Source organism: Apodemus sylvaticus, chromosome 7 (genome assembly GCF_947179515.1).
Source record: "Apodemus sylvaticus chromosome 7, mApoSyl1.1, whole genome shotgun sequence".
In the NCBI taxonomy this organism is placed as follows: Eukaryota; Metazoa; Chordata; class Mammalia; order Rodentia; family Muridae; genus Apodemus; species Apodemus sylvaticus.
In genome coordinates, this window is record NC_067478.1 from 124,675,242 (window position 1) to 124,747,330 (window position 72,089).

A 72,089-nucleotide genomic window follows, 5' to 3' on the forward strand; every position below is an offset into this window, starting at 1 on the left:
TGATGTGTTCTCATATTCAATTCACAAGATTTTTAATGAGTATTTTTCTGTTCTTCATAAGTGAATGTAGTCTGAAGTTCTCTTTCTTTGTTGATACTTTGTGTGGTCTAAGTATCAGGGTAACTGTGGCCTCATAGAATGAATTTAGTAGTGCTTCTTCTGTTTTTGTTTTGTGTAATAGTTTGAGGAGTGTTGGTATTAGCTCTTCGTGGAATATATGAGAAAATTCTGCACTGAAACCATCTGGCCCTGGGCACTTTTTTTTTTGGGGGGGGGGGGTTAGAAGACTTTTAAGGATCGCTTCTATTTGCTGAGAGATTATGAAACTGTTTAGATATTTTACCTGTTTTTGATTTATCTTTGGTATGTATCGTCTGCCTATATATTCATCCATTTCATTTGGATTTTCCAGTTTGTGGAGTTCAGGTTTTTGAAGTAAGAACTAATGTTTTTTCTTCTTATTTCCTAAGATTCTGTTGCTATGTCTCTCTTTTCAATTCTGATTTTGTAAATTTGGATATTGTTTCTGCACCTTTTCCTTATTTTTGCTAAGTGTTTGCCTATCTTATTGATTTTCTGAAAGAACCAGCTCTTATTGTTGATTCTTTGTATTATTTTCTTTGCTTAGATTTGATTGATTGCAGTCCTGAATGATCTTTAGACTTATTTAGAAGTCATTTGCAGACCATGTGTTAAAAATGAGTTGAGAAACTTGTAGCTTTAGACTACTTTTCAGAATTTGAACTACTTTTTCTGATAGTCTCTAGGACTATTCTTTGGTGATGTTTGCAGACAGCTGACCACCTGTTTTCACAAAAACATCAGTGGTGCATACAAAGAAAATCAAAGAAATCTTAAAAACACATAGGAGTGGTTCTTTTGAAGTGAAGAACCTTATGTGTCATTTCATACTGAACAGAAGAAACAACCTATGAATTTAGGAAAGGCCTGGGAGCTGAACACATTGATCTCTTGATCCCAGGATTTGTGTACGTGTTTCTTCATTTTGAGATGGGAAGTTTACCTTTATCACCTATGGAGGTTGAACTCCTCCAATTGTCTGAATCTCTAAACCATTCAGCCATGGATGCATATTATACTTCCTCTACATGACATATCAGATTATGTCCTGAAGTATCATTCATGAGTTAACTTGAATAACATAGGTCACAGTACTACCAGTTGCAATATTCCATGCATTCACCTCAAAATGTTATGTATTGTTTAAGGCTAAATTTTATATTCATATATTCATAAATTTTATATTCATATGTTTTTACTGAGGTTAGATTTTGTCTCATCTCTGTCATTTTTCTTACCAACTGCACCCATAATTTCTAAAAATGTACCAAGGCTCCAGCCTTTCACTTCTGTTCAGTTTCTATGTCTCTCTGCCATTTGCCCTGTAGATCTTACAACAACAGAGGGTCAGAAAAATCTTCTTCCAAAACATCACTGTCACAACAATCAATAGCAAATAGATAGGCAAAGAGATGGGTAGATAGATAGTATATATATATATACGTATATATATATATATATATATATACGTATATATATATATGTATATATATACGTATATATATATATGAATAGGTATATAGAAAGATAAGAAAAAAAGAAAAGAAAATGAAAATTACTATTATTAAGCAACTGGTTTATATTGAATCCCCTTAATTTGCAATCTTCCTTATACAGCCTTTCTGATGCAATAATGCCGAATGCAGTGTTTAGCTGTAACACTTCACTGAGCTATATTCCTGGCAATACACATCCACAAACTTAAACACAAGCTTACTTGCATTGAGGAATATGGTCATACATGATATGAAGCTCAATTAACTGGATCCATTTTACTCACGGTAACATTCTATTTGATCAATTGATGATTATAAATGTGTGTCATGATGATTTAGAAATCTCGGGTATAAGTTGTGTTGTGATAACGTCCTTCTTCCTCATTTTCTTTGCTGGATATCCTCACCTCAAGTAAATCCTGATTGCTTACTTCACAGATGTCATAGTGGATTGCTTTTATTTCCTTCCAGGTTTTGTAATGATATTTCTGGTAGAAAATTTAGCAAAATGCATGATAACAAAAATTAAATTGATCTTTGCTCTGCCCAGTAAACTAATGTATTCGTATGTACAAGAAAATTTGTAAATATCAACACTGAATTTCTTAGTTTTTAATATACTTCCCATTTCCTGGATGCAGTATTGCTGGAGATGCTAGACTGATAGGTTAATTATAGAAGACATAAAACTGTATGTTCAGAGAGAAAATCAAAGGAGCATTCATTTACTTGGCACATTACCAGAAAGCAGCTGACTATTTCTATTGGGAACTATTTGAGAATACGAATCATACAATGCCTGACATTGAAAATCCCAGGACAAGTGTGCTGTGAGGCTGCCAGGAAAGTACTGAGTCACATCCAAACAGAAGGTTATGGAAAAGTGGGCAAAAATCACCTCAATTTCCTTCAAAGGAAATGCATTCTCCCATTAGGATGGGATTCTCTGCTGTGTGCTGCACCCACACCCTCCTCCTGGTGTGCCAACCCCTTTACATGTTACTTTACCACACTGAAATCTTGACATAACTTGAAGGTTCTATTATTTCCTTTGTCATTTTGCACTGAGAGGTGTAAATGCACCTGCAAGGATCTTTTTGATCTACTGTATTCATGGCAGTGATAAAAGTTGTTCCACATTTATAGAAAGAAATTCGCCTTTCTGTGAATGCAGTTTGGGCTTCAGAAAGCAAGAAGAAATACCTGTTTGAAAAGTTCTATTTTAACACCATAAAAATTTCCCAAGATATTATTTCAACATAAGATGCTGATTTTCTGGAACGATATGTAGTCCTTCATGTTTTGGCATTATTAGTCTGGCTAGAAATTGTTTTCTATGCTATCTTGGCTTATAAATGGGTGTTTAAGACATCCAAGGCATATTTCATAAATGTAGGAATCTCTATGCTCTTTGACAAAAGACTTTCTCTCCCTACTGTGATTCCATATGTTCCTTGCAGACCTTCTACTTGGCTCTATCTATCGGCCTAGAAAATGGCCTCAATTCAGTTGTGAAGTCACTGCTGTAGGTCAGGAGCTTGCTGGGTGCTTTGGGGCCTCACCAAATGAGTGGATCCATGACATTTATAGCTACTGCTTTAATATGAGATTGCCTTCAAGTCTAGCCAATTCACAGATGTCACAAATTAATATATTCTAACATAAGGTTCTCAACAGGAAGTAGTTGAATATCCTCTTTAATTATATTGCTGATTTCTGATGGATAGCAAAATTTGGATTTTTCTTCCTTTATTTTTTCTTCCTTCCTTCCTTCCTTCCTTCCTTCCTTCCTTCCTTCCTTCCTTCCTTCCTTCCTTCTTTCCTTCCTTCCTTCCTTCCTTTCTTTTTGTTTTGGGTAGGGAGAACAAAGAAGAAATAAAATAAACAGAAATGTCTTGCTTCATTTCTGTTGCTGTGACCAAGTACCTGTGAGAAACAATTCAAAAGCAGGAAAGCTTCTTTTGGCCTTGTTGATAAAGTATGTAGATGCTTGGTCCCCTCTCCTTAGACTTCCAATAAAGCAAACACTGCGGATACTAACATACATTAGATCAGAGCTGCCTATTTTATGTGTTCAAGGAAGCATAGGGCAACAGAGAGAGAGAGAAAAAAAAGAAGCTATGAAAGAAGATCAATAGAGAAAGAGGGGCCAGAGACAAACATACCCACCAAGAACTCACACTAACTTACTCTTTTCAACCAGACCCCCATATTCAAATTGCCCATTGCCTCAACAGCACATCATTCTGAGTCAGTCTTTTCTCTCAATTCTGACCTCTGATGGCTTCTGCTGAGGTGAGCCTTCACTGTTAACTTGACAAGATTTAGAATCAGTTAGGAGACACACTTTTGCCCTTGTGTGTAAGTATGACTCCAGAGATGTTCAAAAATGAAAGATACATGCTGAACTTGAATGTGGGTAGCAGGTTCTAATATACTGCTAATATCCCAAATGAATGAAAAGAGAAAATAAAAGCCATCTAATTACCAGCATTAATTTTAGCTTCTTGACTGTGGATGCAATGTGACCAACTCTTTCAAACACCCTCTGAGATGTCTTCACATCAGGAGCCAAAAATATATGCTAATCCTGAAACTGTTTTATGTTTAAAAATCCAGCAATGATAAAAATAATGAATTCAGTTCAAGGATCAAATTTTCAACAGTACTTTAGACTATGTTCAAAACAGTACTTTTTCTTAACCAAATGAAGTAACTGTGTTGCTTAGCCTTCTAGGCCATCAACAGCTCAATCACTGAGTTTTGTATAGGCTTAAGCTTCTTTCTGAGCAGTTCAGATGTATTCATATCTTCCTCAAACAGTTGCATGGGAGATTTCTTTTATTCTAATGATCTAGATGAAAAAACAGGTGCAGTCAAGTTGAACTGATTTTCTAAACAATTATAAACTTTCCAAAAGGTGGTGTGTTGGAAAGTTGCTGAAGTAATAGCTTGTAGTATTTTCTTACAGCAGCTATGCACTGTTGTTTTCATAAAGAAAGATTAAAGAATTCATATGAGATTCATCATTCTGGCAAGCAGAGTGGATACGTGCTTTTGTGGAGGGCTCAAATGATAGTTCTAGCACCCGAGCTAGGTTGTTCACAAACCCCTGTAACTCCAACTCCTTTTCTTGTCTATAGAGGCAGGCACATATTGTTCACCTGCTCACAGACACAGGCATACTTGTAATTGAATATACAATTAAATCTTTAAACTCAATATTTAGTTGAAACAAAATTTGTATTTTCCCCTTTAAAATTAGAGAAAGTTTTCTTTGGTAAATATTCTCCCTTTTAGCCTCTGTGACAAAATATCAATGGAAAAGGATGATCATAAACAGCTGAAATTAATCCTCAACATCCAGGAATCTAGGAAGTCTAACACAGTGGCACTAACAAATACAACATCTGTTGAGGGTCCTCTTTCTAGCTTATAGACACTATTTTCTGCTTGTGCTTTTACCTCATGCAAAAGACAACAAGTATCCCTTCAATGTGTTTTTAAAGGTGGTAGTTTCATTTCTAATGCTTATATTCTCAGGGTGCAGGCATCTGCCAATTTCTGTATCCATTAATATCATCATCTCCTAGGAAAGGATTTCAAACCACAAACTTAAGCAAGACCTGAATACTAAACATTAAGAAAAAATGAGTTAATTTTAATGACTAGAGTGTGTAAGCAAATAAGGAGGTTTAGCCACCCTATATCTAAGAATTTATATCCTCATAAGGAACATGTGAACATCTCAGAGACTTAGCTAAAAAGGCCATAGCATTCCAGTACTCTGAGTTGCTTAGAGTCTGCTGAAGCTAGAGCTAGAGATGAACTTTGAAAATCAGCAAGGATTAGAAGAAAGTGAGAAAATCTTTCTTTAAAATGGAACATAGTTCACTGCAAGACTCATACCTGAAAGAAAGTTTGTTGTTTACATCTGCAAAATTTCTGTATCATCTTCCCAAACACTTAGAAACAAATCGTTTGGTTCCACAGATATCTGGTAAAGGTTTATGTAAAGGAGTATTCTGAGTGTCCCTCTTACCATAGTAATCTAGGAAATATAATACATCATACAATGCATTATATATTTAAAAATAAAACTTCCCTTCAATATTTAATGACTAAAGGCATGAAGTCTTTAATATCTAGTAGAAGAATTTAACTATTGAAAAAAACATTAGAATTAATTCATTACATGGTAAAATTAATTTTAATTATCTAGTTAATGAATGAGATGGACTAACTTGAGCCTGAACTTCATACTTATGAGTCTCTTGTTACCTATACTTTTGCATATCAGTAGTCAGTGGGTTTGCACCATCTCCTTGTAAATTTCTAAATAATTAAGAAAATATTAATTGCCTCAGTTTGCATTTGGGCATGCTACTTTATATTAGGACAAATGGTTAATGTAAGTGTCCAATGAGGACTAAAAAATCTCTCATAAATGGTACTTTTTGAACCATTATCAGGTCTTGAATCATTGAATTGTATAAGGAATAACATCAAAATGGTGGTATGTAATAGTCAGATATAGTTACTGGAAGGTAACTTTTCTTTTCACATTTCTTCTCAGGGATGCTTTGTTTTAATGGAAGTGATCTCTCATAGCCACACAAACAACTCTGTATGGAGAAGACAGACCTTTAGTAAGCATGTGAGTGATGTTCCTTGGAAATATATAACATACTTATGCTCTAGAGAGTCTAACATTCTAATCTATCCTTGTGGCCTCTCATTGTGTTCCTAAAGTCAGAGTCAAACATGATGTGAGATATCTGACTTTAAGAAACTAAAGTATTTTAGTATGTAGAAATAAATAAATTATGCAAATTTGTACTTTTTAAAATAAATATCCTGTTTTTCAAAGTCAAGCACACCTATTTCATCACATTTTCAGCAAACCACTGCCTTGAAGTCTTTCTTTACAGAGTATAATCCCACAGAATAAAAACTGATAAGATGGAACAACTTGTTACAAATACAGACTCTCTGTCAATGTTGGAAAGCTACAAAGTCAAAATTTGGACAGCTACAAGTTCCTAAGGATACTTCTAAACCTGAGCACTATCTTTAAAGGGTTAAAAAAATGAACCCAGGCAATTCAAGTAGCCTTCAAAACAGAACATTTACTCAGAGAAATAGTAGTAATATCTAATAATATATTTAAATTTTTTATTATATTTGTACATGTTGAAAAACATAATGAAGATTTAGATTATTGAGGACACTTATTTTATGATAGCAGTAGATCAGCTATCACTCTTGTGTCTGAAAATTTCTTCAGCTATTGGAGTAAACATTGCATATATACTTTTACTTCTTCACAAAAGATATTGGAGTATCTTGCAAACATTTTGTGTGTGCTTTATTTTCACATAGTGACAATGAGAACAGATCCTTACAAGCACAAAGGAGTATTCTTCAAAGTATTGAGCTATCAAGCACCAGTTAATTTACAAGCACAAAAGAGTAGTGACATTAAACTCTGTCCTGTCAAATCTCTCTCTAGTTTCAGAATTGAAATTGCTTTGTATCCATAACCAGGTATTGCCATGAGAGAGCTAGTCTACGTACAGTGCTGACATGCTTGAGACCATAGGTGAGACCACCACTTCTGATCAAATTCTTGGTCCAAGAGGGAACCTTCCAAAGACACAAAAACACAGAAACCAAGGAACATCCTGAGAAAGGATACTTCTGGTTTTCTTGTGCTCCCCAGAATTAACTCAGGGCCAAAGCTCTCCATACTCAAATTATACACAAAGAGAACTGGTCTCCAGGGAGTGCTGACATACAGGCTTAAAGGAGAGACAAGCCACAGTCAAAGACAGTAAGACCAGCTAACAAGAGAGATAACTAGTTGGAAAGAGGCAGGGCATGAACATAAGCAACAGAAATCAAGGCTACTTGACATCATCAGAATCCAGTTCTCCAAACACAACAATACCTGGATAGCCCAACACATCAGAAAAACAAGACTCCAATTCAAAAAAGGACATAAATAACTCTCCTAAAGAAATTCAGGAGAACACAGGTAAACAAATAGAAGACCTTAAAGATAAAACACAAAAAAAATCCCATAAAGAATTACAAAAAAAGAACAACCAAACTGGTGGAGGACTTGAACAAAACCATCAGGGATGAAAAAATGGAAATAGAAACAATAAAGAATTCACAAAGGGAGACAAACCTGGAGATAGAAAAACCCAGTAAAGATATCAAGAGTCATATATGCACACATCCCCAACAGAATACAAGAGAAAGAAGAGAGAATCTCAAGTGCAGAAGATACCATAGAAAACATTGATACAATAGTCAAAGAAAAAGCAAAATGAAAAAAGCTCCTAACTCAAAAGATCCAGGGAATTCAGGACACAATGATAAGTTGAAACATAAGGATAAGAGTATACAAGAGAGTGAAGATTCCCACCTTAAAGGGCCAGTAAATATTTTCAAAAATATTATTATAAAAACTTCCCTAACCTAAAGAAAGAGATGGCCATGAACATACAAGAAGCCTACAGAATAGATAGGAAAAGAAAAGAAATTCCTCCTGTCACATAATAGTCAAAATACCAAACACACAAAACAAAGAAAGAATATAAAAAGCAGTAAGGGAAGAAAGAATCAAGTAACATATAAATGTAGACCTAACTGAATTATACTAGACTTCTCACCAGAGACTATGAAAGCTAGACAATCCTGGGCAGATGTCACCAGTTACTATACCCAGCAAAATTCACAATTCTCATAGATGGAAAAACCAAGGTATTCCATGAAAAAACTAAATTTATACAATATCTTTCCACAAAATCAATCCTACAAAGGATAATAGATAGAAAACTCCAACAAAAGGAGGGAAACAACAACCTAAAAAAACCAAAAAGTTGTCTTTCAATAAAATAAAAAGACAATAGCTACACAAACATAATTCCACCTGTAGTAACAAAAGTAACAGGAAGCTTGACTTATTAAATGGTCAATAATAATAAATAAATTATCAAAATCAGGAATGAAATCAACCAAGTAGAAACAAAAACTACAAAGAATCAACAAAACCAGGAGCTGGTTCTTAAAAAAAAAAAAAATCAGAAAGATAGATAAACCCTTACCCAGGCTAAACAGTGGGCTCAGAACAGTTTTTAAATTAATAAAATCAGAAATGAAAAGGGAGAAAGAACAATGGAAACTGAGTAAATTCAAAAAATCTTCAGATCCAACTACAAAAGTCTATGCTCAACAGAACTAGAAAATATGCATGAAATGGACAAATTTCTAGGCAGATACCAGGTGGCAAAGTTAAATCAGGATCAGAAAAACCATACAAGCAGTCCCATATACCCTAAAGAAATAGCAGCAGTCATTAAGTCTCCCAAGAAAAAAAAGTGACCAGGACCAATTGGTTTTAGTGCAGAATTCAATCAAACCTTCAAAGAAGACCATATACCAATACTCTTCAAACTATTCCACAACATAGAAATAGGAGGAACACTACTCAATTTGCTCCATGAAGCCATGATTATGCATATGCCTAAACCATGCATAGCCACAACAAAGAAAGAGAACTTCAGACCAATTTCCCTTATGAATGTGGATGAAAAAATACTCAATAAAATTTCCACAAACTGAACCCAAGAGCACATCAAAACAATCATCAGTCGTGATCAAGTAGGCTTCATTCCAGGGATGCAGTGATGGTTCAATATATGGAAATCCGTCAATATAATCTAATATATAATTAAAATCAAGGAAAAAAACCACATGATCATCTCATTAGATGCTGAGAAAGCATACGACTAAATTCAATACCACTTCATGGTAAAAGTCTTGGAAAGATGAGTAATTCAAGGCCCATACCTAAATAAAGTAAAAGCAATATGCAGAAAACCAGTAGCTAATATCAAACTAAATGGAGAGAAACTTGAAGCAGTTCCACTAATATCAGGGACTAGACAAGGATGCCCACTCTCTGCCAGTCTATTCACTGTAGTACTAGAAGTTCTAGCCAAAGCAATTAAACAATAAAAGGAGGTTAAAGGGATACAAATTGGAAAGGAAGTAGTACAAATATCACTATTTGCAGATGTTATGATAGTATACTTAAGGGAACCAACAAATTCTACCAGAGATCTCCTCTGATAAATAACTTCAGCAAGGTGGTTAGATATAAAACTAACTCAAACAAATCAGTAACCTTCCTCTACTCAAAGGATAAATAGGGTGAGAAAAAATAAAGAAAACAATACCCTTCAAAATAGTCACAAATAATATAAAAGACCTTAGCGTGACTCTAAATAAGCAAGTGAATGATCTGTATAACAAGAACTTCACATCTCTGAAGAAAGAAATCAAAGATCATAGAAGTTGGAAAGATTTCTAATGCTCAGGGATTGGCAGGATTAATATAGTCAAAATGATCAGCCTGCCAAAAGAAATCTCTAGATTCAATGTAATCTCCATCAAAATTTCTGCCCAATTGTTCAAAAGATTAGAAAGAACAATTTGAATATTTATTTGTATTAAGAAAAAATGGATAGTGAAAACTATTCTTAACAATAAAAGAACTTTTGGGGGGAATCACCATCCCTGACCTCAAGCTAAAGTAAAACAGAACAATAGTTATAAAAACTACATGCTATAGGTAAAGAGGCAGGCAGGTAGATCAATGGGACAGAATTGAAGACCCAGAAATGAGCCCACACACCTATCGTCACTTGATTTTTGACAAGTTAAAACTATGCAGTAGAAAAAAGAGCATTTTTAATAAAAACTGCTGGTTCAACTGGAAGTCAGCATGTAAAAAAAATGCAAATATACCCATTTTAATCTCCTTGTACACAGCTCAAGCCCAAGTAGATCAAGGACCATCACACAAAAGCAGATGCACCGAAACTAAAGAGGAGAAAGTGGGAAAAGCCTTGAACACATAGACTCAGGAAGTTTTTTGAATAGAGGGGTACTGCCAGAGCCTGACAAATACAGATGGTGATGCTTGCAGCCAACCTTTGGACTGAGCATGGTATCTCCAACAGGGGAGATAGAGAAAGGAATGAAGGAGCTGAAGTGGTTTGCAAATCCATAGGGAGAACAACAGTATCAACCAAACAGGCCCTCCCAGAACTCCCAGGGCCTAAGCCACCAACCATGGAGTACCTGTGGAGGGATTCATGACCCCAGTAAATACCTAGCAGACGATGTCCTTGTTGGGCATCAATAGGAGAAGAGGTCCTAGTTCCCTTGAAGTCTTGATGCCGCAGTCTAGTGGAATGGGAATTCAGGGAGTCCGAAGTTGGTGGGTGGGTAGGGGAATACCTTCATAGAAATAGGGGGAAGTGGGGTGGGATAGGATATTTCAGGTTTGGTCAGAAACTGGGAAAAAGGATAACATTTGAAATGTAATAAAAGACAATATCCAATTTTAAAAAAGAATAAAGGAAATTGAACATAGTACTACCTGAGGACCCAGCTATACCACTCCTGGACATCTACCAAGAAAGTGCTTGTAGTGGCTATTCCTGGTTGTCAACTTGACTATATCTGGAATGAACTACAATCTAGAATTGGAAGGCTCCTAATCTGGAGGCTCAGAGATATAAGTTTCTGACCTGGATCTTGGCATGGAAATCTTGAAGCATAGTGGCTATGAATTTAGAAGATTAAGACAAGGAGATCTCTGAGTTCAAGATCATCTGGAATTAAAGGCATGGAGACACACACCTTTAATCTGGGCCACACCCTCTGCTGGAAACCCACATGCCTGTAATCTGGGCCACACCCTCTGTTGGAGACCTACAGCCTTTAACCTGGGCTACACCCTCTGCTGGGGATATATAAGGACATTGGAAGAAGGAACATTTACTCACTCTTCCTTGCCTGCTTGCCTCGTGGGACTGAGCAACTGCTAGATCCTTGGTCTTCCATCTACAGCTGCTGCTGACCATTTTTGGGGAGTTGGACTATAGACTGTAAGTCATCGACAAATTCCCTAACTATATAAAGACTATCCATATGTTCTGTGACTCTAGAGAACCCAAACTAATACAGTGCTCCAACATGTAATAAGGAAACATGCTCTACTCTGTTCATAGCAGCCTTATTTATAATAGCCAGAAGCTGGAAAGAACCCAGACATATTTCAACAGCATAATGGATACAGAAAATGTAGCACATTTATACAATGGTGTACTACTCAGCTATTAAAAACAATTGACTTCATGAAATTCACAGGCAAATGCATGGATCTAGAAAATATCATGCTGAGTGAGGTAATTCAGTCACAAAAGACCACACATGGAATGTACTCACTGATAAGTGGGTGTTAGGCAAAGGACATGGAATACCCATTATACAACTCATTGACCACAGGAAGATCAAGAGGAAGAAGTAGATGACAAAAGAGTAGATGCTTCTTCAGCCCTTCTCAGAAGGTGGAACAAAATAATCAAGGGAAGTAAAGGGTGGGAGGGAGAAAAGTAGAAGGGGAAGGGAAAAAGAGGGCAAGAATCAGGTATGGAAGAGGATGGAGGAGATATACAGGGGGTCAGGGAATTGAACAGAGGTTTGTAGCAATTGAGTATGGGGACCTGGGTGTAGCAATCACAAAGACCCAGATTGCAGGAAAGAAGGGGCCTCCCAGGACACCAAGAGAATGACATTAGCTGAAATAGACTACAAAGGTAAGGAAGAACCTGTTGTGACCATATCCAGATGTTAGGCATGGCCCCCAGTTGAGGAATGGTGCTGCCCACCTGGCTCCAAAATTTTATCCCAGAATTTCTCTTGTCTAAAGGAAATACAGGTACAAAGAGTGGAGCAGAGACTGAAAGAAAGCCACCCAAAGACTGCCACACCTGGGGATCCATTCCACATGCAGACACCAAACCCAGACACTATTTCTGATGCCAAGAGTGCTTGCTGACAAGAACCTGAAACAGCTGTCTCTTAAAAAGCTTGGCCATATTCTGACCAATACAGTTGGTTATGCCATCCTTCAAGCCAACAACCCAACTGAGCACAAGGACCTCAGTAAGGAGTTAGGGGAAGGGCTGAAGGACTCCTGTCTACAGTTATAGTGATATAAAATGCCTCTCAGAGATATCAGATTTTATATATTTTTATTACCATGCAGCATCACTACCAAGATATTCAGTATTATATATCCATTCAACAGAGATGGACAGATGTTATAGGTGAGCCATTGGCTTAGGATTTTTATGGTATATAAAAGAAAGCAATAGAGCATAGCTATGATACTTGCCCTTTTGATTCCTAAAACATGAAATATAACACACCTGGAAAGCAAAGGTTGCACATCACAAACACACAGAGTAAGAAAATTCCAGACAGGAAATACTCTCTATAAAAGAAGTGAATAACAAATCTTACTGCCCTGTACAGATGGCATAGAAAATTAGGGTAACATATCAACAAACAAAAGCAAAGCAATGCAATCTTCAGCAGAAAAGGTACTTGCCTCTACTCAGTTTCTATGATCAAATTGATCAGTTTCTAAGTGAGGAAATAGGTTTAGGGGAGGATTCTTCTTTTGGGAGGATATGATATATAACAGAGGATTTCATGACTCATAGCTGCTGATGCCATCAGAAATACTATAGGACAAAAACTGTGTGTTCCATAGAAGTCTGTACATATCCTGATTTACATTCAACATACACTTTTGATGATACATTCAAGCATCATGGAAAAACATGACATGGCTCTATTGGTTAGTGAGATTCTTTGGTGTTCCAAGATCTCAAGGGCTGGGAATGAAGCACTGTGTTGTAGTACTTGCCAAATATATTATATGGGTTCAATATGTAAACACAATGAGTATACACACACACACACACACACACACACACACACAGAGCACTATCCCTAGTGTGTATTATGTGGATATCTCATAGAAGCATTGCTCTATCTTTTATGTCAAACATATTACACCTACAACCGAGTTGCCCATAAACACTAGTCAGAGCAGAGAATGGGTCATGAGAAGGAAGCACGGTCATAGCATGGCTGTGTCTGTTCTGTGTCTTTGGCCACAAGATACAGTGTTTTAATAAATCATAGATGATACTGTCAAGGTGACTATCCCACTTTAGGATGTCACAATACTTCAAGGTTACCCAGAAGACATTATATTCCTTTAACTTCAGCTACAGAGGTTAATGGAGAAGATTAAACACAGAAAAAAATGATTATTATTGCCACTTTCTTGCCCAAGGATATCCAAACCCAAGGAGAACAAAATTATGCTTGCTGCTCTAATTTTTTTTGTATATGTCACTTAAATTCTTCTCAGGAAAAAGAAAACCTCAAGGAACTGATTTCTTTGCAGTTCATTCATGTTTAAACACTCTGCCAACCATTTACTTTATATTTCATTTAAGGTAGAGTTGAATAGCTAAAAGAAAATCGCTTCAGCTTGTGTTTGATGCTAATTAGGATCATTATATTTCCTTCTCCTCTTCCTTTTAGCTAAAGTGATCAGAGGCAGCACATGCATACCAAGTCAGTCATGCACAGTATTGCTGCTTGTTTTGGAACAACAAGGAGCTCTCACTTTAGAAAAGAACATCTTGTTAACGGCCATTGCCAACCCTGTTTTCAGAAGCCATTAGGTTCACATGGGTAATGGCAACTGGAGAACTGCAGAGCATATCTGGATTAAAATAGCAAATCTAGAGTGGGTCATTATTTCTTCTCGTCCATACTTCTAGCTTCATTTTTACCCATTTACCACAACGACAAATTGACAATGCATTAATTTAAACGTTCAATTTAAAATGAGCCTTGGAGTTAATGCATTTAAATTGGTAAAAGCAAAGATAACAGCAGGCTAAAAGCTTTATGTAAATTGAAAAGCTATCAAACCAATTTAAATAATTTTGGTTCTCACGTGCTTTGTCTTTGTCACACAGGCATAAGACTTGCCCTCCTTCCCTTGAAGATTGGAAAGCTTGAAGGCCCTTTGTTGATGCCAATAAAACTGAGAGTTTAGGAAATTCACATAATTCAACAGAGTTCTGTTCAAAAGCCCTTCAAATAAAATCAGATTGATATTGTTTTGAAATAAGAAATCCAAATTTTGGAGTAAAGTCATCCACTGGACAGGGTGAAGGTAAAATGGCATTTAGGTTCAGAAAGGTCACAATGGAAAGCAAGATGATGTGCTAACCAAATATAATGGAAACATAAAAAGCAACCCATAGTACATTGTTTCAGGAAATCACCTTTAAGAACATTTTTGATGTAGTTAACTTACTCTTTGAACGTGGTTTAAAACATATAAAATACATAGGTATATATGGGTGTAATTGTGCTACAAAACAAATCTCACGTTGCGAGGCACATAGTCTGAAAACTTCAGGGGTTGAAATATATGCATTTAATTAATCTGAAACTGGTTTCTTGATATATGAATGAGTGTTTGTAAGGAGCAAGAGTTCTAAACCTTATGTAACCAATCACCATCTAAACCTGAGCACCAGGCAAAATGGTACCATTACATTTAAACAAGTAATAGTAACTAGGGAAGCCAGTTATCCTAGTGATTTAAGGTAACTGGTTTCACTCAATAGTTTCTCAATCTTTTATATAAGAAAGTTGGTCTTGCAGCTTCTTTTAGAGACCCTTTTATTTGACCTCATATGGCAGTAGCAACTTTGTGAGGGTCTCTGCAAACACAAAGGCTAGATGAGGCTCAATTCCCATGAGGCAAAAAATAAACCTGGTTCAACAGGACTCAGGAGTGTTAGTCCAAACTTCACCATGACAGTAGGCAGGTTATTTTAGGTATCATTAAGTACAGTACAATTTGGAAAATAGTTTTATGGGGACAGCTCAATACTCTGCGCACAATGAAGTTTGCAGCTACTTGAACTTTATATTAAAATGTTTTGTAAAGTACATCGGACCTCTTTCATGAAAATAGTTTCCATGGATTGACTACTTGTAATGTCTTAAGGGACTGTGGGAGGATCTGATATGATCTTTGTCTTATAAACAGCACAAAAGTTAGAAGTTGATTAATAACAAAGATTATTATATATATATATAATCTTTGAAATGACAAGTCTGCATGTTTATTTAGTATTCCTGATTTTCTAAGAGCTTATCTGTGAGCACAAGGACCTCGAGCCCTTTATATTTTCCTCGAAAAACAAACAAACAAAAAAAACCCCAAAACAAACAGAAAACAGAACTGTAATAGAGAGCAGGGCTGAATTTATTGCCTCTATGGCCAGTCTAATGAATATAGGCAAGCATAAGAAAGTTATAAGTCTAGCTTACAGAGAACCTATGGAAGGGGAAAGCCATTTTTAAAAGTAACGGCTATTTAAAGGACACGTGAAAGATTTATTCTATCTCTTTATGCAAATAATTAATTTGATCAAGAATATGGCATTGAACTCTTCCGCTGGTGGAACTGGGGGTGGGGCTTGGCCTAGGCCTGGGTGGGGTGTGACATCGCGGGGCAGCCGGCCAGGAGGCTGGGTGGTAGGGCAGCAGAGGCTGGCTCAGACCTGGTCATTCCGCATCTGCACAGTCGGTGCATATGGAGCTGGCTCCTGACAGCATCTCCGGTGTATCACGTCTGTCACTCAGTCCCAGGGTCTGCCATGGCCCTGGTACGGGACGCTGAACCGGCGGCTGGGTTCTCCTGTTGGCTGCCCATGCACGTCCAGCTGATGGTGCTGCGGGCCAGCGGCTTGAGGGGCGAGAGCTCGGGCGTCGGCAGGACCAGCGAAGCAAACACGGTGATCCAGGTGGGCTGAGAGAAATACAGCATCTCTGCAGTGGAGAGGACGCAAATTTTCCCGGAATGGTGCAACGACCTGGTGTCCTGGATAGTCTGCAGCAGGCAAAGGAGGCAGATGCCGGCCCTGCACCCCTTCTAAGCAGGCCACACCCAACACATTCAGTGATAAAGCTACACTCCAAGCCAGGCAAAAAAGGAGAAGGAGCATGATGAGTTCCAGTTCACACGAAACAGCCTGAGCGCCAGTATGACTGATCTATCCATGAAGGACAAGCTCCCTTCAGCAAGTTCCAGGACAAAGTGAAGGGAAAGAGGTATGATCTCGAATCTGCCTCAGTGATTCTTCCAAGCAGCACCCGGAGGACCCTGAGCAAGATGGGCAAAGTCAAAGGCTTCTCCTCCCCCCTCCCCCCTGCCCCCACCTCGCAACAAGCTACGCAAGTCCTCACTCACAGAGTCCAATACCTCTCTGGTCTCCAACAGCACCCTGTCATCCACTAATGGCAGCCTGGTCTACCAAGGCCCCGGGGGCGGGGGGCAAGCTCCTCACCTGCTCACCAAGCCACAGGAGCTGGCTGTCCACTGAAGGGGGTAGGGACTCTATACAATTCCCCAAGCTGTTCACCCACAAGGGGACATACAGTGATGAGGCCAGCCAGTGTGAGCAGCTCCTCCCTCCCCGGGCCTTTCTTGAGCTCCAAGGCCACCTTGATGGTGCCTCCTGCTCTTGCCTCTGCGTCAATGGGAGCCATGTGCACAATGAGGAACCTCATCCGCCCCCCCCCCTTATGACACCGCAGCTCCATCTCAGGCCCCTTTGCGCCCTCAAGCTCCTTACACAGTGTTCCACCTCAGTCCTCTAAGGAGGGGGCTCAGTCCTCGGATGACTCTTGGGGCAGAGGCAGCTATGGCATCAGCAGCTTAGAGGCAGTTCCAGAACAGGAGGAGTTGAGAAATCAGGCCAAAGTGCTGCTCTGGAGAGGAGGAGGAGGGGGCCCGACCACCCGAGGGAAAGCAACTCCAGGTTGTCACACCCATGGTCGCATGTTCTGAGACTGCAGCATCAGAAAAGGAGCGGAAGCCCCAAATGGAGCTCTTCCACCACCACCACCACCACCACCACCTCCACCACCACCACCACCACTACCACCACCACCACCAATCATCACCACCACCACCACCACCACCACCACCACCACCACCACCACCACTACCACCACCACCTTGGTGGTGGCACCAAGGGCTGAGTCAGATTGGCCTTAGGCGCCTGAATCATTTCTTGGGGAGAAATGGGGTCCTTCTCTGGGGGGCGTCCTTCTCCCCCCACCATTCATTCACCAGGGAAGAAAAGGCCAAGAGTAGCTGGTTTGGCCTGAGAGAATCCAACGAACCAACTCACAAGCCCTGCCACCTCCCCTGCTGCTGCCTCTGCCTCCTCTGCCACAATTATCCTTGAAGCCACCCCATCTGAATTCTTGGGAGTAACCAACCCGTTCCTCAACTGCTTTCAGAAAACCCTTTCTTGGAGGATCTCAAAGCCGACATAGCCCTAAATTATCCTTCACCTCTTCCCTTTCTCCCCAGTGCCTCGAGGGCCAGCTTGACTGCACCCTCCCCCTCCCCCCTAGCCTCTCTGGGAAAGCCCTGCCTGAGTAGGAGGACACCTTCAACATCTTTGCTGCTGGCAGGAGTGGGATCCTGGCCCCTGCGGGAATGGGGCTGGAGGAGGATGGGTTGCAAGACCCAGGCCCTAGGACCACAGCAGTGAAAGTAACAGAACCCCAGGGAGAGCCTTGGGTGGGAAGAGGAAGAAGCAGCATATGGCTAGAGCCGAAGGCTCCTGTGGACTCAGAACTAAACCAGCCAAGCACAAGTATGTCTAAGCCCGGACCCCTTGGGTCTTCAGGGACTGCTCCATGCTCCAGAGCAGCCCAGTTGCAAGTGAGAGCCTCAGCCTCAACACCAGTCTGGGAGCTTCCTGCCTCAGAAGGGGGAGCGGGGCAGAGTCCAGCAGAGAGTGGGGCATCTCTGTTCAGCTCCCCAGAAGTTCTCTGTAGGTGGGAGAGATTTCCTGGTTCAGATGACACTCCTGGAGGCCGGGATGAGGAGGCCCCCCTAAAATGGAAGCCAGCTTTTCCAGGATTTCTGGCAGTGGAAGATTCCTAGGCTTGGGATATGATCACTAATTCCCCAACAGCAGAGGTCATTTCACCTATCATGAAGGGAGAATCTTATGGGGTGTTTTCTCCCCAGGTGCAGCCTGAATCTCCAGACACTGTGTCCTCTATGGTGAGCAAAGGGCTCCTGGTGTTGCAGCTGGAGCCGGAGCCTGAGCAGAAATTGGATGAGGGGCCATGGCTTAGCCCACTACCTCCCAAGCAACCACACCTCTTCACTCCCAGAAATTCTCAGGTGGAGGAGGACAAAGAGGAGGAAGAGAATGATACAGGGGAATTTAGTAGCAGAGGATCAGGGTAGAAAAAACAGCACCCCAAGTGCATTGATCCCCAAGAGTCTAAGAAGGAGGGGATAAATCCAGAGTTGGAGGAATTGCATAGACTGCCCTCTGGAAACCTGACAGGTAAATTAGATCTTGAACATTCAGTAGGAGAAACTAGTAGCCCTCTTTTGGGGGACTGTCCACCTAGGCCCACCAGCTGTACTGAGGACCATCCCCAGATCCATAACTCAACCAGCTCAACTCTGCTGAGTCAGAAGTTGTCAGAGACCTCAGAATCAGGTGAGAGCTTTAAAAACCAGAGCCTGGATCCTGCCCAGCAGGCAGATCTGTGGGCCAAGGAAAAGGAGGAGGAGGAAAAGAGGAGGAGGAGGAAGAGGTAGAGGAGAAGGAGAAGAAGGAAGAGGAACAGGAGGAAGAAAAGGAGGAGGAAGAAGAAGAGGAAGAGGAGGAGGGTCTCCAATCCCTTCTTATGTCAGGAAAGTCAAGATCTCCCCAGCTACCCATCCATATCACCACCAGGGTCAAGGGGATTCTCTACCTACTCTGGTCCAGAAGAGTTGTCCACATCCCCAGAACCTGCCTTCCCACCTCCCCGTCTCCCAGCCTCGGTCAGCCACCACAAGCCCTCCATGTCCTCCCCTGACTATAACCTGGCCCTTGACCTCTTTTTCCTCACTTCCCGAGGAGTCAGCTTTGCCCTTGGTCCCCTTGAGCTCTTCCCCACTAGGGGCTCCCCTACACCATATGGGGAAGACCATGCTGCAGCCAGCCCAGTCTCCCTAATTGTGCTTCTGCCCCTGGAGACAGGAGAGCTGAGGAGTCCCAACCAAGCAGCTGTCCCCATCCTGTGAAACCCCTCACTGCTGCTCCTGTGAAGGCTAGCCCAGACAGGAAACAGCCTTGTACCAGACTGAGCACAGACCCGAGCAGATGTCACATCTGGTGGCATCCAGTTTGTACTTCCAACATTCCAGCTTGTCTCAACCATGGACACCAAGAGGCAGAAGGATTCTGCTATGCTGGACCAGTCGGCCAAGTACTATCACCTGACTCATGAGCTCATTGGCCTGCTCCTGCAGCATGAGCATGACCTAAACCAGATGAACATGTACAAGAACTGGAGAGCTACACTGACTGCTGATAAGGATCACAGAGGCCTTGCTCACACTGCTGCAGATCTCCCCATTCCAAGTAACCCTTCACTCCAACCCTGGAGGGATAGTGAAGACCTTCCACTGACTGCTCTCACATGGGTAGGCAAGCCTGCTCTCATGGTCACTCTCTGTCCCCGTCCCCATCCTGCCTCCGCTCTGGCTGCTAGAAAGGGGCCTTTGACTCCCACTGGAGCCTTGGGTTTTTCCTATCTGCCCATTTTCACACATGAGGTTATGGGGCCTCCCAGAGAATTGGAACAGGGTTGCTAGCTGTGAACATGGAGCAGGAGTGAGCTCCGGGATCTGGGGTGAGCTGCAGTATCTAGGGCAACACTGCTGACAGCACAGACTTAGTCAACCATGAGGATGGTCAGTTGTTTCTTCTCTTGACTGACTCTTCATGTCCATTTGCTGCTGGCACCTGCAGGGCCTCCTAGGGTCTCCTTAGGGACTAGGCTTCTTGCTTGTCTGTATGCTGAAGACAACCAGGACACCTACACTTCAGCTTTGTACCTGTACCCTAAAAGCTAGAAGTCTGTGTGTTTTAGTCTTGTCTCTCTGTCTAGAGCTGTGTGTGACCATGTTTACAGGGTGGTGGTAGTGGTGGTATGTGCCTGTGTGTTTTTCAGCTACTCCCTGCCCCTCTTCAGACCCTCCCACTCTATGACCCAGTAGCGGTGGGAGGTGGGGCTCAGAGAGAATGACTTCTTGCTCCTGAGCTCCTCCCTACCTCCCTAATATGAGACCCTCCAGGTTGGGGTTTAGAGCTGCTCATGTTTTGTGGACCAGGTCTCCATGTCTGTTGTTGTCACATGTCAGATGCCAAAACTGTGCTGCTGTGGGCTCAGAAGGTTTGGAAACCAACTAAAATGTACATTTTGTGGGTGAGGACAAGAGCCTCTGGATGTAGGTGTCTCTGGCCATGGTGTTCTCTCCCTCCTGTTGAGCACATGAAAATGACTGTTAGGGTCCTGAAAGAGGGATGTGGGCCAGGCTCTTTACTACCCTGAAAGGTACCTCAGCTAAGGTTCTGGACAGCTGCTGCCACTTCCTAAGCCTTCTCCCCACTTCCTCATCCTCCATTGAACCTTATTTGGAGCATCCTGGGATAAAAATTAGTGCACAATAGGTCTGGGGCTATCCTGCACCTTACTGTGTCTGGCCTTGGGTCCCAGTTGGGCTGAACCAGTGGACTTCTCTGGAGGTAGAAGTCTTCACTCTGCCTTAGGAGACAACTGTACTGAGGAAAAGGTCTTGTGGTTCTCCAGTTGCTCTGCCCAGCTGTACAGCCCCTCCTACTCACCAATCCTTCCTGCCTTGCCTGGCTTGGCTGAAGTGCATTTTGAAGTCAAGTAGCTGCCCTGTGGTCCAGCTTCTAATTTGCTTATGAATGCAGCCAGTCTTCCCTTGGTGTCTCTGGGGTAAGAGGGTTCTTGGTGTCTGTGCATTACAAAAGGTATATGTGAAGGGCTTGAGATGCTGACAAAAGATGCTTTGGACTAAGCTGGACTTCTTTTCAGCAGTCTTTTAATGGCAGGGTCATTGGTTCACTCAGAACACCTCAGAAGAATGTTTTCAGCTGATGATTTCAGTCTTCTGCGGGCATAGAGCAGATGAACCACAATGGGGTCCATCACCATGCAGTTACCAACTATAGGTCAACTAAGAGATGAGGAAAAAGCTACCAGTTCCCAGAATTTAGGGGTGGGGGGCACTCCTTGGGTGTTGAAGGTGTCTCTTGAGGAACTAAGTCCCTCTGTTAGGCAATCCTCTGGGCAATAATTAGTCCCAGCACTGTCTATCATCTTTTCTCCATTCCTGATGTTTGGCTTCCCTATATGGCCAGGGCAGAGGAGTCTTCCAGAGAGGTCCTGAACTGAGACCAGGATTTTGCTCATTATGTCTGCCCCTTACCACACATTACAGAGTGCAGCTGGACAGGCAGTGAGAAAGCACAGCTCTGCTCTGCCCTTTGCCTTCCTAGTTAAAACCCCCGTCTATAAAGAGCTTGTTCTTCGTGTTTTTGAGCACTTTATGAAGAATAAAACGTTTGTGTACTGAAGAGAAAAAAAAGAATATGGCCTTCCTGTCTGAGCCTGTGCCCTGAGCAGACTTCGGGTACCCAGGCCCATAACACCCAGAGAAAGTTCAACTCTTAGGAGCTCTAACATGCCTAGGATCACAGGCTCATAGGTAAGGAGGCCACAACATGTACCCCAATACTGAGACCAGCAGGATCCAGGGATGGAGGAATACCCACCACCAGGCCAATGGCACAGGTTCCTTGTGGTCTGTGCCAGTACTCTGAGCAGACCTTGGGCACTAACTCCATACTGAGTCCCAAAACACCCAGAGGAAGCTAGACTCCCAGCTGCTCTAACATGCCCAGGAATACAGGATCTCAGGAGCTTGGTCACACCAGAATTTCAGATATCCTAGAGGCAACTTGATTCCCAGGATCTCTGACACACCCAGGATTTCAAGATCATAGGATCCCAGAAACACAGGAACACGGAGACAGGTGGACTCTGAGGAGTGCTAAGACAACCAGGATCACAGGAGGAACAGGGTCCAGTCAGAGAAAGCAAGGGCAGGTAACACTAGAGATAACCATATGGTTATAAGCAAGTGTAAGAACAGAAACAACAAAAACCAAGGTTAGTTGGCACCATCAGAACCCACTTTCCCCACCATAACAAGTTCTGGATGTACTACCACAGAGCAAAAGCAAGACTCGGTTTCAAAATCACATATCATGATGAAGATACAGGACATTAAGAAGGACATAAATAACTCCCTTACAAAAATACAGGAAAACACAGGTCAGCAGATAGAAGCCCTTAAAAAGGAAACAAAAAAATCCCTTTAAGAATTACAAGAAAACACAACCAAACAGGTGAAGGAACTGAACAGAACCATCCAGGAACTGAAAGCAGAAATAAAACAATAAAGAAATCACAAGGGGTGACAACCCTGGAGATAGAAATCCTAGGAAAGAGATCAGGAGTCATAGATGATAAATAACTTCAGCAAAGTGGCTGGATACAAAATTAACTCAAACAAATCATTAGCCTTCTGCTACTCAAAGGATAAATAGGATGAGAAAGAAATTAGGAAAGCAACACCCTTTAAAATAGTCACAAATAATATAAAAGGCCTTGGTGTGACTCTAACCAAGCAAGTGAAAGATCTGTGCAATAAGAACTTCAAATCTCTAAAGAAAGAAATCAAGGAAGATATCAGAAGATGGAAAGATCTCCTATGCTCATTGATTGGCAGGATTAATATAATAAATATGGCCATCTTACCCAGAGCAATATTCAGATTCAATGCAATCCCCATCAAAATTGCAAATCAATTCTTCATAGAGCTAGAAGGAACAATTTGCAAATATATTTGCAACAACAAAAAAACCTGAAAACCAAAAATTATTTTCAACTGTGAAAGAACTTCTGGGGGAATCAGTACCCTGCACCTCAAGCAGTACTACAGAGCAATAGTGTTAAAAACTGCATGATATTGGTACAGATACAGGCAGGACAATCAATGAAATAGAAATGAAGACTCAGAAATGAATACACACACCTATGGTCATTTGATTTTTTGACAAAGGAGCTAAAACCATCCAGTGGAAAAAAAGACAGCATTTTTAACAAATGCTGCTGGTTCAACTAGAAGTTAGCATGAAAAAGAATGCAAATTGATCCATTCTTATTTCCTCAAGTACAAAACTCAAGTCCAAGTGGATCAAAGACTGCCACATAAAATCAGATATACTAAAACGAACAGAAGAGAAAATAGAGAAAAGTCTCAAACACGTGGGCATCGGGGAAAATTTCCTGAACAGAACACCAATGGCTTTTGTTCTAATATCAAGTATTGACAAATGTGACTTCATAAAATTGCAAAACTTCTATAAGGCAAAGGGTACAGTCAATAGGATAAAACTGCAAACAACAGATTAGGATAAAATCTTTACCAACCTTACATCCAATAAAAGGCTAATATCCAATACATATAAAGAACTCAAGAAGTTACAGTGGAGAGAATCAAATAACCCTATTAAAACTGGTGTACAGAGCTAAGCAAAGAATTTTTCACTGAGGAATATCAAATTGCTGAGAAGCACGTAAAGAAATGTTCAACATCCTTAGTCATCAGAGGAATGCAAATCCAAACAACCCTGAGAGTACACCTCACACCAGTCAGAATGACCAAGACCAGAAAGTTGGGGGAAAACAGATGATGGTGATGATATTGAGGAGTAATACTTCCCCATTGTTGGTGAGACTGCAAGCTGTTATAACAACTCTGGAAATGAGTCTGGCAGTTCTTCAGAAAATTGCACAAAGTATTACCTGAGGACCCAGCTATACCACTCCTAGACATATACCCAGAAGAAGCTTCAACATGTAATAAGAGCACATGCTCCACTATGTTCAAAGCAGCCTTATTTATAATAACTGGAAGCTGAAAAGAACACAAATATCCTTCAACAGAGGAACAGATGCAAAAAATGTGGTACATTTACACAATGGAGCACTACTCAGCTGTTAAAAATAATGAATTCATGAAATTCTTAGGCAAATGGATAGAACTAGAAAAAACTCATCCTGATTGATTTAACCCAATAACAAAAGAACACACATGGTATGCACTCACTTATAAGTGGATATTAGCCCAAAAGCTCAGAATACCTAAGATACAATTCACAGACCACATGAAGCTCCAGAAGAAGGAACACCAAAGTGTGGGTCCTTTGGCCCTTCTTAGAATGTGGGAAAAATACTCAAAGGATGAAATATGGAGATATAGGATGGAGAAGAGTCTGAAGGAATGGCCTTCCAGAGACTGCCCTACCTGGGGATCGATCTATTATACAGTCAGCAAACACAGATACTATTTGGATGCCAAGAAGTGCATGGTGACAGGATTCTGACATAGCTGTCTCCTGAGAGTCTCTGCCTCAGCCTGAAAAATACAGATGGTGATGCTTGCAGCAAATTGCTGGACTTAGCACAGGGTTCCCAGTGGTGCAGTTAGAGAAAGGGCTGAAAGAGCTGAACAAGTTTGCAGCCCCATAGGAAAAACAACAATATGAACCAACCAGACCTTCCCAGATTTTCCAGGCACTAAACCACCAACCAATGGATACACATGGAGGGACCTGTGGCTATAGCCTCATATGTAGGAGAGGATGGTGTTGTACATCAATGGGAGCAGAGGCCCTTGGTCCTATGAATGCTCAACAGCTCATTGGAGGATGATAAAAGGGCAGGGAGTCAGGAGTCAGTGGTTGGGTCAGGGAGCACACTCACTAAAGCAGGAGGCTGGGGCATGGGATATTGGGTTTCCTGGGGGTCAAGGAAAGGGGATAACATTTGAATTATGAATAAAAAATTATCCAATTAAAAAGAATATTTTAAAAATCTGATGCATTAAAGTAACACATGTCAGGAAACTGTTGACAACCAAGATTATGTGTCAGCAACTAACAATCTACAGAATTTATGTTTTGTAAATTTGTGGTCCTCAGTTCACTCATGTCTTGATTAATTTCTGATCATATTTTTGTTATAATATTGATAGTTTTATCAGTCATGCAGAGTATCATTGAGACATTTCTTTGTATTTCAGAAATGTTTTCTGGGGCTGGCAATAAAAATCTCCTCTACACAAATTCTGTTTGTTTATGCTCTAAATGTGAAATTGTCCTCAGAGGCACATTTGATTGAACACTTGATCCACAATTGATGACACTGTCTGAATGCATCTGTAAGGGACAGAGCATCTGAGACAGAAGTTTGTTTCTATTGGTGGGATACATTTAGTACCAGCCTGATCTCCTTCCCAGGATATTCTTGCATTTCCAAGGATATATTGAGTCCCATGGCCATTCCTCTGTCACCATTAGCCCTGCTAGCCTTATATGGCATTGTGGAATATACCATTTCAAAGCATAATCCAAATAAACTCCTCCTCCTTGAATCTTATAGGTTATTTTGTTAAGGAAATGAGAAAGGCGACTCTTGCAATGTTTCTATTTCTCATACATGTCCTCTATCTCAATATATGATCTTATTGCACTTATCAATATATCAATATATGATCTTATTCCTACAACTTCAGGAAAATAGCACACATTCAGTCATTCATATACAATATTATAATCTAGTTTCAGGTCTTATTTATTCATTTAAGAGAAAATAATACCTAGAAAGAAGAACTCCAATTACTTTCCTAGATAAAAATTTTGAATACATTAGCCATAGGTGGATGGACAGGGAAGGCCACAAAGCAGTAAGTTCCCTCGCTGAATTGGAGATTCATTCACAGGTGACTTGATTTTCTAGTACTGTGGCAGCACAGACCCTGACTTAGAACATATCTGGGCCACAAAGGGAAGCTTAAATGCCAATTTTACCTTTTGATAACATAAGAAAATCAACTAGTCACTTATCAAAGAGACCAAAGACTGATGTGAGTATGGGAATGAACCACAGGCTGAATATTTTACTGCAGACCAATCTGGAAAAATCATATGCCCTGCAGTGTCACTACAGGGCAATCTTGTGAAGGAAAGCTATTGTTGAAGGAATACATATTAGTAAATTATAGGTAAATTTTATGGAAACATGTTATGTATGGAATAGTGAGCCTAATGCATGGTAGAACCCTGTAGCAGTCTACTTGTTGTCAAGGCTACATGAATTTTTATGTGTACAAAAATTCATTGGGATACATTACCAGATAATAGTAATTTCATTGTATGATAATACAGAAAATTTGAAGAACTCATGCATCAAAGAAGCAATTCTATAAAAGTGAAATATAAATTACATGTTATATCCTCATACTATTTACATTAAATGGTGAATTACCATGTCTCCAATAAAACTTAGATAATTTTAAATCATCAAATATTTACCATTTAAAGAAAAGAGCACCAGGTTATTAGATTGAATGCAGCAATGTGGTCATAGTTATCAGTTAGTATTACTTTTCTTTACCTTCAGTGTGTTAGGGTCTAAGGAGGAAAGTTAAAGTGGAAATGAACTGGAAACGATTATGAAGGAAATCTACAGGTATTTATAATTTACTCAGGGAGTGCAAAAATGTGAGATTAAAATATATCAGAATGTCTTATAATTGAAATAATTTGTCCCTAATCACACATTTGCAAAGTACTAAAAATAAAATAATCAATAGATTAAAATAGTCAACAACTGTGCCATATGGCTATATCTATGAATATAGTATCAAAAGATTTATCAAAGAAGTCAGAGAGGGGTTATAGCAAAAGTTCTTGCAGTCAATAGTTCTCATAAAAAAGACTGGAAACTGTCGAATTTATCACTATCATTTAAAATGTTAGGGGCATGCCTATTGCATGCATGTGTGCCTGTGTCTTTGCATCTATGTGTGGTGGGGGAGAGAGTATGCCTATGAATGTGTCTGTGTGTTTCTGTGTGTTGTGTGTGTTTCCTTTTGAAAAATTACTTTTAATTTTTTTACAGTCTAGCTGTTGTTTCCTCATGGTCCCCACTCCAACAGTTCCTTATTCCATTTCTCTTCCTTCTGTCTCCAAGAAAACACCCCCCACCACCACCTACTCACTCCCTGTGAATTCAAGTCTCTCAAGGATTACACAAGTCTTCTCCCACTGAGTCCAGACCCGTTAGTCCTCTGCTATATATGAGTCAGGGAGCCTTGGACCTGCTCTTTTATGTTTCCTGGTTGGTGGCTCAGTGTCTAAATGATATCAGGGGCCCAGGTTAGTTAGGACTTATGGTCTTCCTTATGGAGTCGCTACCCTCCTCAGCTTCTTCCAGTCTTTCCCTAATTCAAGCAGAGGTGTCCCCGACTTCTGTCCAATTGTTGGTGTAAGTACATGCATCTGGCTCAGTCAGCTTCTTGTTGTGCCTCTCAGAGGACAGCCATGCTAGGCTCCTGTCTGTAAGCACACCATAGCATCAGTAATAATGTCAGGCCTTAGAGTCTCCCCTTGAGATGGAGCCCATGTTGGAACTGTGACAGGACCACCTTTCCCTCAGTCTTATCTGCATTTGTGTCCATGCAGTTCTTTTAGACAGGGACAATTCTGGGACAGAATTTTTCACTGTGGGATGGCAACCCCATCCCTGTACTTGATGCCCTGTCTTTCTACTGGAGGTAGACTCTATAATTACCCTCTCCCCACTGTGGGACTTTTCATCACAGGTCCCTTCCTTTGTGTGTGTTTTGATTCAGCTTTTCAAACTTGAGATCTTCTTGAGTATATTCTCTTTTCTGGGACTTGGGCATATACACAGACTGGAGATTTACAATTTTTGTCTATTCTAATATTTTAAGATTTCTTGTTGTGATAGCTCTTAATTACTGTGACCTCTACCATAAATTAGATCTTCCTTTTTTTTAAAAGAATATAATCCAATTTAGTTCTTAACATGAATTTTGAAGCAAGAGCCGTTTTTTCTGTCAGATAGTCAAGAATGAGATCACTGAATGACACACATAGCTTGTTTCATAAAGGGTAAGAAAACAGCCCATGGCTACTCATTATTCCTTCTCATTGGTGCTTTGAGAAAAGCTGTCGGCAGCATTTGGATGCTGATATCAGAACTCCTCTAAACCATGCTTTGCCTGTTCCAATGCCACACCCAGTGCAGGCATGGAGCAGAGGTTGGGTGAAAGCATCTCTAAACATCAGTGCGTTTTGTTTGTCTATAACCAAATGCCTAGAATCACTAAATTATAAAGACAAGACGGCTATCTTGCTTCATAATTTTGGAATTCCTAGTCTATAGTTGGGCAAACTCACTGCTTTGGGCTCCAAATCAGTGTGCAGGGAGGCAACACTGAAGATTGAGCTGTAGAAATGTGTGCATGTGCATCAATGTGTTTGTGTGTGGCATATATATATATAAAATCTTTTAAAATCAGACATTCTCATGTAGCTTTTAAAGACATCTTAGAATTAGTTGTCCCTCCTGACTTCCTTCCCTGCCCAAGCCTTTCCAGTTCTCCCCACTTATCCCTTTCTGTTTTTCCTTTTATCATTCATATCACTTGTGTTCTGTTCTCTCCCCTGTTGGTATTATGTCTCAGCTCCACCCCACACTTACCTGGCAACTGCCAGGTAGGTCCTGCCACATAGACCTGGCCCACTATAAAAGGGACTACTTGCCCCTCCTCTCTCTCTCTCCCTCTCCACCCCTCTCTCATCCTACTCTCACCTCTCTGCCCCTTGAGCTTTTCTCCCCTCCCTCCTCTCTTCATGTGGTCATGACTGGCCTCCACTACTATCTCTCTCTCTCTCTCTCTCTCTCTCTCTCTCTCTCTCTCTCTCTCTCTCTCTCTGCCTTTCTCTACTTCCACTATACCACTAACTCCCAACCTCTACCCTGAATAAACTCTATTCTATACCATGCCTGTGTGTGTGTGGTCCCTCAGGGGGAAGAGGTGCTTGGACATGGGCCTACCTGGGCACCCCCTTCCCCCACACCACTGTGCCACACTCCCTTAACCCCTATTCTCTTTTCCTAAGTCCCCCTTCATTGATGCATTGGCCTTTCATCCCCTTTCTAGACTCTTGGATTTTGTAAGGCTAAAACTAACTGCAAAAATCTAAAAAACAAAACAAAACTGACCACAGGATACAAAATACTGAGAATGTGTGGTTTGTTTTTCTGGGTACCAGATACATGGTACAGCATGATAGTGAGACAATGCTGAGAGAGATGGGTAGATGTGGGGAAGTTAGAGCACGGAGAGAAGGACAATCATAACAAAAACACAGTATGCTTGAAATTTTTGAAAAAGATACACTTATTTTTGAAAAAAAATAGTAAAACAATCTTTTATGTTAGGAATATGACTGGGCATTACAAAGCCAGGCTCAAATATCAGTACCTCTAAAACCCAACATTCAAAAATTTTAAACAATAGTCAGATAAGATAATGTCTATCAAAAAGAAAATCTCTTCCTTCAAAAGTAGTTTTAGCATTGAACTAAAACAGAAAGAATATTTGCATAATATGAAGAGATAGATACATTTCTGCAGCATTCCTGGATTCATCCCACAAGTATAGATAACAACATCTATTGCTTTTGCTCCCATTAGGGGCACACTCTATAAAACTTGTGAGTCATAGAACTGTCCAAGTTCTCAATACCTAAAGTGTTAAGCTGGAATTTTGCTCTGACTCCTATAGTTTTGAGGTTCCTTGAAATTAACAATGATATACTGTCTATTTTGGGAGAATGATTTGAGTATGTGGCTCAGCAGCACTGGGTGCACATTTATTCAAATTGACACTAAGGAAGCCATAGATCTCTACTGTAAAACACACTATAGTGTTTTATAGAGTGCCAGGGAAGTTAAAGAAGATAAAGACTTTTCCAGGGAGCCACCGTGAATGCAAAAGTCAACAGCACAGCTGCAATTCATGTACTGTGCTTCTGTGATATAGGGTCCAGTGTGTGTATGTTCAGCAGACTTGCTGTTCTATAATGGATTATAAGTGATTTGTGAATCTATGGCCCAGATAAGGAAATGGAATGAAGACAAAAACATGTTTAGAGACAAAGCTGGGAAAGCAAGTATGTTAACTCCAGATGGAGATACCTACCCCTTGTACGTGACCAGAAAAAAGGCACATTGGTGCTGCCAAGCATGGCAGTTGTTAATAGCTACTCTGGTCCTGGAAATAAACATTCCTTGCATCCTCTCTCTACTCAGATAACTGACTCCAATAAAGATAAAGTACCAGGCAAAAGACAGAGGTATAACCTAAACAATCTGGATTAAAGGTTATGGCACCAAAGCATGCTGCCACCTCCAAAAGGAGCCTTGAAAACCAAAGCAGAAAGTCTTTTCAAAAGGTGGAGTAAATATTGGAGGTGTTTAGCAGCCTCATGCTAAAACAATTCACATTGTCTTAAAGAAGCAACAAGAACTCTTGAATTGGTGAAAGAGAAATATGGGAAAACAATGCTCTCTTGAAGAAGGTCTCTCAGGTGACAGGATCTGATTGCTCTTAGAGCCCTTGCTCTGAATGAACAAACTATTCTGTGAAAGGATCAGGAGCATGATGGTGCCATTCTGGGCTGCACTGACACTGTTGATTTGACAGTAAATAAGAAAATGAAAATCAATACCAAGCAGAATACCTAAAAAATGGGTCCATTGTATTGAGAGGCTGTGTATTTTTAAAGAATTTCAAATTGCATTCTTAAGCAAAGTAAGCATCACTTAAAACTCTCTCTTTGGTAACTGGGTAAACCAAAGTGTCTCTCTCTCCCTGTCTCCTTCCTTTCTTCCTTTCTTTGTTTCTTTCTTCCTTCCTTCTTTCCTTCCTTCCTTGGAGTATATTTGGTTTGACATCCACTGGTAGTAACCCCTAATTTACTTTTCTACCTGCTGGCATGGCTACTTTCCCAGCAGTGCACCCCAGATACTTGCTGTGTATCTTGGCCATGGTGGTACCTCTCTTCTCATGGTACCTTCTCTGCTCTCATCGCCCTTCTCATCTTCTTCCTCTTTTTGCCCCACTCCATCAGGCAGCTTAAAGTCTACTTACCCCTAATCCCTCTAGGAGTTGACTACAGCCATTTTTATTTAACCAACAGTTTTAAATTAAGGAACTATGTTAACACCCCTTTAGGTACAGGATTTAGTATTACAATATATAGCCACAGACCAAGCCACTTCCCTTCCTTCCTTCCTTCCTTCCTTCCTTCCTTCCTTCCTTCCTTCCTTCCTTCCTTCCTTCCTTCCTTCCTTTATTCCTTTTCTTCCTTCTTTCCTTCTTTTCTTCCTTCCCAATTCTCTTATTTATAAATCTAGTAAAATTCTCTATGTTTCTCTCTCTGTTTCTCTCTCTGTCTTTGTGTCTCTGACTCTGTCTCTCTGTCTCTCTCTTTCTGTTTCTTTAACTTCCTTCCTCCCTTCCTTTCTTTTTGGGATTTCTCAATACAGTTTCTTCTCCTTGCTTTTGCTGCCTATATCAACCACTGCTTGCACATAGGAAATGCACTTAGAAAATATATTATGTTATTCAAGTATCTGTACTTTAGATAAAACTTTTCACCAAAACTGCATAGTTACCTCTCTGAATGTCTTATATTAAAGGCAGTAATCAAGATTTTCTTGTTTTAATAAAGTGTCTTGAAATATCATACAAATCTATAGTTAAACTTTCTTACTAAGAAACTTAATTTGCAGTGAACTTCTACTTGAAGTGGGAAATAATCTATTATTCCTTATAACTGTTTGCATTCATGATTAAGGATATTTATAAGCAAGTATTTCTACTTTTAATAGCATTGCTGAATTTATCTCCTCTGCTCACAAGTCTAGGAAGCGCTAAATAAAAAAAGGAAGTGATTGGAGCCTATCCTCTTGCATGAGACAAGTGATGTCATCCCAATTCTCTTGTACACGCTAAAGAACACTTAAAGAACACATCTGGGTTTCAGCTTTCCTATTTGGATTTCACTGAGTCAGTAAAGTGGAAGGGACTCAAATTCCTAGAATCTTTTTAATATTGAGATTACTAAGAATAACTTACACAGAAAAATGATTGTGAAGCAAATGAATATAAACTAAATTTGTTAGCAAGCATATCAATCCTAAAATGTGTATAGCCACTTGAAGTCACTTAATGAAAGAACTTTCAGAAACAGAAGTGTGATAAGCAGAAACCAGAGAAAAGATGTAACCTTTAAACTGTGATTAAAATTTCTCAGCATCTTTAAATTTAAAAGTTAGGATTTTCAGGACACATTTCAATATTTATTTTTAAATACAGAGTTATCCCACTGCCTAGCTTAATCTTCAACAGTTTCATAATTTGTAGGCCTGCATATGAAAGACAGTGAAACCCCTCAATTTGTGATCATTAGAAAAGCACATTGAAAATACTGCCTTTATTTTACTTCATTATTTTAAAATTTGTCAGCTGATATTTGGATTATTCTTTTGCACTTTTATATCTTAACTGGTAATTTTCCAACCATGAATATTTCATAACTAAAATAGGTTTCATTTCAATATATACCCCATATTTCTAGCTGTAGCCTTTAATGGTGTTGTTGGGGAAGACAGTAGTGAGGATCTAGGACAATATAAATATAAGACAGAATTTCTGAGAGCTATCTTGTTTGCCTTAGTGTACTTATTGCTGTGCATAATCAGAACATCACTTGGCAATACCTTCTCTGGACATGCTCAGAGACTTATGACTGACTTGAATGTTTTGACTTGTGTCTTTGGCTATCATCTGTTATACCAGGATGTTTCCTAACTAATGCCTGCTGTTCCATCTCTAGAGATTTGTAAATCATATCGTCATATCAAGTATCTGAAAGAATAATCTATGTCTCTGCCTGCCTCCAAGCTTACTCTTACAAAATTTTCCCTTATCTGATGAATTAACTACAAATTCCTAAATTGCATTTCAAGGCCTGTTTAAACTGAATTCATTTTATATCTTCAAAAAGTGTGATGGCAAAAATCGTGAATGTTTTATACTTTCCTGTTTGCTTAGAAGATCATTCATAGATAGCATAGTACCTCATGTTAAAAAACAGATTTAAAAAGACCTAAGAGAAGGGGATCATTGTCTGTGCTTCATATTATCGACAAAAGACCAAAGAATTATGTATTCTCAAATAATGGCCTTGAGCCCCAGATTAGTCATTTGTTGTATTTTCAACAAATAGTAGTGGACTACTAGAGAGATAACAAGACAGAAACAATGAATGTGACATCCCAATCCGGAGTCAAAAAAGGCTAGCAGCAGACAGGGGAGGCTCAGACAGTTTGCTGCTTGTGCTTTCCAGCATCTGTTCCAGCCTTAGAGATCTGAATTGTTTTGAGTGATTAACCTTGGAAATGGATGGCAAAAATTGTGTGTTTGCTTGTGTGTGTGTATGTATACTATGTGTGTTTTTGTGTGTGTGTATGCTATTGTATTTGTATGTATATATGCATGATCAGTGTGTGTTTAACTTTTATATATAAACTTGCGTGTTATTTCTAATCTTCTTTCTTAAATTGTTAGCATTCAACTATAAATAAATTTGATAAAATCAAATTTTCAAGATTTTAGCTAACTTTTTAGCTAACTTTTGTAAATGACACATTTTCACTATTTTACATATTGCTTAATAAATAAAGTTTGTAAAATAATTTAAAAGAACAAAAACACAATAATTTAAAAAAGTAAATAAAAGCATAACATGTTCATGTCTATTAATATTCATAAACTTTAATTGTGTGTATCGTAAATAGACACGTTTGATTCAAAACACATCTGGCTAATTTTAGTTCCTTTATATTAACCTGTGCCCTATCAAATATACTTGAATGATATTTACCTATTAGAAGTGAGTATCTAGCATAAAAAAATGTGCATTTGAAAATGCTGTTGTAGAAATGTCTTCATTTTTTTTCTTTTTGATACAAATATTCAATTAAAATTCCTGGTTCTTTGTTCCCTCGTGCTATTACTAGGTTATAATTATTGAGTTATAACGCTACAGAATGACCAAGATAACTGTTATCACCAACATATTTCAGAGACCTGAAAGATTTTTATCCTTTGAAGGTATCATCAGTGTTGGGCTGGACAGATAACTCAATATTTCAACTCACTTACAACTCCTGAGGACTATGGTTTGAGTTTCAGCTCCACACTGAAACTCTAACTTCAGTTGTAGGTAAAGCAAGGACACTGGGCTTCTGCTCATACCAGAAGTATATAGTGCATATACATGCATGCAAGGAAAACATTTATCTATATGAAATGAAAATAAATAAACCTTAAAAAGCAAGAATCTTGAGTGTGTGGAACAAAATATATCTGAAGTTATTCAATGCTTCCATGATTATTTTCCAACAAAAAATTAGATAGTAATGGAGAAAACTCTTCATAAGAACATAATAATACCATATGGAAAACTTGGGTTTATGATTTAAATATAAAAACTTGGAAGATCATATTGAAGAAGACAGGAAGGAAAGACCTGACATAATCACTACTACCTCAACACAAAGTAATCGGATTAGTGCCATGTTTATCATAATAAAGTGGCCAAAGTCCCAGAATCTATGACTCAAGGAAAATTCCCATGGAATGAGATCCTAAAATTGCTATAAGATCAGGCAAATGAAATACTCATCTGTAGAGGAATTTTAATTTTGCAACATGGCTTCTCTAGCAGGGGATCACATTCAAAGAACTTCTAGATTCATGTAATCTGACTGGAATGCAGACACTTCCTGGATTAATTATTATCTGGCCGGAATAGAGACATGTCCTTAGAACATACCTTTAATCCCAAATGATGAAAGTCTAGTTAGTTTATTGAAGAAAGCAAACATGTTGGAAAGTGATGTCTTATGAATAGGCAGACAAACTGATGAATCAGAGAAATATTTAAGAAAATAAGTCATAAACTGGCTATGCCCAACTCTCATTAAAACAAGACAGAAAATAGAGGCTACTTAAGAATGGTTAAGAGTCAGGACAATTCAGTTTGAGAATTTAGTTCAGTTCACTCTGAGAGTTTTGTTCAGGTCATCACAGTTCAGTTACTGGAGTTTAGAGGCATCCTTTAAAGCAGAGCAAGTCAGTCAGAAGCCAAGAGAAGTACATTTGAATCTGTCATTTTTGAAGCGTTTGAGTCAGAACAGCTAAGTTGAACCAGCCATTTAGAGGTTAGAAAGAGCTAGAAATGGTGAGATTATTCAGCAGTAAGACTTGGAAGCTGCAACAATCTAGGCTTAGGTTATCAGAGACTGGAAGCTGAAATCTTCAATGTCTGGGATTGCAGAAGATTAGATTGTATGAAATCTAGAAGCTGCCAGGTGTAGGTCTTGGGATAGTTACATAGAAACATTCTGGGCTTGTGGGTTAAAATGAGGCCCTCTAGTGGAGGCCTTCAGACTGGCTCTGGCCCAGGCAGAAGGGAAAATGGCTGGAGAGCTCTGGCTAGTTCCCATTGGGAGGAGAGAGTCCTTGTCTTGGTCAGCAGGTGGCCTGGCTTGGTGAAAACCATAGCTGGGAACACAGAGAGGCCTCCTGCCTGAAATTAGATGGGGCTCTTTGGAGGAAGACCTTCTCCATTGCTCCATTGCTCCAACACAACAGAAACCAATGAGAAGAGACAGTCCATGGTTTTAAAGCATTTATTGTCCTGGTGGAGAGTTGTAATGTGTGAATCCATGCCTAACTTTCTCAGGATGGGCCTGAGGCTAAATAAATTTTGTAGGGAGGGTGTCTGGAAAGGAGAGCTTAATTGACTAAGCCCTTCAGGTCTTTAGGTACCTCATTAAAATTGAGGACTCTCTTGAGGCTATGTGATCTGTGGTCATGTCTAACCGTGGAGGAGCTTGGGGCATTGCCCTATGTGACTGATAGTCACAGAATTATGGAGAGCTGAGGCCTCATGTCAGGAGCCTGGTGTATAGGAGCATGGCAGAAAAATACCTTCCAATCCTTGCAGGGTAATAGGCTGGGTCTCTGAGGTTTAAACCTAGCTTGACTAGAAAAGGGCTGCCTTTCATTTCTTTCATTTGGATATATATATATGTGTGTGTGTGTGTGTGTGTGTGTGTGTACAACACACACATATATCAAGCTATATATATTCATAGAACTTCCATTCAGCAATCATTTCATGACCATATCTGAGGAAATAAAAGTGATATTTATATTTACACACTTATTATACACTCACAGGTTCAGGCTGCACAGATATTCACAGATCTCTACTATTTATAGTATAGGATGTGAAGACTAATACAGGACTCTTGGTCTTGGGTCTTGGATCCCAATGATAATTCTAAAATTTTGAAACTCATTAACCCATTGGCCGACAATTGCTCAATGTAGGCTAGAAGTTATAGGCTTCAAGCTGCCCTTCATTAGCCAGAGATACCCACTTGAACTTTTTCAGATATTGTACTGACTGGTTTTATATGTCAACTTGACACAGGCTGGAGTTATCACAGAGAAAGGAGCTTCAGTTGGGGAATTGCCTCCATGAGATCCAGCTGTGGGGCATTTTCTTAATTAGTGACCAAGGGGGGAGGTCCCCTTGTGGGTGGTACCACCTCTGGTCTGGTATTCTTGGGTTCTATAAGAGAGCAGGCTGAGCAAGCCAGGGGAAGCAAGCCAGTAAGGAACATCACTCCTGCTTCCTAACCTGAGTTCCAGTCCTGACTTCCTTTAGTGATGAACAGTAATGCAGAAGTGTAAGCTGAATCAACCCTTCCCCCCTACCCCCAACTTGCTTCTTGGTCATGATGTTTATGCAGGAATAGAAACACTAAGACAAATTGGTACCAGGAGTGGGGTATTCCTGTGACAACCTGACCATGTTTTGGGGAGGAATGTGGAAGGACTTTGGAACTTTGACCTAGAAAAGTCATTAGGATATTAAGAGCTCTGTGTAAAGTTCTGTAGGAGCTTGGAAGACAATGTTAAGATCAGTGCAGAAGATGAAGGTCTGGCTTGTGAAATTTCAGAGGGAAGATTAAAGACTGTTAAAGGGGACATGTTTTGATTGTGCAGATTCTGTGGTTTTAGTTAGCTGGGGCTGAAAAATCAACTGTGATTAACAAGATACCAGAACCACTAAAGCAAACTTTTGTGTTACTGGGACTATTGATGCTGGTTAGCTGGAGCTAAGAAATTAACGGTGATTAAGAAGAGACCAGCATCACTGATGTGAAATCATCTGGAAGTTGTTTTCTGAGTGCACCAAGGCTGTGTTCCAGAGATAGCCACAGTTGTATTTTGTGCTGTGGCTGGACTTGGCACTGTGTTAGAGTCACTGAGGTGGTACTGGTTTTAAAGACATGAAGGGGTCATGAAAAGCAGCAGAGGCTCAGCACTGTGAGAGGCAGCAGAAGGTCATTGGTGAAGGTGCAGCCTCAGCTGCAATTGATGGCCCAGAACTGAAGGGATCATGAATAGGAGTTGAGGCTTGGCACCATGAAGAGAGCCTATGAGAGGCTGTTGGTGAAGCCTAGTTACAGCAGAAGTCAGTAGTGTTTGGGAGATGCCAGTGCCATGAGATGACCACCAAGAACAGCAGCAACAGTGGATTACAGGCAGCTGGAGCCTAGAAGACAAGCTGTATGCTACAAAGGGCAGAGCTGGAGAAGTGACCCAAGCCCTTGGAGGAGCCCAGAAGATTGTGAGTTGGATCCCAGACATTGAACCATTGGAGTTTGACTTTTGCCTTTGGTTGTGACTGTGCCCTGATATCTTTCCCTCTTGAAGGAAGAAAGTATTTTAGTGGAGGCCACAGTTAAGAGACTTTGAATTTTTAACTTTCAATACGTAAAGACTGTGGGACTTTTAAAGTTATTTAGATCTTGGGGATGAATAAGTAAGTAAGGGCTGAGGCTTAATAGTGATGTGTTTGTATGTCAAGTTGACAAGGGGTCAATTGTACTGGCTAGTTTTGTGTGTCAACTTGACACATGCTGGAGTTATCACAGAGAAAGGAGCCTCAGTTGGGGAAGTGCCTCCATGAGATCCAGCTGTGGGGCATTTTCTCAATTATTGATCAAGTGGGGAGATCCCTTTGTGGGTGGTACCACCTTGGGTCTGGTATTCTTGGGTTCTATATGAGAGCAGGCTGAGCAAGCCAGGGGAAGCAAGCCAGTAAGGAACATCCCTCCATGGCCTCTGCATCAGCTCCTGCTTCCTGACCTGCTTGAGTTCCAGTCCTGACTTCCTTTTGTGATGAACAGCAATGCAAAAGTGTAAGCTGAGTAAACCCTTTCCTCCCCAACTTGCTTCTTGGTCATGATGTTTGTGCAGGAATAGAAACCCTGACTAAGACAGATATTATTTACAATAGTATATAGTGTATAGTGTGCATGGATCATATATATATATATATATATATATATATATATATATATATATATATATATATATATATATATATATAATTTTCTGGGTATTATATAGGATATGGCAGCTATAAGATTTTCAGGCAAGTCATCTAAGTATTAGAACTTGTGGCCAAATTACTGTCTCTTTCATCTATCCACAACTTCATACAGAAGAGCTGTTAAAAACTGATTATTACTTCAGAACTCGGCCTCCCACCAGTCAGGAGAGGAGGATCCATCTTGGTTCCGTACTCCAGGAATCGGACAGACTGAGGTACACAAACATAATCCGAGGCCAACACCGCGGTGGTCTGAGCCCGACGAGCGTTGGCCTGCACCCAGGCCCTGGGCGGGTCGGGGGGGGCCATCGGGGTGCCAACCCAACCAGGAGGTTTTTTGCCCAGGCCTGCGAGCGCGCCGCCGCCATTTTGCCTGCAGGACGACAGAGAGCTCAGGCGGGCAGACCTGTAACAGGCATAGCCTAAGGCTAACAAAGCGGGGGTCCAGGCCCCAAAAGGCACAGGACTGACCCCAAGAACTGGGCGGCTTTGTGGGCCATCTGTGAGTCAACCCACCCAGGTGATTGTTAGCAAAGCAGACTCTCCCGGCGCTTTCAGGGAGCGCGGGCGCACACGCCCGCCATCCTAGTCACCTGGCAAACCCAATTAACAGTCAAAGCCGTAGGGGAACTTTGCTCGGACCTTGGCCTCCCAGGCTTTTGCCTGGACTCAGGGACTGGGCGGCCAGGCTAACCTTGTGTGCGACAGCCCGGTTGGCAGATCGACTGCCCAGCGGAGTGAGCGGAACTCAGGGGAGGTCACAGTAGCATACACCGTCGGCACTCCCTGGGAGTGCACACGGGCTCCATCTGCTCCACAGACACAATCTGGGGCAAGGCCTCAGGCAGAAGCCCTTAGCTCTACTCTCTCCGCTTCCGGATCCAGATCAGTCTGGGCGGCAGCATTACATCTCCAAGTCCTGCAAGTGGCTAGCTGGGCTTCCGGGCGGCCAGCTGGGAGAAGTCAGTGTGCTCCAGTGAATCCAGCGGGCCCCAGCAGGAGGCTTCGGGTGCCTGCTTTGGGATCTGAACAGCCTGGGCAGCAGCACACTGTCTACAAGCAGTGCAGGAGGTAAGCTGTGCACCAGAGGCCAACTGAGAAGGGGCAGCTTGCACTGGTGAGTCCAGCACTGACAAGATAAACTAACACCAGTGAGATCTAGATGGCAAAAGGCAAACGCAGGAACGTCACTAACAGAAATCAAGGCAATATGGCAACATCTGAACCCAATTCTCCTCTACCAACATGTCCTGGATACCCCATCACACCAGTAAAACAAGATTTGGATTTAAAATCACTGGTCATGATGCTGGTACAGGAACACATGAAGGTCATACATAAAGAAATTCAGGAGACAATGGATCAAAAGTTAGAAGCCCTTGCAAGGGAAACACAAAAATCATTGAAAGAAATCCAGGAGAATACAAAAGCCAACAAGGAGGAAATGCAAAAAACACTTAAAGAAATACAGGAGAACTTTGCTCAACAGGCTGAGGTCATGAAAGACGAAACACAAAAATCTCTTAAAGAAATACAGGAGAACTTTGGTCAACAGGCTGAGCTCATGAAAGAGAAAACACAAAAATCTCTTAAAGAATTACAGGAAAACACAAACATGCAAGTGAAGGAGCTAAGCAAAACCATCCAGGATCTAAAATCAGAAGTAGAAACAACTAAGAAAACTCAAAGGGAGACAACTTTGGAGATAGAAAGCCTTGGGAAGAAATCAGGGGACAGAGATACAAATATCAACAACAGAATACAAGAGATAGAAGAAAGAATCTCAGATGCTGAAGATTCCATAGAAACCATGGACTCAACAGTTAAAGAAAATGCAAAATGCAAAAAGCTTGTAACCCAAAATATCCAGGAAATCCAGGACACAATGAGAAGACCAAACCTAAGGATTATAGGCATAGAGGAGAGTGAAGATTTACAACTTAAAGGGCCAGCAAATATCTTCAATAAAATTATGGAAGAAAACTTCCCTAACCTAAAGAGAGAGATGCCCATGAATATACAAGAAGCCTACAGAACTCCAAACAGACTGGACCAGAACAGAAATACTTCCCGTCACATAATAATCAAAACACCAAATGTTCTAAACAAAGAAAGAATACTAAAGGCAGTAAGAGAAAAAGGCCAAGTAACATATAAAGGAAGACCTATCAGAATCACAGCAGACTTTTCACCTGAGACTATGAAGGCTAGAAGGTCCTGGGCAGATCTCATGCAGACTCTAAGAGAACACAAATGCCAACCAAAACTACTATATCCAGCAAAACTCTCAATCACCATAGATGGAGAAACTAAGATATTTCATGACAAAACCAAGTTTACCCAATATCTATCCACAAACCCGGCCCTAAAAAGGATAATAGGAGGACAACACGAATAGAAGGAGGGAAACTTCACCCTGGAAAAAGCAAGATAGTAACCTTTCATCAAACCCAAAAGAAGTTAAGCATTCAAATTTAAAAAATAACGTCAAAAATGATAGGAAGTAACAATCACTATTCCTTAATATCTCTTAACATCAATGGACTTAATGCCCCAATAAAAAGACACAGACTAACTGAATGGATACGTAAACAGGACCCTACATTTTGCTGCTTACAGGAAACACACCTCAGGGTCAAAGACAAACACTACCTTAGAGTAAAAGGCTGGAAGACAATTTTACAAGCAAATGGTCTCAGGAAACAAGCTGGAGTAGCCATTTTAATATCAGATAAAATTGACTTTCAACCCAAAGTCATCAAAAGAGACCCTGAGGGACACTTCTTGCTGGTCAAAGGAAAAATACAAAAAGAAGAACTGACAATCCTGAACATCTATGCCCCAAATGTAAGGGCACCCTCTTTTGTAAAAGAAACTTTATTAAAACTAAAAGCACACATTGCACCTAACACAATAATTGTGGGTGACTTCAACACTGCACTTTCCTCAATGGACCGATCAGGAAAACAGAAACTAAACAGGGACACAATGAAACTAATTGAAGCTTTGGACCAATTAGATTTAACAGATATATATAGAACATTCTATCCTAAAACAAAAGAATATACCTTTTTCTCAGCACCTCATGGTACCTTCTCCAAAATCGACCATATAATTGGTCACAAGACAGACCTCAACAAATATAAGAAGATCGAACTAATCCCATGCCTCCTATCTGATCACTATGGAGTAAAAGTGGTCTTCAATAGCAACAGAAACAACAGAAAGCCCACATACACGTGGAAACTGAACAATACTCTACTCAATGATACCTTGGTCAAGGAAGAAATAAAGAAAGAAATTAAAGACTTTTTAGAACACAATGAAAATGAAAACACAACATACCCAAATCTATGGGACACAATGAAAGCAGTGCTAAGAGGAAAACTCATAGCCCTGAGTGCCTCCAAAAAGAAAATGGAGAGAGCATACATTACCAGCTTAATGACACACCTGAAAGCCCTGGAACAAAAAGAAGCTATTTCGCCCAGGAGGAGTAGAAGGCAGGAAATCATCAAACTCAGGGCCGAAATCAATCAAGTAGAAACAAAGAGAACCATACAAAAAATCAACAATACCAGGAGCTGGTTCTTTGAGAAAATCAACAAGATAGATAAACCCTTAGCCAGAATGACCAAAGGGCACAGAGAAAGTATCCAAATTAACAAACTTAGAAATGAAAAGGGAGATATAACAACGGAAAGTGAGGAAATCCAAAAAATCATCAGATCCTACTACAAGAGCCTATACTCAACACAACTGGAGAATCTGGAGGAAATGGACAATTTCCTTGACAGATACCAAATACCAAAATTAAATCAGGACCAACTAGACCATCTAAACAGTCCCATAATGCCTAAAGAAATAGAAGGAGTCATAGAAAGTCTTCCAACCAAAAAAAGCACAGGACCAGATGGCTTCAGTGCAGAATTCTACCAGACCTTCAAAGAAGAGTTAACACCAATACTCTTCAAACTATTCCACAAAATAGAAACAGAAGGAACACTACCCAATTCCTTCTACGAAGCCACAATTACGCTGATACCAAAGCCACACAAAGATCCAACAAAGAAAGAGAACTTCAGACCAATTTCCCTTATGAACATCGATGCAAAAATACTCAATAAAATTCTTGCCAACCGAATCCAAGAACACATCAAAACGATCATCCACCATGATCAAGTAGGCTTTATCCCAGGAATGCAGGGTTGGTTCAATATACGGAAATCCATCAATACAATCCACTACATAAACAAACTCAAAGAACAAAACCACATGGTCATTTCATTGGATGCTGAAAAAGCATTTGACAAAATTCAGCATCCCTTCATGCTTAAAGTCTTGGAGAGAACAGGAATTCAAGGCCCATACCTAAACATAGTAAAAGCAATATACAGCAAAAGGTAGCCAGCATCAAACTAAATGGAGAGAAACTTGAACCAATCCCACTGAAATCAGGGACCAGACAAGGCTGCCCCCTTTCTCCTTATCTTTTCAATATTGTACTTGAGGTACTAGCTCGGGCAATTCGACAACATAAGGAGGTCAAAGGGATACAAATTGGAAAGGAAGAAGTCAAACTATCATTATTTGCAGACGACATGATCGTCTACCTAAGTGACCCAAAGAACTCCACTAGAGAGCTCCTACAGCTGATAAACAACTTCAGCAAAGTGGCAGGTTATAAAGTCAACTCAAGCAAATCAGTGGCCTTCCTATACTCAAAGGATAAGCAGGCTGAGAAAGAAATTAGGGAAATGACCCCCTTCACAATAGCCACAAACAGTATAAAGTATCTTGGGGTGACTCTTACCAAACATGTGAAAGATCTGTATGACAAGAACTTCAAGACTCTGAAGAAGGAAATGGAAGAAGACCTCAAAAAATGGGAAAACCTCCCATGCTCATGGATCGGCAGAATCAATGTAGTTAAAATGGCCATTTTGCCCAAAGCACTATACAGATTCAATGCAATACCCATCAAAATCCCAACTCAATTCTTCACAGAGCTAGAAAGAGCAATTATCAAATTCATCTGGAACAACAAAAAACCCAGGATAGCTAAAACTATTCTCAGCAACAAAAGGAAATCTGGGGGAATCAGTATCCCTGACCTCAAGCAATACTACAGAGCAATAGTGTTAAAAACTGCATGGTATTGGTACAGTGACAGGCAGGAGGATCAATGGAACAGGATTGAAGATCCAGAAATGAACCCACACACCTATGGCCACTTGATCCTCGACAAAGAGGCTGAAAACATCCAATGGAAAAAAGATAGCCTTTTCAACAAATGGTGCTGGTTCAACTGGAGGTCAGCATGCAGAAGAATGCGAATTGATCCATCCTTGTCTCCTTGTACTAAGCTCAAATCCAAATGGATCAAGGACCTCCACATAAAGCCAGACACTCTGAAGCTAATAGAAAAAAAACTGGGGAAGACCCTTGAGGACATCGGTACAGGGAGAAAGTTTCTGAACAGAACACCAATAGCGTATGCTCTAAGAGCAAGAATTGACAAATGGGACCTCATAAAATTACAGTTTCTGTAAGGCAAAGGACACCATCAAGAGGACAAATCGGCAACCAACAAATTGGGAAAAGATCTTCACCAATCCTACATCAGATAGAGGGCTAATATCCAATATATATAAAGAACTCAAGAAGTTAGACTCCAGAAAACCAAACAACCCTATTAAAAAATGGGGTACAGAGTTAAACAAAGAATTCTCACCTGAAGAACTTCGGATGGCGGAGAAGCATCTTAAAAAATGCTCAACTTCATTAGTCATTAGGGAAATGCAAATCAAAACAACCCTAAGATTTCATCTTACACCAGTCAGAATGGCTAAGATTAAAAATTCAGGAGACAGCAGGTGTTGGAGAGGGTGTGGAGAAAGAGGAACACTCCTCCACTGCTGGTGGGGTTGCAAATTTGTACAACCACTCTGGAAATCAGTCTGGCGGTTCCTCCGAAAACTGGGCACCTTACTTCCAGAAGATCCTGATATACCACTCCTGGGCATATACCCAGAAGACTCCCCACCATGTAATAAGGATACATGTTCTACTATGTTCATAGCAGCCCTATTTGTAATTGCCAGATGCTGGAAAGAACCCAGGTATCCCTCAACAGAAGAGTGGATGCCAAAAATGTGGTATATCTACACAATGGAGTACTATTCAGCCATTAGAAACAATGAATTCATGAAATTCTTAGGCAAATGGATGGAGCTAGAGAATATCATACTAAGTGAGGTAACCCAGACTCAAAAGGTGAATCATGGTATGCACTCACTAATAAGTGGATATTAACCTAGAAAACTGGAATACCCAAAACATAATCCACACATCAAATGAGGTACAAGAAGAAAGGAGGAGTGGCCCCTGGTTCTGGAAAGACTCAGTGAAACAGTATTCAGCAAAACCAGAACGGGGAAGTGGGAAGGGGTGGGTGGGAGGACAGGGGAAGAGAAGGGGGCTTGCGGGACTTTCGGGGAGTGGGGGGGCTAGAAAAGGGGAAATCATTTGAAATGTAAATAAATTATATCGAATAATAAAAAAAAATTAATTTAAAAAAAAAACTGATTATTAGATATAGATATAGAGAATTACCCTGTATCAGGAGAAAGCTTGTACTTATCTAGTATGCTCAGGTTTCATCTTAACATCATAGTCATGGCCAATTTTGTAATGCTCAACACTCTTCAAGTCCTTATGATTATGAGACTCAAGTAAGACAGACTGAGAATCAAAAAAGATACCAAATGACTGCCTTCACCAACCCTAGTTTGGTCTTTTCCATAAAAGCTATCAGAAGGGAGTATAAAAGGATATGAAGCACCAGGCTTTGTCCTAGGACTTATTGTCTCACATCACAATTATAAGATGTTAGATGAAATAAATAAACAACAAAAATCTAGGCCCAAATATATGCTGATCTCATGAAACATATGTACATCTAAGAAATCACAGTAACAGAAATCAAGAAATTGGATTACACATTCCATCTAATTATTCAACACAGCAATAGGAATACTCATATATATTTATATACTATATCATAATTTTTAATTAAAAGCAGTACAATGACATGAAGAAGACCATAAGATGATATCAGGTCCACTCCACAAGAGAACATGATAGTTGTAAATATGACATAAATCACACAATATGTCACAAATATATAAATCAAAAGCTAGTATACTTAGAAAGAATACAAGATTTCAATAAGATAATGTTACATACTAAATTCAGCCAACAGGAATAAGCAGCTAGGAACTAATTTAATTAAGTGGTATCCTAAACCCAATTATCTTAAGAGGTATTTCATGTATCATCTAGATGGTAAATGCATATTTTTCTCATCTAAGCATAGAACATTCTCAAGTATACATTATATCAGTGGCCACAGGAATCTCAGTAATTTTCAATAAACTAAGAAACAACTCTGACATCATATTGAATATATTATTTTATTATAATAGAGGATAATTAGAAATCAACAAGAATAGGAAGCTTTGAAAACTAAACTTCACCAGAGAACTCCTACAGCTGATAAACAACTTCAGCAATGTGGCTAGTTATAAAATCAACTCAAGCAAATCAGTAGCCTTCCTATACTCAAAAGATAAGCAGACTGAGAAAGAAATTAGGGAAATGACACCCTTCACAATAGCAGCAAACAATATAAAGTATCTTGGTGGGACTCTAACCAAACAAGTGAAAGATCTGTATGACAAGAATTTCATGTCTCTGAAGAAGGAAATTGAAGAAGACCTCAGAAATTGGAAAAATCTTCCATGCTCGTGGATTGGCAGGATTAATAGAGTAAAAATGGCCATCTTGCCAAAAGCAATATACAGATTCAATATAATCAAAATCCCATCTCAGTTCTTCATAGAGTTAGAGAGATCAATTCTCAAGTTCATCTGGAATAACAAAAAAAACCCAGTATAGCTAAAACTATGCTCAACAGTAAAAGAACTTCTGGGAGAATGAGTATCCTGGACCTCAAGCAGTACTACAGAGCAATAGTGTTTAAAGCTGCATGGTGTCCGTATAGTGACAGGCAGGTAGATCAATGGAACAGGACTGAAGACCCAGAAATAAACCCACACACCGATGGTCACTTGATCTTCAACAAAGGAGCTAAAACCATCCAATGGAAAAAAGATAGCATTTTCAACAAATGGCGCTGGTTCAACTGGAGGTCAGCATGCAGAAGAATTCAAATTGATCCATTCTTATCTCCTTAGACTAAGCTCAACCCCAAGTGGATCAAGGACCTCCACATAAAACCAGACACACTGAAGTTAATAGAAAAGAAACTGGGGAAGACCCTTGAGGACATGAACACAAGGGAAAAGTTCCTGAACAGAAAACCAATAGCTTATGCTCTAAGATTAAGAATTGACAAATGTGACTTCAAAAAACTACAAAGTTTCTGTAAGGCAAAGGACAATGTCAAAAGGACAAAATGACAACCAACAAATTGGGAAAAGATCTTCACCAACCTTATATTCTTCAGAGGGCTAATATCCAATATATACAAAGAACTCAAGAAATTAGATCCCAAAGAACCAAATAACCCTATTAAAAATAGGGTACAGAGCTAAACAAAGAATTTTCACCTGAAGAATTTCGAATGGCCGAGAAGCACCTTAAGAAATGTTTGCCGATTTGCCCTTTTGATGGTGTCCTTTGCCGTACAGAAACTTTGTAATTTTATGAGGTCCCATTTGTCAATTTTTGATCTTAGAGCATACCCTATTGGTGTTCTGTTCAGAAACTTTCTTCCTGTACCAATGTCCTCAAGGGTCTTCCCCAGTTTCTTTTCTATTAGCTTCAGATTCTCTGGCTTTATGTGGAGGTCCTTGATCCATTTCAATTTGAGCTTAGTACAAGGAGACAAGGATGGATCAATTCGCATTCTTCTGCATGCTGACCTCCAGTGGAACCAGCACCATTTGGTGAAAAGGCTATCTTTTTTCCATTGGATGTTTTCAGCCCCTTTGTCGAGGATCAAGTGGCCATAGGTGTGTGGGTTCATTTCTGGATCTTCAATCCTGTTCCATTGATCTGCCTGCCTGTCACTGTACCAATACCATGCAGTTTTTAACACTATTGCTCTGTAGTATTGCTTGAGGTCAGGGATACTGATTCCCCCAGAATTTCTTTTGTTGCTGAGAATAGTTTTAGCTATCCTGGGTTTTTTGTTATTCCAGATGAATTTGTTAACTGCTCTTTCTAACTCTGTGAAGAATTGAGTTGGGATTTTGATGGGTATTGCATTGAATCTGTATATTGCTTTTGGCAAAATGGCCATTTTAACTATATTGATTCTGCCGATCCATGAGCATGGGAGGTTTTCCCATTTTTTGAGGTCTTCTTCCATTTCCTTCTTCAGAGTCTTGAAGTTCTTGTCATACAGATCTTTCACATGTTTGGTAAGAGTCACCCCAAGATACTTTATACTGTTTGTGGCTAATGTGAAGGGGGTCATTTCCCTAATTTCTTTCTCAGCCTGCTTATCCTTTGAGTATAGGAAGGCCACTGATTTGCTTGAGTTGATTTTATAACCTGCCACTTTGCTGAAGTTGTTTATCAGCTGTAGGAGTTCTCTAGTGGAGTTTTTTGGGTCACTTAGGTAGACTATCATGTCATCTGCAAATAATGATAGTTTGACTTCTTCCTTTCCAATTTGTATCCCTTTGACCTCCTTATGTTGTCGAATTGCCCGAGCTAGTACCTCAAGTACAATATTGAAAAGATAAGGAGAAAGGGGGCAGCCCTGTCTAGTCCCTGATTTTAGTGGGATTGCTTCAAGTTTCTCTCCATTTAGTTTGATGCTGGCTGCCGGTTTGCTGTATATTGCTTTTACTATGTTTATGTATGGGCCTTGAATTCCTGTCCTTTCCAAGACTTTTAGCATGATAGGATGCTGAATTTTGTCAAATGCCTTTTCAGCATCCAATGAAATGACCATGTGGTTTTTTTTCTTTGAGTTTGTTTATGTAGTGGATTACATTGATGGATTTCCGTACATTGAACCAACCCTGCATTCCCGGACACCATCAAAAGGACATATCGGCAACCAACAAATTGGGAAAAGATCTTCACCAATCCTACATCAGATAGAGGGCTAATATCCAATATATATAAAGAACTCAAGAAGTTAGACTTCAGAAAACCAAACAACCCTATTAAAAATGGGGTACAGAGTTAAACAAAGAATTCTCACCTGAAGAACTTCGGATGGCGGAGAAGCATCTTAAAAAATGCTCAACTTCATTAGTCATTAGGGAAATGCAAATCAAAACAACCCTGAGATTTCACCTTACACCAGTCAGAATGGCTAAGATTAAAAATTCAGGAGACAGCAGGTGTTGGAGAGGATGTGGAGAAAGAGGAACACTCCTTCACTGCTGGTGGGGTTGCAAACTGGTACAATCACTCTGGAAATCAGTCTGGTGGTTCCTCCGAAAACTGGGCACCTCACTTCCAGAAGATCCTGCTATACCACTCCTGGGCATATACCCAGAGGTTTCCCCACCATGTAATAAGGATACATGCTCTACTATGTTCATAGCAGCCCTATTTATAATTGCCAGATGCTGGAAAGAACCCAGGCATCCCTCAACAGAAGAGTGGATGCAAAAAATGTGGTATATCTACACAATGGAGTACTATTCAGCCATTAGAAACAATGAATTCATGAAATTCTTAGGCAAATGGATGGAGCTAGAGAACATCATACTAAGTGAGGTAACCCAGACTCAAAAGGTGAATCATGTTATGCACTCACTAATAAGTGGATATTAACCTAGAAAACTGGAATACCCAAAACATAATCCATACATCAAATGAGGTACAAGAAGAAAGGAGGAATGGCCCCTTGTTCTGGAAAGACTCAGTGAAGCAGTATTCCGCAAAATCAGAATGGGGAAGTGAGAAGGGGTGGGTGGGAGGACAGGGGCAGAAAAGGGGGCTTATGGGACTTTCGGGGAGTGGGGGGCTAGAAAAGGGGAAATCATTTGAAATGTAATTAAAAAATATATCGAATAAAAAAATAAATAAAAATAAAAAATAAAAGAAAAAAATAAAAGAAATCATCCTAAGTGATGTAAGCCATTCACAAAAAAACAGACCTGGAATGCAATCACTTATAAGTCGATATTAATTAGCCTAGAAGCTCTGAATACCCAAGACACAATTCACACATCAAATCATTCCCAAGAAAAAGGAAGGAGAGGGTTCATCCTGGAAAAGCTTGATGCAGCAATGTAGGGGATTACCAGGACAGAGATGTGGGAGGGGGTTGATCAGAAAATGGGCAGAGGGAAGAGGGCTTATGAGATTTAGGGGGAGTGGGGTAACCAGGAAAGAGGAAATCATTTGGAATGTAAACAAAGAATGTAGAAAAAATGTCTGAAATAGAGCATTGGTATTTGAAAAAAAACAGAAAGAGAAAGAAAACTATATAAATATACGAAAAGTCAATAGCTTACAACTTTGAATAACTTAAGGATCAAGGGAAAAAGAGGAAAAAAATTCAAAATTTATTGAATCAAATGCAAGTATATACAACTGCACCAAAATCTCTGTGGTACAACAAGAACAATCAAAGATAGGAACAAATGACAATCAATATTATATAGAGTGTATATTGGTCACAACATGCTCCAGTGGGAATTACCAATCCCTTGATCATACAGATGGCCCTGGTTAATCTCTTTGTGGTTTTATAACTGGGTCTTAGTTATATTCAATAAATTAATGTGTCAGTTTATGATGGAAGTACCACACTGTTTTTATACTTGTATTTCTATTTTATAACATAAAATCAGAAATTATGAACATTCAATCTGTTATTTTTCAGAATTGATTTGGTTATTCGATGTCTTTTCTGTTTCCATATAAATTCTAAGATTACTTGTCCAGGTCCTATAAATAATTGGTTTAGAATTTTGTTGACGATTGCCTTGATTCTAGTTTGTCTGCTTGCTTGTTTTACACCAGACCAGAAACCTGTACTATTTATTTCTGATACTTTAGCAGCTGAAATTTAGTCCTGGCTGAAGCACAAGGAACAAATATGTAAAGCATCAAGTGATGGGTTGAAGGTAAATTTGAAGTTGTAAACACCAAACGTGCGCTTTTCCCCAGCTTTGCCACAGATCACAATTCACAGGAGAAAACACTTGTCTTTGTCCAGGCACCAGGAATATTCTGATCTCCAAATGAATCCCAGAGGCTACTTCTCCTCACTTGCCTTTTTCTCACTAAAAAATGGTTAGAAATCTGTGATAACTGAGATTCAGTGTAAAAATATCAATATATATAGTGAAGACATTGTTTAGATTTCTGTAACAAAACTATGGAACAAGAGAAGTCATTACTAAATAAAATAGTGAAAAATGAATAGACCATACCTAAGAAAATGTAGTCTGACTAAAAATACATTCTGTTTTAAACAATTTTTCTGATGTCTTTCTCCCTACTCTCATTTCTCACTGCTTATTTCATCAATTTAAAATATATATTATCTCATGCTTATTTTTCATTTTGCCTTTCCTAAATCTAGACAAAATATCTTACAATTTGCTAACATTGATCTTTCCTCCATTTTTAAACTTATTGTTATGAATAAATGAATTAAAATTATCTTAATATGTATGCTAAAATATTGCATTCTAATACTGTTACAAAGTAGTGGATTAATTTTAGAGTTCTTTCCATAATTCATAATGATTTTCAAATATAACCAATATTCATTTTACAAATAAGTAGATAATATTATCATTAGGGGGAACTTGATTTTAGTATGTAATATAATAGTCTATTATAGACAAGACACCTTTACTGTTAATTGCTAAATTTTAATGAAAATTCCAACAGATATTTTTATTTTCAAATATATTAAAATGTAAAATACTTGTAGGAACTATATTTTCAATAAGATCTCTAAGCATTTTAACATTATTTTAAATGTTTCCTCTGTTGGAATTTTGGCAATGATAACTGGATAAATATTTATCTTTATGATAAACTTTTAATAAAGAAGCTATCTAGTTATTGTGTAGCTTACTGAGAATGGCTAATTTTTCCTGAAATATCAGAGTTTTCTAGCATGTTATATTTGAGAGCTGTTACAGCTCTAACAGCAATACTGCATAAATTATAAATATTGGTACATTTTAGCCCATTTAAGAAGCAAAATCAATGTTATATGATTTTATACAGTTTTCAATTAAAAACAATAGTAAATCAATTTACATTCTAAATTCATAGCATAAACTCATAAAGTATAGGCTTTTATATTCTTTCCTGTTTCTATTGGAGAGATTTTATGGGTCTAATTATTGTGGATTTGGAACATCTGGTCAATTATCATTTTTGTTCATTAGAAAACACTGGGAAGAGTTTTTGTTATGTTTGCTTTTGGCGTATTCTAAAACAGTTCAATCTTGTACTCACTTTTCATACTCACTGCGACCATATGCTCTTCTTATGTAAGTGAGGTCACCAAAAGGCAAGGAAATGTAGAATTTTAAAATGCAATAGTTTACAATAAGTTGCACAGAAACCAGAGCATTATAAAGTGAAAAATCAATACAATCAATAAGTTAACACCGTTAGCCAATCATATCTCATGTATACATTTCAATTGCTTTTACAAAAAATAGATAAATATGCTTTTCCCCTCTGCATGTTTGATTTTTTATCTGATTTGAAAATTAAAAAAAAAATCATCAGAAGTCAGGGTTTACTTTATTCAGTAAAGCTAGCTGGAACTCCTGCCAGATGTCCAGTTTCCACTGTAGAGAAATGAATGTAGACCAGTAAGGAAAGGCCTGAAACAGCACATACACTTGCCATTGATGTAGACTGCCTAGAAGAACTAGATGCCAAAACACAACAGCTGAAGATTCTAAGTGTATAGAACATGGAAGAATCAGTCTGGACCTAATAATAATAGCTAATAATAATGAGCTAATAATAGACATATATGATATACCTATAATAATAATGAGCTAATAATAGACCTACAGACCTAATAATAATGAGCACTCATGCTGCCAGAAGGTGCTATTCTGGCTGTTGAGGGAGGAGAGGCAACATCTAGCAATGCATTAGACTGTATAGAGTACAATAATGACATGACAGTCAAGGATATATTCCTTCTTCATTGCCTTCCTTTACTAATTTTGGCCATATTAAAAGAGTTTAATTCACTTTATTTTCATCAAGAGTGGGAAATGGGTGGATGATTTTAAGTAAAGGTTATTTTCATATTCCTTTAGCAGTAATGCTTAAGAGTGGATTTCCCATTCCACTTGTAGGACTGTAGTCTATATTATCAAGGTGCCATTATACTAGTGCACTCTATCCTGCCATCCCTAGAGAATAAAGAGTCATAACTTTGATATTGCTTCCTATAGACAAATAAAATGAACTACATAAGGGGTGCTCTATGTGTTTTGTGCACTAAAAACACACTTAAGATTTTCATACTCAATGTTCTAAAGTCCCAGAAGAAATCTAGACAATGAATGGTTTTCACCATAGCATTGTAAAGTATACAAAGCAATTAAGTTCCTCTCTTGAGTGAATGAGTTATTTTAGAAATACCATTGATAAGATACCTAAATTTGATAATGGTTCTGGAAGTTATTGAATATCAAGTGTGAACGTGCAGAAATACAGAATATAGCACCTTCCTTTAGCAATGTAGTAAACTAATTCATATATAAAACAATAAATCATATATTGAAAGTACTAAAGATATAGTATGTGTCATATTTCTCATTATCAGAAACCTAGAATCTATTAAGAGTTGGCCTAATATGCCATATGTCTCTGAATTAGCTCCTTATCAGCAGGTTACTATCATGTTTGAGTTCCTGTTCTGATGTCCTTCAGCGATGAACAGCAATATGGACCTTTAAGCTGCATAAACCTTTTAATCCCAAAGGTTTTTAATTTCTTTCCATTCATCATAGCTATAGTAACCCTTACTAGGATAGAAGTTGGTACCAGGATAGTAGAGCATTAACGGAATAGATCTAACCATGTTTGGGGGAAGATTGTGAGAAGTCTTTGAAACTTTGAGCTATAAGATCCATTGAGTGTTAAGAGGAGAGTGGGCTATTATGTTGAAGCTAAGAAGATTAAAAAAAGTTGAGGATACTTCTAGCGTGCACCTCCACTAAGGCAGATCAGCATGACTATACCCCTCAACATTCCACAGTCTTTAGATTTCCCAGGATATCTGCTGGAGTCAGGACTAAAGATAAGATACCCAATGAAATAACTGTAGCAGCTGGGATCCCCAAGGTGCCCAGAGGACACAGGACCCCTTCCCTACATGAAAATGGTGAAGCTTAATAATTCTGACACTGAAAAGTTGATTTGACAGTTGCTTCTCATAAAAAATGTTAAAGCCTGAAACTGAGATCATTCAGTGTCTAAACAAACATGCCTGAAAATAGTAACTAACAAAATGACATCACACAACTACTTAAATGTGTGTTTGCAAAGCTGTGATACATGGGAGGCTAAAGTCAAAGTTAAATGCAGATTTCATAAACTTCCATATTGAGAAGGAAGATAGCAGAAAGGGAGAAGAAATTTGAATTTCAACAATTTTGGAACTGTGAATGTAGAGGTACCACAATCTAAAGCATGAAATATATGAACTAGTTTGTAGAAAAGATGAGTTCTCAGCTAGGGAAGCTACTGGGTTATGAATTGAAAGCAAAACTATGTGGTTCAATGAGTTCCAGAAAAAAAAGGACATGAAGTTTAAAGGCTGTTATGATGTTAGAGTAGGCACAGGGAAGAGTTGGAGTAAAGGATTTCATTTTGATAGTTTCAAGCATCTGTGCTAGTCTTTGAGTGTTCTCGTGCAATGATCCTGCTTTGAGAACTACAAAGCACATTGCACTCTGTGTGTCCTACTAAGAAAACTCTTGCTTAGAATGTCCCAGTGAAATAGCATTCTGATTTGTGAGTAATTCTACTCTCTACACTCACTTTTCTATCCTGGTATTCTCAGCAACCACTTTTATGTGACAGTGTATGCAATGGTTTCTTGTTGATGGTGTGTGTGTGTGTGTGTGTGTGTGTGTGCGTGTGCGTGTGCGTGTGCGTGTGTGTGTGTGTTGTGTGTGTGTGTATGTGTGTGTATGTGTGTGTGTATGTGTGGTGTGTGTGTGTGTGTGTGTGTGTGCAATGTTACAACATGAATGGGATTCAGGATGCTCAGTATATTTAGAGTTCAGGAATAATTTGTTCCAACTTTGTTGAATACCAGAGAAGTACTTAAGAGCATGGTAAGTTTAGCACATATATTTTCGTAAACAACATATATTTGCTGATGACAATTTTGTGATTGAGATTATTGCAAACAATGTCCTCAGCCTAATAAACTAAGCACTTGCTAATAATGGACATCCAGTGCTTGCAGAGTCTTGCCCCTATTGCCACTGGCTTCCTGTCTTGGCATCCTTCTATTTCCATGACAAATTTCTTTAGTTTCCATAATTGACACCTTGCATGTTTTCTTAAAAACACAGAGTATAATTTTCCATTTCTGAGTACTGTTCACATGTTAATATCAATATACCATTTATATTAACATTTAAATGCATGTAGTATTTTCAAGTTTATTTTCTCTGGATCTCATTCATGTCCTCAGCTTCCAAGTACAGCTTCCTGTAACTCATTCTCCCAGTTGACTGCTCAACCTGTATTACCCATTATTTTAGTTATCTATACTTGTGAAAACCAATAACCTCCTGCCATCAGTCAACACTTCACAACATGTATGTTGGTGCTGTTATTACTATTATCAATATAATTTTTAGCTACAATATCAAGCTTATGATGAGTTTTTGCCCTCCCCCTATTTTCTGCTGTGTTTTAAATCAACTATTTGCTTTCCATCAAATACCTTTCCCTTTCCCTCACCAAATCACTTTAAATTCTGCTTAAGTTTTAACCACTGTGCGAGAAACAACATTTCTCACTGTGAAATGTTGCATTTCTTAAATTACTGATCCTACATTAAGATGCTCATTTCTCCTCAGGATTCAGTACTGTGCATATTGCACTATATAGTTAAGGTCTAGATGATGATGTCAAAAGAGTGCTGGCATTATGGTTCTACAATGTGTCAAAATGATTTTGTATCAGCAGCACTACTTTTCATTATAAGTGATCAGATATTTAGCATTACATAATAGATAAAACTATAAGAATTTATGCCTTGTTTACCTTATAATGTCTATATGCCTTGAGGGATCTATATATTATACATAGAAAAAAGTCTGTCTGCCTGTGTGTGTGTGTGTGTGTGTGTGTGTGTGGTGTGTATTCACCTATTTCCCTGAGAGACAATTCCAGAGACTCCTGATCTCTGCATATGCTCATCATCTAAGAAATACTGTCGATTCTCATATGTTTAAATATTATTAAATCCTGTATCTCAAGCCAAGACTTGTCCTCAGGACTCTAAAGTCCTAGGCAAAATTATCCATCTATTTAGCATTTTCTTTAGGATGTCTAATAATATTGCATACAGCAATCATTTTAATTTTTTATGCTCCATGAGAACCTCAGTGTGAATCAATCATAGCTTTCTTACAAAGTTGTCTGTTACGTTTTCAGCCAGATATCTCTCCCAGCATACAGCTCAACTGAAGCCTGAATTGTGCCCCTTCCTCAGAGAAATTCCTTCCTCTTCGAGTCTGATATTGATACTAGTAGCTCTAACATTTTTCCTTACTACAAACGTAGCGAATCAAAGTGTACCAGTTGTACTTTATTCCTTAAAAACAACATGGCCCAACCTGAAGTATAATTTACATTTTATATAGACACATACACACAACACATACAATACATGCACACACATACACACACATACACATATACATTCACATACACATATATCCTCATCTTTAAATTAAACAAGGCATACTGACTTCACATTATGATTTTTTTCTAGTGTTCCCTTTGAAATTTTATTTTCTACTTCTGTGGTAGTCAATAATTTTTCATTCATTTGTGATCCCTGTCCCTCTCTCCCTCCCTCCTTACTTCCCATATCTTCCTGCCTCTCTCTGTCTCTGTGTGTCTCTTTTTCAGTATCTCTTTCTGTCTCTGTCTTTCTCTCTTTTTTGCCTGTTCATTTATTCTCTTATTTTTCTTAGTCACTTTTCCACTTGCTGAATTAAAACATTCCAAAAATAAAAATGCTGAAAAAGAGCTTCTCTCAGTTCACTGGTCAATGTGCGGCTTATGATGCTCAAAAGTCACGAGAGCACTAGGTAAGCAATTGATCACAGCATATCCAACTATGTCAGAAGAGAGCAACGATGTTTCCCAGTGTTCAGATTGTTTCCTCCACTTCGTAGGACCTGGGATCCTCTGCAATTTATGAGATGAGCCCTCATAAATCAAGGCAGTGTTTTGTACTTTAATTAATACAGTCAGTAAAATCCTTAACTATCATGGCTCTCTCATGGTTTGGCTCCCAGATAATTCTAGAGTTGGTTTACTTACCCTTGGTAACCATCTTATTTGTTTGAGACAAGGTATCATCACATGGCCTTGGTTGACCTCAAAATCATCATGTAACCAAGACTGGCCTTAAACTGCCTATTCCCCTGCCTCTGTATCCTAAGTGATAAGATTGCACAATATGTTCAATCATGCCTGACAATTGTTTTTATTTATAACTCCTAACATATAAGCATTAAGACAGACTAGACTATAATCTGTAGACAATTGCTTCTAACAGCACATTAGTGAGCCAGACTATGCTGCATTTTAAACTACTCAATTCTCTTTTCATGTTGGTAAATTCAATGTGTTACAATCTATTTTTGTCATTATGTTATTTTTGCCAACATCAAAATAATGTTCTCTTATTCATCATCATTACTTTGAGCTAGCTGATTGATGATTATATAGATAAGTAAATAGATTTATAGATATTTTCTCAATGATTGTAATGAGTTTATAAATGCCTTGAAGTTATAGCAGTTATTTCAATTTAAATTTAACTTAATTTGAACATAAAATCTTCCCTTAAACTGTGCCAAACAATACCTTTCTTTATTTATTGATGCCCATTGACATGGTTACCAATTATTTTATACACTTATCTTTTGATTTTGAGGAAAATAAAAAGTAGCATTATATATCTATATTGGAATGCTGCTACTTCTATACTTATTAGTGTCTAGATATTTAAAAATTAATTATTTGTCCCCTCAGTCTCCTCTCTAAGTGTTCTTCACTTGATCCCACTTTCCTTTTGATTCTGAGAGGGTGTCCCCCAGGCATCCCTTTTTCTGGGGTACCAAGTCTCTACAGGATTATGTGCATCCTCTCCGAGTAAGGCAGAGAAGGCAATCCTATGCTAATATGTGGTTGGGGGCAGGCACAAACCTGCTGATGTTTGGTTGTTGGCTTAGTCTCAGTGATCTCTGAGGGGTCTGGGTTAATAATGTTGGTCTTTCTATGGAGTTGCCACCTCCTTCAGTTCTTTTAATCCTTCCCCTAACTCTTCTATAGGGGTCCATGACCTCAGTGTCTAGATTTTTAACAGGGATGTTTGTGTCTTCAACTTTGCTGTTAATTTCAACCTCTGGGATTCCATTTGGTAAATTTAAAACAAGGAGTGAACTCCCATGGCTAATTGAATATCAATTCTGAGGCTGTGGCACTTCATTTTAACCAGATTGAGAATTCTCTTGGTGGGTCTGCTTTGTGTGTTCATTCAATTAGTGAGTTAAAGGGAATGTCCCATTACTTTTCCATCTCCCAACTTTCTACAGAAAAGTCATCTGAGAATCATATTAAACATATATATTATGTGACAAGTCATTTTTTCCTGATTTCTGATTTTCTTTTTGTCTCTGTTTTTAAAAGTTTATTATACTATATCATAGTGTAGATCTATGAAATCTATTACCTTTAGTTGGTGCAAAATCTTGGAATTTTACATTACAGATTTTTAAGAGCTTTAAGTTTTATGTTATCATATTTTTGAATCACCTTTCATTACCTACTCTTTTCTGAAATGTCCATTACATGAAAACTCTTCCAATTAGATGGCACATAAATTATTTTAACCTCTTTTCTCCTCTTCATACTTTTGATACTCCCTAAATTTGATACTTTTGTATAATTTGACTGTAAATCATCCACCTAATTTCTTTTTTTGCCTGTTCTTATCTACAGCTGAACATTAAGCAAAGACATTCCTTAATTTATATATTTTATTTTTTTATCTCCAAATATTCAGTTTGTTCCTTTAAACATCACTATCTCTACCTGTATTTTAGTTCTAGTTCAAATTTACATTGTGTCCATATTATTCTTGAGATGACTTTGTGCCACCATATGGTTGCTGGGAATTGAACTCAGGGCTCTAGAAGAGCAGTCACTGCTATTAACCACTGAGCTGTCTTTTGTCATCCTCTTTTTTCTAATTTTTATTAGTTCTTTAAGAAGTGGAATTTGATCATATTCACCCCTCTCTCAAAACCTTCCAGATACACTTTCTTTCCCCACCAACCTAAAGCCATGTCCTCTTTTAATCAAACAGAAAAATAAACAGAAAATGACTAAAATGTATACTTTCTATATACTCTTGGGTCTTCAGTATTCCACTAATCATGGCTAATCTACCTTCGTAAGCCAAATCCATTAGGAAGACGTACTCTTCTTCTCCTAACATGTATCAATTGACTGTTTCTTCTCATAGTTGGATTTTGTCTGACTTATTCTTACACAACCACATGCATGTTTTCACAACCTCTGTTTTAAAATATAAGAAATATAGGTTAAAATATATTTTTCCAAGAAAATATCATTTTATTCAGGATACAGAAAAATATAATCTTTGAAGTATGAGAACACTTATGCATTTTCAAGGGAATAAATATTATAAATGCCTGTAGTTATATATATTTCACGTATATGTGCCAATGTGGGAAATTTCACAAGTAATGCAGTATAAGTAGCAATCATATGAATACATAAATATGCTTCCTATCACAATGATGTCTGACATTTGAACTTTCCTTCCATTTATAATTATTGTCTTCTGTAGATATTTTATCTACAAGGGAAATTATAGACAATATTTAGATTTATATCATTAACGTGTCTTTCTTCTGTATAGCCTGGCATAAAAATTTCTTGCAAATGACTTCTGGACCACTATGTTTTAAATAGCATATTACATCTCTACAGATCTTACCTTAATAAAATGACATTAATAGAAGCTTTCAGCTTAGACTCATATATACAGTACCAAGAATAATTACAAAACATATTGCACATAAAAAAATAAAATCTCTATTTGTTGGTGCCAATGAATTGTTTTCAACATCTAAAAATAATGCCTTCATAGCACCATTTTCTCCCAGTGGGAAATGATAATATTCATTAAGGAAAAGACAAGGCAGGCTGCTGGTTAAATAGATAGCATATCTATTTTCTATTTGTTAATACTCAGGTAATGTTTCTACTCCCAGTCTTTTGTTTAGTTTAACTCTGGCCCTCACTTGCATTGTGCTATACATTTTATTTCAGGTTGAGCTAAATAAATAAGTCAGTTTTTTTTAGCTTATGCATTTCATAGCCATTCTTCACTGCCAGTAAATCTCAACATTTATATTCACTTGTCAGATAAGTACCATGAACAGAACTCTGCCTCTCCTCAGGATCATCTCAGCAATCCTTCACAAACAGTTATAAGATAGCTACTGTTAAAGTAGAAATCTATTTCAAGCATAATTCTGCAAAATGTTGGAAGAATTGAATTCCTCATGGAAGAAATATAGGATAGTTTTAAACTTTTCAAATCAATTCCAATGACAATGAAAATAAAGTAATGGTGTGAAATGGGAAGGTACCATTGTAACTTAGGGCAGAGTAGAGGCACATTTGACTGTATGTGCCAGGGAAGGCACATCAGACACTGCCTTTGATTCAGTGTGCTGAATATTTATGACAATTTGACTCAAAGGGTTTCAATAAACTCAGAGTCAGAGAATGGAAGAAATCTTTATTTAATGAGGCAAACAACTTTTCGCTGCTTTCAAATTTTACATTGCAGCAAGAAATGAAGTAATTGTATTTTTATGTTAATGTTTTTAATAATTTTGAAGAAAATAAAACGTAGCATTATATACCTATATTGGAATTCAGGAGAAGAAAAGATAACATAGGAAATGTAAAGAAAATATCTGATATCATTACATAGAATTACAAATATCAGCAAGAGTGGTTAACATTTTGGTTTAGGCCACAATAGGTAAATAAGCAGTATGACTAATGTGGACAGAGTTTTATATGTATAATTTCTATGCTCCAATGTATGACAAAATTACAAAGTGTAAAAATAGGCATCTTAAGTTTTAATATATGATTTTAAAAAGAAATATGTCAGGTTTAATTTTTAAAATTTTAACTTTTATCTGAATATAACATACTCTCTATCCAATAACTATGGACAGTATCTATAAAATAATAATCATTCTATCCATGTGCTCTTTATCAAATATTGAGTATGAATTTAGCATCATGCACTGAAACTAGCTCTATTTGGCATCAACAAATAAAATACTTGGACAGTTTTGTATTTTACACAAATGACTACATTTTCAGTGCAACTTATGTAAAATGGGACAGAATTGTTTTCTTCAAATTTTATTTAGTTTGTACCAAAGATGTATTTATTAATCATTAAACAAAAATTGCTTAGCCATTTTTATGCAAGTTATAGGAACTTGAATACTTTTACCCTTAGTTCTTAAAATCCACATTTATACAGTTCAACCTGATGGCATGTAATTGCACAGATTCTAATTTCCTATTAGTGATATATAGATGAAAAAAGAGAGAAATTAAATTATCAATATATATAGAATACAGAACATATGTGTGTGTATAATTTTATTTTCAATATCAAATATTTCATGTTAATTTGTGTTTTACATACTTGGTAGTTCCTAACTATATGAACAATTTAATAAAAATCAAAAAGGTAAAATTTAATACTGTATGTGATTTATTGCATACTTTTAGAGGCTATTGTTTAGCTGACCTCCGTTTTTGGTTGATTTAGACAGAAACAACACCTTTGTGAAGAATTGTTCATGATATTAATACTCGTGTGATATTTTGACAAAGTCAGGCTTGAAGTTCCAGGCCCTCAAAACTATAGACTTAAGTCCATGGACATTGGGACGCAGAGATTCACACGGCACTTTTTGCTCAAATTATTGCTCGCAACACTTACTTGAGAATAGGACACTGGGATATAGGAAGTGATCACAAACATCAGCAACTGACCACAGCAAACAACCAATGTTACATAGCTCCAGTGCTCTGGTTTTAATGACCCCATTTTCTAGAGAAGCTGCTGTATATAGTTCTTGAGAGTCTGATATTCTAACCCTTGGGGGCTCTAATCCTAGTTATGCCCGGAAACTTTGCAAGAAACCACAGTTTCTCACCCACCGACATTCACTTTGTAGATTCAGGTGTCAGAAATTTCTTCTCTCTGGCCAAAATTTTGATCATCATTCATCATTTCGGCCTCCTTTATTTTCAGAGACTTGTTTCATAGCTGCTTTATAGAGTTCAATTCTTCAGCTGCTATTTGCCAAAAGCCAGTGTTACTTATAGGACATTGCTGCTGTCTCTATTTCTGTTTGTCTTTCACCTCCACTCCTCCTGCTGTCTCTCCATGGCTGTACCTTAGGCTGATGCTCATCTTCATGCAACATTCTATTCAAGGTGCACAAAAGGGAAGAAAATGCCATTCAGAAGAAACCCATTAAACCTAATCTTGTATTACTATGATTCAACACAGGAGGGAAATGTCTGAAAAAGTGAGTTTAAACTGAGTTTAACAGTTAAGAAGGGACATGGTATAGCAAAATGTATTAGTGAAGGTTCCTGAGAGAAATTGAGCTAATTGTGTGTGTCTCTGTGTGTGTGTGTAATATATATTATATTACTAGAGTGACTTGCAGTCTATGAACCTACTACTCAAAGAATATCTTTTCACAGAAAGTACAAAAATAAAATAGTTCTTCAGTCCACAAACCTGATTGTCTCAGACAGTCTTCAGTATATATAGGAATCCCTAAGAGTTAGGCTCTAACACCACTGAATGAATGTCTCAGAAGTAAGGAGTCAGGCAAACAGGGAAAGACCAAAAGATTCTTTCAGCTGCCACAAGAAGTTGTAGTCTAAATTAAAGATGGATCTTCTCTTCTTTAATAACCCAATCAGAAAATCTCCCTTGTGGGTATACTCACCCACATCGGTTTTAGATAGTTTTTATGCAATCATATGAACAACAAGCATAGCCTTCACAAAAGGCATACATGTAAATATTTGAGTTCATGCCAGTCATAGCATAGCCTTTAAGTCTGTCCATCACTTTGAACATAAAGAAAAAAAAATCAAAGAACTTTGACTAAAAGAGAATCTCACTGTGCCGGTAGAGAGGTCAGCAGCCGCAATCTTAGTTCCCAGTAGGATGAGACAGGTGACCCCAGGTACTGAGATATCCCAACTCTAAGACCTCTCAGGACGCAGACCATCGAGTTGCGGGCTGCCGCCAGTGCCCAGAACCTGAGCAGAGCAGTAGTTCGTCTGTGTATCAGCCAGGCACAGGTCCTGTGCCCTGCAGAGAAGTTGGCAGCTGCCATCTTTGTCCCCAGTAGGATGGAACAGGTGACCCCAGGCACTGAGATAACCAGAGTCTAAGACTTCTGGGGATGCAGACCGCCAAACTCCTGGCTGTCACCTATGCCCAGGACATGGGCAGAGCAGCAGTTTGTCTGTGTACCATCCAGGCCTGGGTCCTGTGCCCTGCGGGATCTCTGCTGCCATTTTCACTGACTAACAGAGCAGACAGGCAGCACCAGGTTCAGTCCACAGAGACAGCCCAAGTATAACATTGCTTGGGGCAGGACATACCCTGGCTCCAACAGCACCCAAGAGGAGGGCAGCACATCAGCAATCTGTGCCAGGAGAAACCCAGTAATACAGTGGTGCAGAAATAGCCTTACAGGATCACAGATGGTTCAACCACCAGCCAGGGACAACAGGACAAACTAACACCAGAGATAACCAGATGGCAAAAGGAAAACTTAGGAGCCTTACCAACAGAAATCAAGACAATATGGCAGCATCTGAACCCAGTTCTCCAACAACAGCAGGTCTGGGATACACCCACACACCAGAAAAAGAAGATTTGGATTGAAAATCACTGGTCATGATGCTGTTAAAGGAACACAAGAAGGACATAAATAAATCTATTAAAGAAATACAGAAGAAAATGGATCAAACGTTAGAAGCCTTTACAAGGGAAACACAAAAATCACTTAAAGAAACTCAGGAGAATATGAGTCAAAAGGTAGAAGCCAATAAGCAGGAAATGCAAAAATCACTTAAAGAAATACAGGAGAACTTGGGTCAAAAGGCAGATGTCATGAAAGAGGAAACACAAAAATCTCTTAAAGAATTACAGGAAAACACAAACAAGAAAGTGAAGGAACTGCGCAAAAACATTCATGATCTAAAAACAAAAGTAGAAATTACTAAGAAATCGCAAAGGGAGACAACATTGGAGATAGAAAATCTTGGGAAGAAATCAGGGGTCATAGATGCAAATATCAACAATAGAATACAAGAGAAAGAAGACAGAATCTCAGATGCCAAAGAAATCATAGAAACCATGGACTCAACAGTCAAAGATAATGCAAACTGTAAAAAGCTTGTAACCCAACACATCCAGGAAATCCAGGACACAATGAGAAGGCCAAAACTAAGGATTATAGGCATAGATGAGAGCAAAGATTTACAACTTAAAGGGCCAGCAAATATCATCAATAAAATTATGGAAGAAAACTTCCCTAACTTAAAGAGAGTGATGCCCATGAATATCCAAGAAGCCTACAGAACTCCAAACAGACTGGAACAGAACAGAAATGCCTCCTGTCACATAATAATCAAAAGTCCAAATGTACTAAACAAACAAAGAATATTAAATGCAGTAAGAGAAAAAGGCCAAGTAACATATAAAGGAAGACCTATCAGAATCACACCAGACTTCTTACCAGAGACTATAAAAGCTAGAAGATCCTGGGCAGATCTCATGCAGACTTTAAGAGAACATAAATGCCAGCCAAAACTACTATACCCAGCAAAACTCTCGATCACCATAGATGGGGAAATCAAGATATTCCATGACAAAACCAGGTTTACCCAGTATCTTTCCCCAAACACAGTCTTACAGAGGATAAGAGGCAGAAAACACCAATACAAGGAGGTAAACTTCATCCTGGAAAAATTAAGATAGTAACCTTCTTTCATCAAACCCAAAAAAAGATAAACAATCAAATATAAAATATAACATCAAAAATGACATGAAGTAATAATCACTATTTCTTAATATCTCTGAACATCAGTGGACTCAATTCCACAAGAAAAAGATATACACTAACAGACTGGATACCCAAACAGGACCCTACATCTTCCTGCATACAGGAAACACACCTCAGTGTCAAAGACAAACACTACCTTAGAGTAAAAGGCTGGAAGAAAATTTTACAAGCAAATGGTCTCAGGAAACAAGCTGGAGTAACCACTCTAATGTCAGATAAAATTGACTTTCCACCTAAAGTCATCAAAAGAGACACTGAGGGACACTTCTTGCTGGTCAAAGGAAAAATCCACCAAGAATAACTCTCAATCCTGAACATCTATGCTCCAAATGCAAGAGCACCCTCATTTGTAAAAGAATCTCTACTAAAACTCAAAGCACACATTGCACCTTACACAAAAACTGTGGGTGACTTCAATATTCCACTCTCCTCAAGACACAGCAGGAGAGAGAGAGAGATATTTAACATATATATAGAGAGAAAGCATTTCAACATAAAGCAAAAGAATATACCTTTTTCTCAGCACCTCGTGGTACCTTTTCCAAAATCAATCATATAACTTGTCACAAAACAGACCTCAACAAATATAAGATGATCGAACTAATCCCATGCCTCCTATCAGATCACTATGGAGTAAAAGTGGTCTTCATTAGCAGCAAAAACATTATAAAGCCACATACAAATGGAAACTGAACAATACTCTAATCAATGATACCTTGGTCGAGGAAGAAATAAAGAAATCAAAGACTTTTTAGAATTTAATGAAAATGAAGACACAACATACCCAAAACTATGGGACACAATAAAAGCAGTGCTAGGAGGAAAACTCATAGCCCTGAGTGCCTCCAAAAAGAAAATTGAGAGAGCATACACTAGCAGCTTAATGACACACTTGAAAGCAATGGAACAAAAAAGAAGCTAACTCACCCGGAGGAGTAGAAGACAGGAAATCATCAAACTCAGGGCTGAAATCAATCAAGTAGAAACAAAGAGAACCATACAAAGAATCAACAAAATTAGGAGTTGCTTCTTTGAGAAAATCAACAAGATAGATAAACCCTTAGCCAGTCTAACCAAAGGGCACAGAGACAGTATCCAGATTAACAAAATTAGAAAGGAAAAGGGAGATATAACAACAGAAACTGAGGAAATTCAAAAATCATCACATCCTACTACAAAAGCCTATACTCAACACAACTGGAGAATCTGGAGGAAATGGAGAGTTTCCTAGACAGATACCAAACACCAAAATCAAATCACTATCAAATAGATCATCTAAACAGTCCCATAACCTGTAAAGAAATAAACGGGGTCATAGAAAGTCTCCCAACCAAAAAAAGCATGGGACCAGATGGCTTCAGTGCAGAAGTCTATCAGACCTTCAAAGAAGACCTAACACCAATACTCTTCAAACTATTTCACAAAACAGAAGCAGAAGAAAGACTACCCTACTTGTTCTAGGAAGCCATAATTATGCTGATACCAAAACCACACAAAGATCCAAAAAAGAAAGAGAACTTCAGGCCAATTTCCCTTATGAATATCATTGCTAAAATACTAAATAAAATTCTTGCCAACCGAATCCAAGAACACATCAAAACGATCATCCATCATGATCAAGTAGGCTTCATCCCAGGGATGGAGGGATGATTCAATATAAGGAACTCCATCAATGCAATCCACTACATAAACAAACTCAAAGAAAAAAAAACACATGATCATTTCATTAGATGCTGAAAATGTATTTGACAAAATTCATCATCCTTTCATGCTAAAAGTCGTGGAAAGAGCAGGAATTCAAGGCCTATACCTAATCATAGTTAAAGCAATATACAGCAAAGTGGTAGCCAACACCAAACTAAATGGAGAGAAACTTGAAGCAATCCCACTAAAATCAGGGACTATACAAGGCCCTCTCTCTCCACATCTTTTCAAAATAGTACTTGAAGTTTTAACTAGAGCAATTAGACAACATAAGGTGGTCAAAGGGATACAAATTGGAAAGGAAGAAGTCATATTATCACTATTTGCAGATGATATGATAGTATAATTAAGTGACCCAAAAAGCCCCACCCGGGAACTCCTATAGATGCTAAACAACTTCAGCAAAAAACATCTCAAGCAAATCAGTTTCCTTCCTATACTCAAAGGATAAGCAGGTTGAAAGAAGTTAGTGAAATGACACCCTTCACAATAACCACAAACAATATAAATTATCATGGTGTGACTCTAACCAAACAAAAAAAAGATCTGTTTGAGACAAACTTCAGGTTTCTGAAGAAGGAAATTGAAGAAGACCTCACAAAATGGAAAAAAATATTCCATGCTCGTGGATTGGCAGGATTAATATAGTTAAAGTGGCCATCTTGCCAAAAGCAATATACAGATTCAACTCAATCCCCATCATAATCCCAACTCAGTTCTTTATAGTGTTTAAAAAAAAGCAATTCTCAACTTCATCTGGAATAACAAAAAACCCAGGATAGCTAAAACTATTCTCAACAGTAAAAGAATTTCTTGGGAAATCAGACCTCAAGCAATACTACAGAGCAATAGTGTTAAAAACTGCATGGTGTTGGCACAGTGACAGGCAAGTGGTCCAATGGAATAGAATTGAAAACCCGAAATGAATCCACACACCTATGGTCACTTGATCTTCGACAAAAGAGTGGAAAATATCCAGTGGAAAAATGATAGCCTTTTCAACAAATGATGCTGGTTCAACTGGAGGTCACCATGCAGAAGAATGCAAATTGATCCATTCTTTTTTTTTTTTTTTGCTCTTTATTTTATTTTATTTTATTTTTTTATTCAATATACTTTTTATTTACATTTCAAATGATTTCCCCTTTTCTAGCCCCCCACTCCCCAAAAGTCCCGTAAGCCCCCTTCTCTCCCCCTGTCCTCCCACCCACCCCTTCCCACTTCCCCGTTACGGTTTTGCCGAATACTGCTTCGCTGAGTCTTTCCAGAACAAGGGGCTACTCTCCTTGTACTAAGCTCAACTCCAAGTGGATCAAGGACCTCCACATAAAACCAGACACACTGAAACTAATAGAAAAGAAACCAGGAAAACCCTTGAGGACATGGGCACAGGGGAAAAGTTCCTGATCAGAACACCAATAGCTTATGCTCTAAGATCAAGAATTGACAAATGGGACCTCATAAAATTACAGTTTCTGTAAGGCAAAGAACTCTGTCAAAAGGACAAAAGGGCAACCAACAAATTGGGAAAAGATCTTCACCAACCCTACATCAGATAGAGGGCTAATATCCAATATATACAAAGTACTCAAGAAGTTAGACCCAGGGAACCAAATAGCCCTATTAAAAAATGGGGTACACATCTAAATAAAAAATTTTCACCTGAAGAAATTCAGATGGCCAAGAAGCACCTTAAGAAATGTTCAACATCATTAGTCATTAGGGAAATGCAAATCAAAACAACCCTGAGATTTCACCTCACACCAGTCAGAATGGCTAAGGTTAAAAACTCAGGAGACAGCAGGTGTTGGCAGGGATGTGGAGAAAGAGGAACACTCCTCCACTGCTGGTTTGATTGCAAGATGGTACATCCACTATGGAAATCAGTCTGGTGTTTCCTCAGAAAAGTGGACATGACACTTCTGGACGACCCTGCTATACCTTTCCTGAGCATATACCCAAAGGATTCCCGAGCATGCAATAAGGACACATGCTCCACTATGTTCATAGCAGCCTTATTTATAATAGCCAGAAGCTGGAAAGAACCCAGATGTCCCTCAATGGAGGAATGGATACTGAAAATGTGGTATATTTACACAATGGAATACTACTCAGCAATTAAAAACAATGAAATTTTTAGGCAAATTGTTGGAACTGGAAAATATCATCCCGAGTGAGGTAACCCACTCATAAAAGAGTACACATGGAATGCAATCACTGATATGTGGATAATAATTATCCCAGAAGCTCAGAATATCCAAGACACAATTAGCATATCAAATGACTCCCATGAAGAAGTAAGGAGAGTGCCCTGATCCTGGAAAGGTTTGATCCAGCATTGTAGGGGAGTACCAGGACAGAGAAAAAGGAGGGAGGTGATTGGAGAATGGGTGGAGAGAAGAGGGTTTATGGGACATATGTGGAGGGGGTAACTGGGAAAGGGGAAAGCATTTGGAATATAAACAAAGGATTTAGAAGATAAGGGAGAGAGAGAGAGAGAGAGAGAGAGAGAGAGAGAGAGAGAGAGAGAGAGAGAGTCTCAAGTTATGTACTAGAGTAATCATGGATTCCCTTGAGTAACTGAGAGAATTTTTCTTTTTTCTATTGAATAGGAAGGCTTCAGGGTGATTAGTTATAAATGCTTTGTGAACACATCTATTCCAGTGTTTTATTTCTATGATTGGTATATGTGTGTAATGGTCTTTACTGGAGTAAGGCTCCACATGGATTGAGGTAAGTGTTCAGTTGTAGGATTAGTAGTGGTAGTAATGAAATATCATTCAGAATCATACTGAGGGACTTACGTGGACTTGAATATGTTGGAGGCCTTGAAATTGGTTGCTAAGGAGATGTTTAGTTGATAATTCCTCATTTAACATACAGATATAAAATGGATTCTGACAACTTCTACATGGAAAATTGAGGGTCCTGTTTGCTTAATTTTGAAGGACAAAGGCATCAAGGATAATATATATCAAAGAATTAGCATGAAATCAACATTCTTAAAAGTCATTACCTGAGTTTTCTTCTTAAACTGCTGAATTGTCTTTAATCTCCTATTAAATGATCCAGAGAGCCTTTAATCTTTAATCTGCCTCACATGCTTTTCTTTTCTAAATGAAATTTATGATTTCACCTATTTATGAGGTAGGCACTTAAATTGTCTTTAATGAAGTAGAAAGAGGATATCAAAGCAACCTATTGTAGTACCCACCAGAAATAACAGAAAACTAGTGACATAATAGTGTTTGAAATTAGGCAGTAGAGCTTCAGGGACACCTATCATGTGTTTACTCAGATGATGCTTTCTACAAATGAAGTAAAAAGTATGTCAAATATCAGATATGTATTCTAGATATTTATGTATGTGATGAAAAATGTCTCCTATAAACTGCTGTACTTAATATCTAACCTATAGTATCTCAGAAGAGGAGTATGTGAAGGATAATCCTTTTGAAGAAGTCACTAGATAAAATGAGATCATAAAAGTGTTTGGTAAATAAGATATATTGTGTTCAGAAAAATATACACCCAGTAGAGGAAACAACAATGACAAGTATTTGCAAATGAAGATTGAATTCAAATTGAATGCAAATCTGGCCACATTGTCATCCAGGATTTCTAGTGTTAAAACTCTGAGAATTAAATTTGTTTTGTTTGTCAAGCTAGAAAATTACTAAATAGGAATCCACTGATTTTGAGTGTGTAGAGGGGGCAATAGCATTGAGACTTGATCTCACTACATAGCCCTAGTGGTCTTTAAATTCACTATATAGACCAGGATTGCCTCTCACAGAGATTCACATGCCTTTGTCTTCTGAGTATGGTATTAAAGACACATTCTATCACAGTCAGCTGTATCTACTAAACTTATGAAATAATATAACTATATGTATTAATTTATATCTGTAGCTGCAGCATTTTGAATGTTATTAAGCCCTATTAAAAAATAAATCCTTGGTTTTTACTAAGTGGAAGACATTGAAGACTATGAGGAAGTGCAACTTTCTATATACGGAGAAACAAGAGTAATCAAAAGTCAAACTGGAAAGAATAAAAGTTCTCCAAATTCACATAAAAATAATATTCAAGAAACTATAGTTTGCCCAGTAGAAGGACTCATTTTTAAAGAATCTGCTGATCTTTGCTATCTTCTACAATCCATAACTTGCTTTAAACTTTAGTGGTGTTTTTTTGTGGTTTGTTAGTTTGGTTGTTTGGTGTAATGGTTAGTCCTGTAACATGTTGGGATAGTGATTCCTGAGACATTCTTAGTCTTTGATTTTTTTCAATAATGATTGAACTATGGTGCCTCTGATGTAATCAGTAGATTCATAATACAGTGATACTCTGGAGTGACAAAAATCAGGAACTTGGTCTTACTAGAGGAAAATGTCACTCTGGCAATCCCCTGAGATCTAAAGCTTGCTCTGGCCCATCTGTATTCACTTTCTATCTTTCCTGTACCAGGATTTCAGAAATTCTGGTTTGCTACAGCTGGTCCCCAATCATGAAGAGATATTTGTGAAACCCTGAAAAAAGGAAAAAAAAAAAACCTTTGGTGACTGTATAGTGACTATATATGGGATTGATGCCCAGGTGGAGCAGTATTTACATGGCCTTTCCTTCTGTCTTTGCTCCATACTTGGTCTCCATATTTGCTCCAGTAAGTATCTTGTTCCCCTTTCTAATAAGGACAGAAGCACCCACACTTTGGTCTTCCTTTCTTTTGAGCTTCATTTGGTCTGTGAATTGTATCTTGGGTATTCTGAGCATTTGGGCTAATATCTGCTTATCAGTGAGTGCATACCATGTATATTCTTTTGTGATTAGGTTGCCTCATTCAGAATGATATTTTCTTGTTTTATCTACTTGCCTAAGAATTTTATGAGTTCATGGTTTTTAATAGCTGATACAGTCACCAAACCCAGACACTATCATGGATGCCAGGAAGT

The 72,089-nt window shown here is 38.7% G+C and overlaps 1 pseudogene; it reads left to right on the forward strand.

Annotated features, from left to right (window-relative positions):
- The first annotated feature begins 16,207 nt into the window (after positions 1–16,207).
- Positions 16,208–20,047, forward strand: LOC127689849 (rab11 family-interacting protein 5-like; annotated as a pseudogene).
- The last annotated feature ends 52,042 nt before the right edge of the window (positions 20,048–72,089 follow it).